Genomic DNA, 69656 nt, shown 5'->3' on the forward strand with positions numbered 1-69656 from the left:
GGGCCTCTGCTAGGGCTGAAGTTTATTTTTCCTCTGAGATTACCCTGAGACTCACGTCCTCGTAGGCTCAGTAGAATGGACTTCAGCCCCTTCTGCCTCCTAGGAAGGGACATGGAAGGTAGTGAGGGGCTGCTAGGAGAGGCCATTGCCCTAGGGCAGAGGCTGCAGCGTCCCCAGGTGGCCCAGCTTCCCTGTCCTCCCCGACCAGCTGAGGATGACCACCAGGTACAGGGCAGGATGACCCAGGACTGGAGAAGTGTCTCTGCTCACGGTCTCACAGCTGGGCTGGGTTGTGTGCGCAGAATCACAGACTGCCTGTCAGATCTGGGAGAGCCCTTGGCAACCATCTATTCCCAACCTTCTTCTTTTTCCTCAGCTGAGGAAACTGATATACCCAGAAAGGTGAAGTGACTGCCCCAAGGTCACACAGCCGGTGTAGGGCCAGGGCTAGAAACCAGGTCTCCTGGCTCTGGCTACTCACTTCCTGTGAGCCTCTGTTTGGGACCAGGCCCCAGGCCCTCCCCTGAAGGAGCAACGTCTTTTGAGAGACTCCAGATCAGCCCCCAGAAGTTCCTGGTCAAGACCACCAGGACATCGTGGGGGTCAGGGATGTCCCTGATAACCTTCAGCGAACTCTCATCTAATCAATCAGTAATTACTTAGCCTGTGTTTACTGGGTGCTTGGGTCCATGTCTTCAAGGAGCCTCAACTTGCTTGTAAAAAAGATAAGAGCCACCAGTGACAGAGATAAGGCAAGCCCTTGGGGCTGAGTTATGCTCAAAAAAGGAACATCTGTTCACGCTGGACAAGTAGGAGAAGGCTTCGGAGAGGAGGAAGGGAGGCGGGCCTGGGGAAGTGGGAAGTGGGCTTTATTTGGTTAGAAACGAGAAGGGGGCAAGGAGCATGGACCTCAAGTGGGAATTAGGATGATGTGGCCCCGAGCTCTCACGAGGGTGGCCTGACCGAAATGGAGCACGGGAATGGGTCATGTTGCTGACTGCAGTCTTGGCCACCAGGCAGAGGAGCTGGCCCAGTGTGGGCAGGAAACAAGGACTAAGGGGAAGGCTAACCCTCCCTGTGGGACTCTGCAAGCCAGTCTTGCAGAACTGACTGTTTTCTGCCAATTCCCCAAGACTGAGGAAGCACCAGGTCAGGGCTAAGAAAGATCCAGAGGGCCTGGGGAGCTGCCAGAGCACGCTCCTCGAAGCTTCAAGGCACCGAGGTAGATGCGGGCCCCTGAGTTGAGAATAGAGCTGAGAGCTCAAGACACTGAGAAATTCCGTTCCACTGGGATTTCCATCCGGCAGACGAGTTGGAGGTCCAGCTGTCATCCCAGAGGGATCACATCAGGAGCTCAGAGCCGGGGGAGCTCACATAGGCTGGGGGCTTCCTGGAGGAGGGGGTGTGGGCTGAACCTGGGAGGACCCGCAGGGCCTGGGCTTCAAGGAGCAGGCCCCTCCTGGCCTGACGCAGCTGTCTGTGCCTCCTCGCAGTGGTGCCCTTCCAGGAAGTGTGGGGCCGTAGCTACTGCCGGGCCCTGGAGAGGCTGGTGGACATCGTGTCGGAATACCCCGGCGAGGTTGAGCACATGTTCAGCCCGTCCTGCGTCTCCCTGCTGCGCTGCATGGGCTGCTGTGGTGATGAGAACCTGCGCTGTGTTCCAGTGGAGACGGTCAATGTCACCATGCAGGTAAGCAGGCTCTCCTCCTCGTGTCCGGGCCTGCACCTCTGTCCGCATGCTGCTCAGAGGGCCACAGAACCTGCCCCCGAGGGGGCCCGGGAGGGAAGGAGGGCAGGCCAGGGTCACAGGACTGGGACTTATGCCCAGGCCTATCCTCTTACCACAGTGCCCCTCCTTCCTGAACCCCTGCCCCAGCTTTGAGCCCCCTCACCTCCTCCCTTACCAGCTTTCTCAGCCTCTGGCTTAGCCCTGCCCCAGGACCTAGCATATCTGGTTGAGGTTGGAAAAGAAATCTGTTCGGATTCAAGATGTCCCTGTTTATACCAGGGGCATTTGGCATTTCATGTCCTGAGCCTTCTTACACACTCACACCTACAGTGGTTTTTTGAGCAGTAGTTGAATAACGCCAAGCCCTATGCTAGGTGCTTCAGAAGTGTTACCTCAACATTCGATCCTTGGAGCGAAGTGATATTCCCATTTCACAGATGAGGAACCTGAGGTTCAGAGATGTTATTTCACTTGCTCAGCAGGTGGAAGAGCCAAGCTTTGAACATAGGTCTCGCTGCCTCCAGAGCAGGGGCCCCCTTCCTACACTATTGCTATGCTGGTGGCCCTGGGACGGGAGGGACAGGGGCCTCCCTCAGCTCCACATGCAGGCGGGAGGGCTATTTGCCCCACACTCAAAGTGAAATGAGGGTGTGGGAAAGGCTGGTGGGAAATAGGGAACCTGGTCCTCATGCAAGGGGAGGCTGGAGGGAGTATTGGAAACCCCAGGCCACCCCCAATCCAGTCACCCAACCTTCCTCTCCCCTCAGCTCCTGAAGATCCGCTCTGGGGACCGGCCCTCCTACGTGGAGCTGACGTTCTCTCAGCATGTGCGCTGCGAGTGCAGGTGGGTCCTCGGGTGTGGCAGGGGCAGCCCCCACGAGCCTGGCAGCTTCAGCCAGGGGCTGCCCGTCCCTGCTTCCTAGTTGAGGGAGGCCAGGGAAATCGGCGACCAGTGGCAGCTGCTTGTGTCTCCCCATCAGCCGGTTTTGCCCAGGGAGCTGGCCCCAGCAGCTGGACCACAGCTGCTGAGAAACCACAGGGATGGAGGGAGCCAGGGTCCCTCCCAAACTTGCCAGGCTCAGGGCACGCCATCTCCCTCCTCAAGCTGGGAGGCAGCTGCCACGGCCCTGGAAGAAGTGACTGGACTTAGTTCTAGGCCAGGCTGGTGCCCACGGGAGGGGTCAACTGGCCGAGGCGCGCAGAGACGGACAAGCCCTGGTGGGAGGGAAGGGGCAGAGGGAAGGAGCTTTCTTTAAAGTCGCTCCCCCACCCGGGAGAGCCTGTCACCAGCACATCTTGCTGCTGGTACCCAGGGTACTCTGAGCGTTAGTTACCAGGAGCAGCAGGCCTGGCACTGCCAACCAGGCTCAGGGAAGAGAGGAATGGGCTCCAGTGCTCTCCTGGTACCCCTGGGCCATGGATGGAGGCACCAGACAAGAGGTCCTGAGCCCTATCCTGGGGCAGGAAGAGGGGGAGGACTACCATTGATGGTGCATCTCCTCTGTGCCTCGCCATGCATTAGGCACCTGACTGTGTTTTCTCATTTATTCAATAAACATCCATTGAGCACCGACTGTATGCTAGGCACTGTCCCAGCTCCTTGGGATACAGTGGTGAGCAAGAGAGACCAAGTCACAGCTCACCTAACAACCCGAGGAGATAGGTACCATTGTCGTCCCATTTTACGGATGAAGAAACTGAGGCTTGCTATGGTTACATGATTTGCCACAGCTAGTGAGTGAACCCCAGCCTGTCTAACCCCTAAGCTTGCCCTTTTTCTTGCTACCTCTCGTGGCCATTACCACACTCTCCAGGAACCCCAGTACTGCCCTGGGCTTGGTCCTGCCTACTGTCCTGGGCTCTGGCCACCCCTCTTGGATCTGTACCACTGTTAGAGGCCCTGCCCCAATCTGTTTCCTCCTGTCCCCCCTTGGCAGGGCTTGGCCATATAACAACAGTTCAGTAACAAACCCTCCCAGGCACAGTGCTTGACAGTGACCTTTCACCTTCCACATCACCTTTGCCTTCACAGCCTCTCTGTTGGGGCAGACAGATGAGAAGACTGAGGGTCCGAGAGTGTCTCTGACTGGTCCCAGATGGCAGAGACACGACCAGGCAGTCCCAGGAGGCGCTGGTACCCTGCCCTGGCTCCCAAGGGAGATGGCCAGCCTAGGGAGTCTTCCCTGACCTCAAAGCTTGCTGTCGCCGCGCTGCCCCATGCCCCCACTCTGGCTCCCAGGGGAGACTGAGGCCCTGTCCCCTTCCAGAGGGCTGAGCAACAGGGCCACCTTTCTTCTCTCTTCTGGGTCAACAGCCACAGCGCCCGGAGGCAGAGCCAGGACAAGCCTGGTGACTGTGGGGCTTTCAATCAGCTCCCCTCACCCCACCCTTCACCCTGGCCTACTGATGTTGCCTGCACCGTCACACATCCTCAGGGTGGGGGGTGGCGCGATGTCCACCTGACAGGTGGCCTTGCCCCTCATTCACTGTCAGCGAGGAAACTCCCAGAGGGCAGCCTGGAAGGAAGGGCAGGTGCGAGGGAAGGAAGTGAACAGAGAAAGGCAGCAGAGAGCAGACTCATTCCCCAGATTTGATGCCAAGAGGCAGAGGAGAGCAGAGGGTGTGGAGAGGACCCCCAAGAGGGCATTCACACCTCTCTTGGTGGGGTCACCAGAGGCTAGCGTGGGAGCGGAAGCCCCAAGGCCTCTGGGCATCTCTCCCTAACTAGCTCCATGCTACCCCCTAGTGGCTTCAGTGCCAACTACAGGACCAGCGCCAGTGATGTCCGAGGGGGCTTAGCGGGGCCGGGAGCCCCCGCTTACTGCTTTCCTGATTCTCCCCTGCTCCTCTCTGTTTTCCCAGGCCTCTGCGGGAGAAGATGAAGCCAGAAAGGTAAGCAGCCTGGCTGGGGCACCGGGCTGTTCTCAGGCCTGCCAGCCCCTGTCCTAGCATGGGGGCCCCCAGCCACTCTGTCCTGACGCTTTTGGCTTATTACAGGAGGAGACCCAAGGGCAGGGGGAAGAGGAAGAGAGAGAAGCAGAGACACACAGACTGCCACCTGTGAGTGCGCGGGGGGCCCAGGGATGGCAAGGAGGCTGGGCCAGCGGGGAGCCCAACCCTGCCAGCAGGGTCAGTGGTCGGGGAGGGACAAAGCCAGTGGTCGGGGGCCACAACCTAGAGATTCTAGGGCCTAGGAAGCCTCAGGTGAACCAGGACAGGAACCAGGAAGCCTTGCTTCTTGTCCTGGCTTAGCTTTAAGTTTCTGTGTGGCCTTGAGCAGGTCTCTCTCTGAGCCAAGTTTTTCTCTGTGTGTAGAATGAGGGGTCAGGGGGTCCACCAAGCATTCAGTCGGTCTACATTTACTAAGCACTTACTGTGTGCCAGGTACATCAGTGGGCAAACCAACAAGATTCCTGCTCTTACAGGGCTTACACTCTAGTGCTAAAACGTCCAAAAACTCGGCCAGGGCTACCTCCTGGTGGCCCTGGGGAAGGTGTAGCCCCTCACCGGCTCCCAGACCAATATTTCTTCCACCCTCCCAGGGAGCCTTGGGGTCCACTCACTTCCCTTTCCCTCTCCGTGTTACCTGCCCATTTGGCTTCACATCCGGAGGACTAGGCTGGAGTCCAAGCCTGAGTGTTGGGAGAGCAGGATTAGAGAAGGGAAAACCCAAATCTGTGAGAGTAAAGAGTCAAAATAAAGTGTTTCATAATGCACAGTAATTCAGTCACACCACGGTTCTCCTTCAGGGCCTGTCTCCTTCCACCAGCGGGACTCAGGAAATCATTTCATGCCATGGGACTGGGGCTGACCAAGTCCTACCCCATGAGCCCAACCCTGCACGAGCGGAGACTTCCACCCCACTCTGTGAAGATAGGGATGCTGGGGAGGATTCTGGGCGGGTCCTCTGCAGGCACATGGCACTAATTTCTCCCCTGGGCCCAAGCAGCGACTGGGGGAGGAGCTGGCAGTGTAGTCAGTGCGGGGCTCCCCAGCTGGGCAGCCCCAGATGGAAAGCGGCCTGTCCTCTATCTGCTAGGGCAGCAGTCTTCAAACGTTTCATTCGGGACTCTCTTGAAAGAAATTCAAAAACTCATGTGCTCCCTTGTTCACTTTTAAGTTGACATTGAACTTTTTCATCAAAATTGTAAATAGTTGCAAAGGATGTAACTTCTGGCCTATCATGAATATTAACATTTTAATATAAAGCCATTATATCACTCTCCAAATGTACCCCGTGGAATAAGCCATCCTAATTTAATACCATCATCCACTCTTTAAAAACTGAACAACATCAACAAAAAAAAATATATGAACACTCTCCTTTGATAGTTGAATATTTCCATTGCTTCTTTTTTCCTTGAACTTGTCTTTCCATTTTACTTTCCCCACAGAATTTCAGCCTAATGTAGTATTTTCTTTAATATTCAAATGTCTTTTATGTATCACCTTGTCATGTTTATCTGCCACAACAATGGTTTGAATTATTTTAAATTTTCTGTGAGCAGAAAACTCGAAATTCAATTTTCTCTTGGAATGAATGATCACAATAATTATTAGTAGTAGCAACTGATCAAAACAGCACAAATACATCATATTTTACTAGATGCTAAACGCAAAAGTACAATCAATCTTATTGGGAATGCACCTCAATGAGATGGATGCAGCTACTGCTTTTCAATTAGTTAATGAACTCAGTAACGAATGTTACCTCCTGCCAGACTGAGGCAGGGTTCAATAGTAATCCCATTCCTGTGCATCGTTTTTTATAGATGAAAAGACTGAAAAACCGTGTTCACATAAACAGGTAAATGGGACTGGAAGTCACTCAATCACTTGAACTCCTTCCAAGTTGTTTGCCAAAAACCTCAAGGTGATCTGCTACAAAAATTACTTCTCATGACAGATTAACTGACAATTCGGTTAAGCTGTTCTTCAATTTCGTTGAAAGCAGACTTGGAAACCACCCCACTTGCAAAACGCTTGCTTACCCAGTCAGTCACCATATTTCTTTTCTCAACGCCTACAACAATGTCTCAGATGGTTATTTTATTCAGTGTCCCCTCGAATCCTTTTTACCTTGGGGAAAAGTACTGTAACAGGATTTAGAATGGACAAGATGCTTCCTTCCTTCCTAAGGGAGAAGGGCAACTGGGAACAAGATGGTGGGAAGCAGACCTCAGGTGGAGAAGATGGGGGAAGCGGACCTCTCACGCAGACAGTTTTCAGGCAGAGTACATGGGAAGGCTGAAAACGAATTTCTTTAAAACCATCAGTACATACACCTTGGACAATCTTCATGTACACCTAGGGGTTCCCATATCCTCGTTTGAAGACTGCTGTCCCAGAGTAAACAAAGGCATTGGTGCATGGAGCCAAATTGCATTCAAAGTAGACTTCGTCTCTGACTAGCTGTGTGACCTTGGGCAAGTTTCATAACCTCTCTGAGCCTCAGTTTCCTCATCTGCAAAAGGACGATAGTGCCTTACTCATGGGATATTTTTAAGGGTAAACGAGAGAGTGCTTAGCGCGGGGCTGGGCACCGGGGTGCGTGCTTGGTGAGGGGTAGCTCCTAGATGCTTCTTGGCCTCGTGCAAGCAGAGATCCAGGCTTCCCATGCTCCCTGTCCAAGCTTCCCCTCTGGGTTTGTCCCCCCTCCCATAGGAGGGACCCCACCCTCCACACTGGGCTGATACCCCCTTTCTGTGTTTGATCTCTGGCAGGTGCGGTGATACTGTTCCCCGGAGGTAACCAGCCCCTCGGAGGAGAGAGACCCCACACCCAGCTCGTGTATTTATTACCGTCACACTCTCAGTTACCTCCCTGCTGGCACCTGCCCTCTATTTATTAGCCAATTGTATCCCTGCTGAATGACTCACTCCCTCCAAGAGGAGGGGCAGGGAGGGACAGGACCCTCAGGAATTCAGTGCCTTAAACAGAACGTGAGAGAAAGACAGAAGACAGACCCATGTGGCTTCAGCTTGGGAAGAAGCAAGACGTGTGGCTTTGTGAGGGGCAGGCCAGGCCCCAGAGGCTCCGGGGGTCACCAGGGGGCTGGAGAGGGAAGGACTGGAGACCCACCGCCTGCCCCCCGGCCCTGGGCTCTGCATGGACCAGCAGCCCTTGCTGGGGGAGCTCGTGGCCGGGGTGGGAGTGGAGAAGCCTGCTCCCACTGGCCCTGCTGGGAGGGTGACCAGGCAGCAGCTCTGCACCCTCTTCCTGGCAGCAGCTCTACCCCTGGAGATCAGAACATTCAGCTCTGGAGAACAGTGGTTGCCTGGGGGCCTTGGCCACTCCTTGTCCCCTAGGTCTGGCCTCACATCTTGCCACTGCTTGTGCTGGGACATTGTTCTTTACGGCTAAGGCGTCACCATCCTGCCCCTCCCAGGGACACAGGCAAAGAGTGGCCCCAGGCTGGACATGGAGCAAGCTGCCCCCGCGTGGCTGTTTGACCACCAAGCCAGATTCTCTTGAATAAAGTATTTTAGTCTGGAAACAGCTTTCCAGGGGAGTGTGTCGGCCAGAGCAGCGGGCAATAGCAGGACACGGAAGCAGGACAGAAGTAAAAGGGACCGTGGGCTCCAGGGCTACCCGGGGGTAGCTCGAGCCTGTTGCTGCAGCTCCCTGGGGCATCTTCTCCCAGGTGCTTTAGGCACAACCCTGAGGCCCACTCCTCCCATAATGAGGGGTTCCCAGGATGGAGGCTTGGCCCCAAACTTGGGAGGCCCTGACCCCAGCCACCCCGATCCCCCTCAAATTCAAGAGCACAGTCCCCTTCCTCTCCCCCCAGGGCCACCCTGTACCCAGCCCAGTGCCCGACCCTCTGGACCCTGAGTGAATGGGGGCTCCCAGGTGCCACAGGCTGTGGCCCTGGGGGACTGAACTGCATCACCTCCAGCCCACGCTGGCTGCTGAATGCAGGGATTGGCAGATGCTGCCTGATCTCTTCCTCCTTTGACCTCCTGTCTTCCTCCTGAACACCTCGGCATGAAATGAGAAAAAAATGCTTTGTTTTCTTTTTTCAATCCCATACACTTACTCTCTGATTCCCTTCTGCCTTTGACCCACAAGATGTGTTTGTTTTCCTGTTGTGTTTTGGGAAGGGGAGCTCCCTGTTCTCTCTAATTGCAGGCTGCTCAGACAAAGCCACAAGGCCCCGGGGCAGGGGCCCGCCCCAGGCTTTGGAAGGAAGCCATGGACGCTCCAGTGAGGTAGGTGGAGTGGGGAGGCCCTGCTGAGGCCCTTGGTGGTCTGTTCACCGAGGCCTGGGCCCCCCTGGAGGACAGTCTGGTCAGAATGTGCTTCTGGCTGGTGATCACAGAGTAGGGGTGGGCCAGCCCCGGGGGACACGCTTTGCAGAAGAAACGCACTTTCTCTCCAGCTTCTCCACTCTTGGGCTGTACGCATTCCGAGCCGTTGCCTCTGAGGGACTGAGAACTGAGAAGAGCACCCCTCCCCCTTAGGCTCTGATGTGGCCCCAGGGACCCTTCCGCAGCCCTTGCAGCATCTCTAAGGCTCTCAGATTCACAAGTCACCCCCATGGAGGTCTGCCTCCCCACCCAGACCAGCCATCTCTGTAGAGAACTAGACAGAGACCAGGGGAGCACCCAGAGGCCAGAAGCAAAAATCTGCATCCGTGGCCAGAGCCTCACAGCAGGAGTCAGTAGGAAAGGAGCCGACTGGTCCACCTGACTACACTGGCCGTCCTTTCAAATCATTTAGGACCTAGAGGGCCCTTTTCCTTTGCTCTTTATATATTTGTGGAGCCCCACCTGTGTACCTGACACTGTCCTAGGCACCAAGGACTCAGTGGGAAATAAAACTCCCAGGACCTGCTCTCATGGATCTTGTATTTAGTGGAGAGACAGACCATAATCGTGGTCCAATAAGGATGTTGGGTGGACTTTATTCTTTTTCAAATTGGAGACTGGACCATAACTTAGGAAAAAGGGGTCTTGAGTATCCCACACTCTAAAACAAAGAAGAAGCAATTTGGGGCTGGACACATCTGCCTACAGGATTTATTAAGAGATGGCTGAAGTAATCCTGCTAGGCTCAAACATCACCCAGCATCCCCTTCCTCAGTCTCCATAAGCGGAGGACCAGGGAGGGGGAAAGGAGAGAGAAGGAGGGGAGGTCACCAGAGACCTGGGTTGCCCTCCCCTTCTCGTCTCCCTGGCTGGGAGTTGGAGGAATGGAGAACTGAATAGTGAGTGACAGAGGATGGGGAGAGGGGACACCTCAGCACCTCCAGCGGGAGCTTCCAGGGGGACATAGGGGAAGGTGAATGGCCATGAGCCTCCTTTCCCGTGTTCTCCCAAGAGGGATGCGTGCAGATGAGGAAACCCCAGAGGCTCGAGGCTGTGGACGTAGGGTTGGGACAGTAGCTGAGTGGAGGTGTCAGGTATAGATCTGGAACGGGCACGCAGTAGGGAGCAGTGCGTGGGGTAGCCCTGCAATGTGCAGTGCACCCACGCGAGAGTGGGCATCTAGACGCCCGTCATACGAGGCGCATTCAGAGCTGGAGAAGAAATGGCCACAGCTAAGAGAAACTTTCCCCTAATTTCTCCTTCCCGACCCTGTGAAAAAAGAGAAAGGGACTTTGGCGAGGAAAATAGAGAGGAGTACAGGGGCAGACTACGCCTCTCCCCGCTCCCTTGAGCCAAGTCCAGGCCCTGCCCAGGGGAGAGAAAGGGCTTAGTCTTAAATTGGATGGACCAGCCTAGATGGGGCTGGACCTTTAATAAATTAAAGTGACAGGAACATTAGAAGGTCTGCCCAAGATGCTATTAAGAAACAGGAAAAGGAGGATCAACATAGTTAATCTACAAGCAATGATGAGAGAAAGAAACTGGTTTGTTTGTACTCCCACGGTTTGCTCAATAAGCAATCTATACATGTAAACAGAGAAATTAATGAGAAAATGTCTTATTGCCAGAATACGGTTCTGGCATATTAGAGATGGCCCTTCCTTTGAATCTGAGTTGACCTGGGTCTGCTTTGATCAATAGAGTATAGCAGAAGGGACTTTATAATTGTTCCAAGTCCTTTAAAGAGCACTGGCAGCTTCTGCCTTGGTCTCTTGGAACCCTGGGCTGCCATGTAAGCAGTCCAACTATTGTGAGGTCACCATGTTGGAAGGAAGCCCAAGCTAGCAATTTAGATATGTATAGATATGTAGGCAGGGGTAGCAGCCAGCTTCCAGTTGCTCCAGCTCCCAGGCATTACAGTCATCTCAGCTGAAGCCCCAGACCCCATAGAGAAGAGCTGTACCCACTGTCCCCTGTTTGATTTCCTAATCCATAGAATTATGAGATGTAATAAAAACAAAGTGTCTGCGGGCAGTTTGCTATGCAGCAATAGGGGCTGAATGGAAAATAAGGAAAGGTGATGAGATAGTGTTGGGGAAGGTTCTCTAGGCCAGGAGGTCACGGAAGGCCTCTCTGGGGAGGTGACATTTACGGTGAAGTTATGGTCATGTGAAGATCACTCCAAAACAGGACAAGAGCCCTTTGAACAGAAAACACAGCTGATGCAAAAGCCTAGAAGGAATCCCAGCGTGGCTAGAGCGTGATAAGTAAGGAAGGAAGGGCCAGGAGATGTGATGTTAGAGGTAGGCAGATCATGAAGGGCTTTGCAGGGTAAGGAGTTTGAATTTTGTTGTAATGTAGAGGGAAACCATTGGAGGGTTTCAAGCAGGGGAATGAAGTGGCATTACGTACATTTTTGAAAGATCACTCTGCCTTCCATGCGGAGGATGGACTCTAAGGGCACAAGACCAGAGGTACAAATACCACCTAGAAGGCTATAGCAAATCCAGACAACCAATTATGGTGGCTTTGTCTAGGAAGAAGCACATGGGATGGAGAGAAGTAGAGTTTGGTCTTAATTATGCATGTGGGCTCATTACCCCGATCATTCATTCATTCATGAACATTTTTTGAGTCTACTAGGACCAGGCATTTTGTAGCAGATACATGTGTGAAGGGGCAAAATATGTTAGCACATGAAAGTCTTTCCAGTGTCCCCACTTACTAAAGAAAATCCCATTCTGGAAGAAATAAGGATAAAGAGAGAGGTCTTAGCTGGAAAGACTAAGTTGTCTACCTGAGAACTAAGAGAGAGAAGGCACGATTCTGAGAGAGAAATCAAAGATGCCAGGGCCAGAGCTAGAGAAAGAGCTTGGTGCTCTGTTTGGAGCTTCTGATGATTTAAGACAGCATGGGGAGCGAAGGAAGGGTTTGGGGAGTGTTGCTACACTTCCCTAATGTTGAAGGCCCTAATGTTCTTAGGCAGAAACCCAACCCAGTGAAACACCTGGATTAGCTAGGATTACACAGAGATAACTAAGACATTGTCCCTGCTCCTAGAAAAACTCGTCAAAGGAATCAGATACGCACAGGTGATCACAACAGAAGGAAAGAAGGCCACATAGCTTCAGCAAAGGCAGATGGAGTGCTACTAAAGAAATCTGAGCTGAGCTGATTTACCCATGGAGAAAATCAGGGCCAGCTTTGCAAAGCCAGTGACATTGAGGAATAGGCAAGCCTGAGTGCGGGGAGATGGCTGGGGAAGGTGTTCTAGGTGGAGGCAACCCACTAACAAAGACCCAGAGGTGCACCCCCTCCCCCAAATCCAGGGTAAAAGCCAGGGCTTTTCCAGTGGTTCAGTGTGACAGATGCTTAAGGTAGGTGTAGCAGAGGAGTGATGGATAAGGCCAGAAGGTGGGCTGGGCCCCAGGCACCATCCTCGGGGGTCAGGACTTTGCGAAGCAGCGGGAGGCACGGAAGTGTTTTAGGCAGGAGGGTGAAGTGATCTTGGAATTCCAGGCTGAAAGAAAATTTACAAATAGTCCATTTCCATATCCTCATTTTGCAAATGAAGAAGCTGAGGGCCAGGTGCGTCCAAAGCCGCGGAAGTTAAATGAGTCAGAATTTCACAATTGACCAGTAAGTGACAGGAATGGAATTGAATCCAGATCTGAATCCAAAATCCGTGCTCTCTACCCCTCACCGCATCATCTCTTCTCAGGATGGAGCGCAGAGGAGAGGAGGGGAGGAGAACTGTGTCTGCTCCAAACCTAAGAAGCAGGCCAGACATCTGCGTGGTGGGTCCACAGAACGGGCCCCTCTGCACACGCTGGTGGGAAACCAAGGCTCCAGACAGGGCGGTGACAGGACAGAGCCTTGGTGTGGAAAGACGGCTCTGTCAGCACCGGAGCCCGGCAGCTGTTTTCCTAGAGAAGGCCGACCCTTCCCTTTCCTGAGGGAAGCCTGGAGTGTGCTCTCCCTACCCCGACGCTGGCTGTGACTGAGGCAGATGAGGGCCTGGTCCCTGCTAGCCATCTGTGGATCCCACCTCACAGGCCATGGGGCTCCAGGCCAAAAAGATAGTGTGTTTCTAGCCCCTGAGGTAGCTTTTTACCATGGCAACCACCAGGCAGGACAGTCCGGTGGGGAGGAGGGTGAGGGCTTCCCCACAGGGCTGGGCACCCTCCCACCCGCATTCCTCCCACGGAGAGGGCGTTACCTGGGTGGCCGAGGGCCCTGCGGCCATACTGACCTTCCGTCATCGAGGCACTTTGGAGAATCAGCCCCTGTCCTCACTGGACTTGGAAGAGGAGAGTCCCCCACCGCCCGCCCCCATCTCTAGGCCTATCCCTTCTTCTCTCCCATCTAAGGCCCCGGCTCCCCCACCCCCACCCCCACCCAGCAGTCAGCCGGGGCCCCCCATGAGTCACCGTGTGAGCCACTCAGCAACGGGAGCCTCTGTGCTCACACAGCCAGGCCGGCAGCCCCGGTTGTTTACAGACATGTAACAGCCTGACGCCCCCAGCGGGGGTCTGAGGTTTAGACTGTAATGATGGTGATATCCGCCCCTCCTTGAGCTCTTTATCCCTCCCAAAGCTGTCCCTGCCACAGTCCTCTTCAGAAGCCTGTGAAGTCTTCTCATTTGCCAGACAAGCTGGAAGGAAGTACTGAGAGGGTGAGAAATCTGCCCGAGCAATTCCAGCCCCAGAGTCTCTGGAGGGTCCAGGGGGGCTGACAGCTGGCCGCGGCTGCCACACAGCGAGGCAGAAGCCGAGGCCTCGCAGGCTCTGATCGGCTCGTGGACCCCGGGCCAGCCCTTTGGGGTCATGGAGGTCATCACTCAGGAGGGAGGGCCCAATCGGAGCCTGAGGGTAGTGGGGAACCTGAGGGTAGGGGGGCGCCTGGGAGCTATGCCTCCCCCACCCCAGATCACTGGAAATACAACTTCTCACCATACCTGCGGAGGTAAGGAGGGGATAGCACTCTTCTCTCACAACCAAGTCCTGAGTCCAAATCCAGGAAGCTCTGGGTGCCTTTGGGATCCTTCTTTAGAAACCAGTCCTGGCCAATCAGGATTAGCTTTAGCACAAAGACTCCACCTGGGCTGTTTCACTGAGACCCTTCATCTTCATGTATGTGTAGACTGCCCTGCCATCTCTTCCTTTCTCTTTCCTTCTCTTCCCATCCTCTTAGGAAAAGATGGATTGTTATGTGGCTATAGTAACAAGTAACTCTTAGCACCAGTTATCTACCCGGCTTCTTCTATGACCGCTTGTTTCAGTAACCATGCTCCTGGAACCACGCGCTCCATCAGCCGTAGCCCACCCTTCTGAGAATAACCAGTCAGCAGCGACCTCGCTCCATTGACGGTGCTTCTAGAGCCAAAGGTCGACCATTCCTAAACACTCTGAAAGTTGACCCATCGCTGAACTCCACGCTTCCCCAAAGCCTGTATGAGATTACCTCTCCCCCTCGCTCAGAGATGCCTTTGCCGGTACAGCTCTCTTAAGCAAGCAGTATACTCAAGACTCTTGTTTCTGATAGTGAGCGGTCACCTCTTCCTTTAAAACTCTGCCCCCCACCCAGGTATTTCCTATAACCTGTCACAAATTCCTCCAAAATCCAGAGAACGAGCAGTACATTTTTTTCAGCTTTGGTATAAATTTGACCTAAGCTGGGACCACAGGTGCCTTCCTTCTTATCCCTCTGCCCTCCCCCAACATTCCAGCTCCATCCTGGACCCACATGGAGCATCCACAAGACAAATAAACCTCCCTTTTGATAAAGTGGATCACTTCCCTCGGCATAATTTTGGGCATGTTGCGTTATGTCAAAAGACCCCCTCCTCTTCCCACCACCAGGCATGAAGACAGGGAGAAAGGAGGAGGTGGAGGAGACATCCTGACACCGAAATGAGATCGTAATATAGTCATTATGTTATAACTTGCTTCTTAAACTTAATATGTTGTAGACATTCCCCACAACAATAGATATTCTTCTACGATAGAGTTTTTTAAGCACTGAGTTAGTTGCTTTGCGTCACTTGGATATCCCATAATTTGATTACTTGATCTGTTGCTGGATATTTAGTTTCTCTTTGTTGTTGTTGTAATAAACAATGCTATGATGAACGTCCTTGTGGATATGTCTTTGTGTGTAAAAGTCTTTCCCATCATAAAAATAACAACAGCAGCCGGAATTAAACCCAGACTTCAATGGCACGTTCACCCTCCAGGGGCCTCCCTATCCCAGTCTTGTGCTTTAGATCCACGTGTTTTGAGATGTGTCTATATTTTCAGTCTCTTTCTTGGCATTTCTACTCACTATCATAACACAGCCCTGCGAAAGTGATTCCAACGATTTCCATGGTGCCAATCAGAGTGTCCAGTATTCATCCTACCCAACAGCACACAATATTCTGAGAATTAAACTCCCAGTCCTTTCCTCAGCCTACAGGCCTCCATGAGGTCAGAGCCCTGTCCACCTCCCCAACCTCATCTCAAGCCATGTCCCCTCTTTCTCTAAAGCCTAACACACTTACCTTTTCTTAGTTCTGGGAATTTGTGGTGCCCCCCTCAGGGCCTTTGCTCATGCAGTTTCTTATGCCAGGAAATCTTTCCACCCTCCCACGCCCAACTCCTTACCCTTGCTGACTAATACACATGCATCATCCACAGCTCAGCTCAAAGACGCTTCCTCAGGCAAGTTTCCCAAACACCCCTCCGCATCAGACTAGGTCTAGCCCACCACTAAAGGCTATGGAGCACTGTCTACTTCCTTGTAGCATTAATCATTATATCCTGAAAAATAATTATATATTTTCATGTATATATATATATATATATATTACATATGTAATTTTTTTTTTTTTTTTTTTTTGCGGTACGCGGGCCTCTCACTGTTGTGGTCCCTCCCATTGCGGAGCACAGGCTCCAGACGCGCAGGCTCAGCGGCCATGGCTCACGGGCCCAGCTGCTCCGCGGCATGTGGGATCTTCCCGGACCGGGGCACGAACCCGTGTCCCCTGCATCGGCAGGCGGACTCTCAACCACTGCGCCACCAGGGAAGCCCCCATATGTAATTTTTTAAAATTAATTTATTATCACAAATAATATACGAGTTTACTTTGCCCTTTAAAAACATAGAATATTACAGGTATTGCAGAGCTTTATTTGACCACTACCCAGCTCCTCCCCCAAGTCTCGCTCCCTGCCTTCCCCCACTTCCTAGATAACACCACTGTTATGAGCTTCATATGATCAGCATAGTGGCTCAGAGGTTGGGTTCTGGAGCCAAACTGCTAAGATTTGAGTCCCAGTGTTTGCTCCTACTTCCTATGTAACCTTAAGCAAGTTACTTAACCTTTCTATGCCTCAGTTCTATCATCTGTAAACTCCGGATTAATAATAGTAACTAATAGTGTAGGATTAAGATTTACATGAGATGTTCCATGTTAAGTGACTGGGATAGTGCCAGGCTCATGATAAGTGCTGAATGGAAGCTAGCTATTACTATATGTGATAATTTTATGTGTCAGCTTGACTGGGTCATGGGGTGCCTAGATATATGGTTAAACGTTATTTCTGGATGTGTCTGTGAGAATGTTTCCAGATGAGATTAGCATTTGTATTGGTAGATTCAGTAAAGCAGATTGCCCTCCCCAATGTGGATGAGCGTCATTCAATCCACTGAGGGCCTGAATAGAACAAAAAAGTGAAGGAGGGGAAAATCCACTCTCTCTGCCTGACTGAGCTGGGACGCTGATCGGAGACTTATGCCCAGTGTTCCTGGTTCTCAGGCCTTCAGACTCAGACTGGAGCTATGCCAGGCTTTTCTAGGTCTACAACTTGCAGACATCAGATCAGCAGATCATGGGACGTCTCAGCCTCCATAATTGCACGAGTCAGTTTCTTACAGTAAGAAATCTATCACCTATCTATCTATTGTTTATCCAACCTATTGTTTCTGTTTTTCTGGAGAATCCAAATACTCTATAATATATAGATCGTATATAGTATTTTTGTGTGTGTGTAGTTTAAAAATATAAATATAGGGACTTCCCTGGTGGTCCAGTGGTTAAGAGTCCACCTTCCAATGCAGGGGACCCAGGTTCGATCCCTGGTCGGGGAACTAAGATCCCACATGCTATGGGGCGACTAAGCCCGCGTGCCACAGCTACTGAGCCCACACACTCTGGAGCCCACACACTGCAACGAAGAGCCCTCAAGCCCTGGAGCCTTTGCGCCACAACTAGAGAGAAGCCCGTGCGCCACAAAGAAGAGCCTGCATGCCGCGACTAAGACCCCACATAACCAAAAAATAAAATAAATAAATAAATAATAAATATTAAAAATATAGAACTTTCCTGGTGGCGCAGTGGTTAAGAACCCGCCCGCCAATGCTGGGGACATGGGTTCAATCCCTGTTCCGGGAGGATCCCACATGCCGCGGAGCAACAAAGCCCGTGCGCCACAACTGCCGAGCCTGCGCTCTAGAGCCCGTACGCCACAGCTACTGAAGCCTGTGTACCTAGACCCCATGCTCCGCAACAAGAGAAGCCACCGCAATGAGAAGCCCGCGCACTACCACGAAGAGTAGCCCCCGCTCGCCGCAACTAGGGAAGGCCCACACGCAGCAACGAAGACCCAAGGCAGCCAAAAAAATTTTTTTAATTATAAAAAATAAATACATAAATTAAAAAATATATAAATATAAATGGTAGCTCTTAGGAACTGACTGTTTTTACTCAACAATATGTTTTCCAGATCTTGCATGTTCATACACAGAGATTTAGTTCTGTTTCATTCCTTTAAAATGCTGAATAATAATAATAACTCAATATATGAATATACCACATTTTATTAATTCATTTCCACATTGATATTTCACAAGATACTACATTTGGAATTTTTTCCAATTTTTTTAATACTGCAGGCAATGCTGCAGTGAATATCCATATATATCCTTATGTATCTTAGCAAGTGTTTTTTTTTTTTTAGATTAAATGTCTACAGTGGAACTGATAGGTCATAGATTATGTGTATTTCCATTTTAAATCGTTCTGATAAATCACCGTCCAAAATATACTAATTCACATATCCCTCCCCACCAGGAATATTTAAAAGGTGATTTCTACCTGAAGATCGTGCTGATATTCTTTGATACTTTCTTCTAAAATTTTGAGGTTGTTCTCTTTTTTTTAATTTAGAATTTTAAACTTGAATTTATTTTTGCATAAGGTATGGGGAAGAGATCAATTTCTTTTCCTTAAGTCAATTGTCCCGACACCTCTCATGAAGTGGGCTACATCTTTAGCCCACTGGTTCGAAATGCCTTCTTTATCCTAAGTCAAATCCACTAGATACATGAATTTTTTTTTTTTTGGACTCTAGTCTATTCTTATCTATGTATGTGTACCAACGTCACCTCTTTTAAAAATTGCAGCTTTATAATAACTCTTTAGATCTGGTAAGGCAAGATCCTGACCCCCACCATTTGTTTTTTTCCAAGGGGCTGGGCTATTGTTGCACATTTTCATATACTGTGTAAAATCATCATGAGATATTATGTATCTGTATGTCTGTGTCTTTACTACTGTTTTTCTCCATTAGAAAAAGAGCTCCAGGGAGGCGTTTTTGTTTTGTTTTATTTACCACCATCTCCTTACTATCTAGAACAGGGTTAGGCCCATAGTAGACCCTCCATAAGTTTTTGTTGAGGGAATGAATAAACATATGGATTTTAGAAGCATCCTGTCAAGTACTACAGAGTCTTTTTAGTATTTTGATTGAGATTGCATTGAAGTTTTAAATTATTTTGGAGAGAATCAACATCTTTACGACTATAGTCATTCCATTATTGAACACAGCACGTCTCTCCATTTTTTGTGACTTTCAATGTTATTATTTCCTCCATGAAGGTCTTATATACTTCTGATTAGTTTATTCATAAGCATTTCATAGTTTTTGTCACTGTGATGAATGGGATTTTAAAGTTATTATTACATTTTCAAATTGTTATTGTTGATATATAGAAAAGTTCTCTTGATTTGTAAATATTGAACCGTTCTAACTCACTAACTGTTGCTCTGGGTTTTCTAGATGAGTAATCACATTATCACAAATAATGGCAATTTGGTCTCTTCCTTTCCAATCTTTAAACCTCTTCTTTTTTTTGTTTTGGCTTGTTTGTTTGTTTACATCTTTATTGGAGTATAATTGCTTTACAATGTTGTGTTAGTTTCTGCTGTACAACAAAGTGAATCAGCTATATGTATACATATATCCCCATATCCCCTCCCTCTTGAGCCTCCCTATCCCACCCCTCTAGGTGGTCGCAAAGCACCAAGCTGATCTCCCTGTGCTATGCAGCAGCTTCCCACTAGCTATCTATTTTACATTTGGTAGTGTATATATGTCAGTGCTACTCTCTCACTTCGTCCCAGCTTCCCCTTCCCCCCCCCACCCCGTGTCCCCAAGTCAGTTCTCTTCATCTGCGTCTTTATTCTCTTCTTTGTTTTCAATTTCTTATCGTGTTAGTTGTAACTTCCAGTATATTGTCGACGAGTAGAGGTCTTGGCTCATTTCTGACTGCACTGGGGTATCATTCAAGATAGGTCAAGGTTTGCTGCAGTAACAAACAGTCCCAAAATCTAGTGGCTCAACACAATCAAAATTTATTTCTCATTTACACCTCATATTCAACACAAGTCATGGGTCAGGGACGGGTTCCTTATTGTTATTTCTCAGAGACTCAGGCTGATGGAGGCTAAGCACATGGACGTGTGCTTCCACAATCACTATGGCAGGAGGAATTATGTACTGGCTTTTGAAGCTTCCACCCTGAAATAACTGCTGTTCTGTCCACTGACATTTCAAAGCAAGTCGCATGGCCAAGCCTAACTTCCAAAGAGGTAGGGAAGTGTGATCCTTCCATATGCCAGAAGAACAGCTGGACCGTGGGAATGCTTCTCATGCTCCACCGTTACACATGGTGTTTGCTCTAAGTTTCTGGTAGATAACCCTTTATCAAGTTTAGAAGTAAGTGCACGAGTTTGTTTAGAACTTGTTAAGTAAAGAGTTTGTCCTTATCATGAATGAGTGTTAAATTTTATCAACTGTTTTTATGTCATCTGTTTGATGTGTAAATGTTATTTTTCTCCCTTAATTTGTTAAGGCATTTATATATGCTGTTTCTTTATCCAGAACATTCTCCTCCACTGTCCTCTTCAAACAGTTTTCCTGGTTAATTCTCATTCTTTAGAGCTCATTCACTCATCCAGCCAATATTGATTGAGCAATGCTATCTGCCAGATGTTGTTCTAGGCACTTGGGATACATCTGTGATACGTCTGGGATACAAAGCAGATAAAGGTCTTGCCCATGTGGATCTTACACTGGGGGGAGGAAAGAAAAGAAACGTATAAAATAAATAAGTAAGTTAGATAGCATGCCAATAGTCTTGAGTACAACAGAGAAGAAGCAGAGCAGGGCAAGGGAGAAATGGAGATGTTGGGAGGGTGTAGCCAGAGCAGGTCTCTCATGACATCAGGGCAATGACTCAAAGCAGGGGCAGAGTTTACTAGGTAGGTATCCAAAAGCAGACTGTTCCAGGCAGAGGGCAGCAGTGGGGCAAAGGCTCTGGGGTGGGAATTGCCATGTGGGTTCTAGAAGCAGTGAGGAAGTTCCGGGACTGAAGCTGAGTGAGTGAGCCTGGTAAGGGATGAAGCTGGAGAAATAGTGGAGGAGGGTGACCCTGAGGGCCTTAGAGGTCATAGCAGGGCCTTTGAGTTTTTCTTGGACTAAGATGGGAGCCCTTGCAGACTTTTGAACAGAAGGACAGAAACTGACTGCGCTTTGAAAGGATCCCCCTGATGCAGTGGTGAGAACCACCTTTAGGGTGGCAAGGGTAGAAACAGGAAGACAGGAGGAATTGCCTACGATAACTCAGGTGTGAGGTGAAGATGTTCCTATGAGAGTCATAGCAGTGGAGGTGGTGAGAAGTGCTGAGATTCTGGATACATTCTGAAGAAAAACCATGATGATATTCTAATGGATTAGATGTGGAGTATGAGAAAATAAGAGAAGCCAGGATGGCTCCAAAATTTTGGCCTGAGCAATGGGAAGGATGGAGCTGGAAGTGGAAGAGGCTTTAGGTGGAGAAGGTTTCAGGTGGGGGAGGATCAAGAGTTCAGTTATTTTTTCTTTTTCATTATGATAATTTTTTTATTGAGATAAAATTCACATATCATAAAATTCGCCTCTTTAAAATGTGACTTTGATGGTTCTTAGGATATTCATGAGTTGTGCAACCATCACACTATCTAATTCCAGAACATTTGTTGACCCCCCCCAAAAGGAACCCATACCCATAATCCACTCTCCATCCCCCCCCCCAGACATCTACTTTCTGTCTCTATGAATTTGCCTATTTTGGAAATTACATATAGATGGAATCTTACAGTAAGTAGCCTTTTGTGTCTGACTTCTTTCATTCAGCATAATTTTTCCAAGGTTCTGGACTCTTTCAATTTGAGGTGTTTTATTAGCCTATTAAATATTTAAGTCTGGTAGAGAGGTGAGGGCTAAGGGATACAGAAAATATAAGGTATCTGTAAATAGATATACAGAATCATCAATATATGGAAGAATACTACTTAAAATCATGAGACTAGGTGCAATCCCTCATCAAGTGAGTAAGGACAGAGAGAAGGAAGATGCCCAAAACTGGCACACTCGAACATCTGGAAGAGAAGAAGCCATCACAGGGGACAGAGAAGGGGCTGCTGGTGAGAGGGAGGCAATAGAGAGTATGGGTCCTGGAAGCCTGGGGAGAAACTGCATGGACAGAAGGCTGTGATCACCTGGGTCAGATGCTCCTAAGAGGTCAAGTAAGATGAGGATTGAGAAATGACCATTGGGTTTAGCACCCAGGAGGTCATGGAACTCCTGGTTGACCAAGAGCTATTTCAGAGCGATGTCAGGGAAGAAAGCCTCATCAGAGTGGGTTCAAGAAAGAGTGGGTTCAAGAAAGAGTGGGAGAAGAAAAACTGGAGACAGTAGAGACACCTCTTTTGAGGAGTTTTGCTGCAAACCTGGGGTGGTAGATAGGAGAGAAGTGAGGCCAAGAGTGTTTTTTGTTTTGTTTTCAAGATGGGAGAATCAGCATGATGTTTGTTTCAGACAGGAATGAACGATGCAGTGGGAGCCAAAAATTAATGATGTAGGAGAGAAAGGGGAGAATTGCCGGACGGGGTTCCTTGAGGAGGTGACGGGACAAGATTGATCCCAAGGGGAAGGTTGGCCTTTGATGGGGCTCGGACAGGTCATCTATCGAAAGAGATGGGGAGACGGTATGTGTGTGCAGACCTGGCCAGAAGGCAGATAGCAGGCAGGGTAGGAGTCTGTGTTCCTAAATTTTCAAGGGATGGAAGAAGCATGGTCTTTGGCTGAGTGAGGGGGAGGAGGTGTTGGGAATTAGAAGGGAATGGAGTGAAAATGTATCTAGAAGAGAGCAAGTGCACTAGGGAAGAATAGTGTGAGTCCAGGCAGCATTAGGGTGCAGGTGAGGTCTGTGTGCCCAGTTCAGATATCACCCCCTCCCGAAAGTCTTCTCACCCCCAGACTAGGTCACTCCCCTTGCTGCCTCATGGCCCCTGTGGTGCTTCTCTCTCACAACTCTGATCACAACTGGAATAAAATATCAACTGTATTCTTTAGTTCTTTAATCCCTGTAACCCTCCCTAGACTGTAAACCCCATGAAGACATGAGCAGAGACTGTCCCCTCCGTCGCGGTATCTTGGCATCTAGCTCCTCTCACACAGTAGTCTCTCAATACAAAATATTTAAATAGTTGAATAAACGAATGAAGTAATGGATGAGAAAAGTCCTGGAAGCTGCATGTGTGCTTTTAGTCGGCCTAGATTTCTGAAGCAACTCCTTCCGCATCCCTGTGAGATTCTGGACCTCCTCTCTTCGCAGCTTTTACCCCCACCCCAATCCCTTCCCCGCCCCCCGCCCCCTCCCCCACCCCCTCCCCCTCCCCCAGCGCTCCGCTTTGCGGGCGCTTCTGCTTTAAGGGCCCCGCAGAAGTCGAGCCGGGCGCTGATTGGTGGTTTATTCTAACGGATAGAGGATGAGCTCATCTGCAACCAATGACCGAGCTGCATCCGGCCAGACCCCTGCACCTGGGTGGAGGGCTGAAAGCAGCCGCCCACGGTGCAACGTCCCCCACGGGGGCGAAGGGGCAGTGGCGGCCGGGCTGGGTCAGGCCACGCGGACCGAGCTCCTGGCTCGGGCAGGTACGGTGTTTGCCCGGCTCCTCCTCCATCCCCCTCCCCTAGAAGAGGATGCCCCCTCTTCTCACTCCCCCAGCCCGCCTTCCTCGGCGACCCCCGAGGGTCGGTGCACCTTGCGTACCGGGGACTCGCGGGTCGGACGCGACGCTTTCTGGGTCCAGGCGCGGCTATGCGGTTCTGCCCGGAAGGACCCGGCCCGGCGGGTGGTCCCGGAAACCGGGCCCTGACACAGAGCAGCCCGCCCTGTCGGCCTTGGTGCCTCTGAGCACAGGACTCAGCGCGGCATGTCCCTGGTGACTAGGCCGAGTGGGGAGGGTGCGGCTTCCCTTCCCCGCTCCCTCCACCTCCTGGCCGCATCCTGGCCAGGGTTCAGCTCCCGCTGGCTTCACGATGTGGGTTTTCCTCCCCGCCCCACTCCCCATCCTGTTCTCTCCTCCCTCTCTCCACAGAGGCAGAAATGACCTGAAGTTGGCAATTTGGGCCCTGCCCCTTCCCAGTGGGGCCTGAGGGAGCGAAGGTGCAGAGGCTGCAGTGAGGGGCAAAGGCAGCTCTGCTGGCCTCTCTCTGAGCCCTTTCCTTTCCTGAAGACACTGCGCTTATCCCTTTGGCCACTTGTAGCTCACACTGCTCAGGGAGGAGCTGCTGTTCGGTCCTTGGAGGCCACGTGGCCTCCTGACCTTCTCAGAGACAGAGCCAGGAGGCCAGAGGCATCCCCTCCCTAGGGCTGGTTGGGCTCTGACCTCATTCCTCTAACTCCACCCAGAGTGGCACTGAATCTGCCACTCAGTCATCTCATTTGCCCGCAGACTTTAAGGCCAAGCCCTGTGCCCGGCTCTCTGCCTGGCTTCTTGGGGGTCCTCACTCCCTGGCCACACTGACCTCGGGACCTAGGGAAATGAAATAAAGCAGGAGCAATCCATTCTGTTCGAGGAGGTGCCATGGAGCCGAACCTTGAAGGATAAATGAGATTCCCATGGGAGGACCAGGGAGGGGAGAACAGGCAGGATGGAGGGAACAGTATAAGGAATGGCCTTTGGGCCCCGGGCCCTGGCTTCAGCCTCAGAGTGTGTGACCTCCATGTTTAATGTGTATAGAGGCCCTTTGCACGCATATCCTCAGCTCTCTCCAGTGCTCAACACATAGTAAGTGCTCAAGAAATACTTGATGAACTGAATTTGAATTGAAAACAAAAAACCCAGAGCCCAAAGCATGTTATTATTCTGTTATTACCACCACTTAGGAAAGATCTGGCTCAGTGAGGGATATTACCCACATTCGCTCTGATCCCTCCAGCCCTTGGACGTGGGCATCAGTCTTCCCAGTACTCAGTGGAGGAAACCAGGGTGCAGATGGGGTGTTACTCCCAGCAGGATTCTCCCTAATGCCTCTGCTCATTCCAGGTCCCTGCTCCAGGGCAGCCATGAGCCTGGTGGCCCGTGAGTGTCCCCCTGGCCCTGGCCTGGACCCCGAGCCCTGCTCATGAGTGCGGTCCCAGGCCCTAGTGTACCGGGAGCAGATTCGCAACCGGGTCACTCCAGGGGCATCTGACATGACCAAGCGCGACTACCTTGTGGATGCAGCCACACAGATCCGGCTGGCCCTGGAGCGTGATGTCAGTGAGGAGTATGAGGCAGCCTTCAGCCACTACCAGAATGGCGTGGACGTTCTGCTCCGAGGCGTAAATGGTGAGGCTGGGGCTGGGCAGGGACGGAGGCCGGTGGTGAAGGGCTCATCCCGCCATCTGTCCATCTGAGCTGGGCGAGCAGGGCTCTCTGTGTGGGCCCTGCAGGGCCTCTGCAAAGGACAGTAATAACAGTTCTCATTTATCGAACGGTTCCTATACACCAGGCGCTGGTCTAAGGGCTTTACTTGTATCAGCTCATTTCCCATTCACAGTAATACAAACCACTGTATATGTTCTTGCATATACTTCCAAATATATAGGAATGATTTTTGTTCCTGTTTTCCAGATGAGGAAACTGAGGCACAGGGCAGTTAACTAGCTTGCTTGAGACTCCACAGCTGTCAAGTGGCAAAGCTGGGGTTTGAACGGTGTGGGCTCCAGAGGCTGTGCGCTTAGCTTACTCAGCTTGCCTGCCCCTGGAGCTGGGCTGGGGTCCTGCCCTCGGGAGGCTTGCATTCTAATGGGGGGAGATTGGTGAGTTGATGACGGACTGTTATAGTCCCAGGTGACAAGAACAATGAGGAGGAACTGAAGGGAGGGAAGAGGGAAACTGAGGCCAGACTAGGCTGGCATAGGGCATTTTCTAGAAGTCAGAACCCTAATCTGAGTACTGAAGAATGGTGGGCATGTTGTCCAGCTGAAGGGCTGCGTGGGGCTCCAGAGGGAGAACCGCACAGGCCTGGAGGTGAGAGGGGAGGCCTGTTCAGGGAAAAGGAAGGCATTTCCAAGTAGGGGGAGAGGCTGGCCCTGAGGCCACTTGGAGACCCCTGAGGGCCTTGGTGGCCAGGCTGGAGGAAGGAGTCAGGCCCCAATTCACGCTTCCTACCCTCCCTCCGATGAGACCCCTCAACACCTGGGCTTCGTGCCTGTCCAGTGACTTCCTTTACCCTCCCGTCCTGATCCCCATTCTGGCCTCTTTCACACTGGGCATCAGAGATAGAACGTGTGCTCTCTGGGGGCTTCTGTCTCCTACTCTGAAAAACGGACATGGAAATCCACACTGTGTCCCTTCCCAGGTTGTGATGGTGGCCAGCGAGGTAGTAGGTGCCAACTGTAAAGTGCTGTAGGCTGAGTGGCGACTGTGGTTCCCAACCTCTCCTGCCACCATCCCTCCTCCTCCTCCCCTGCTGGTCTCCCATCCAGAGGAGGACCCAAGGACAGAGGTGGGGTCAGAATCCACTGAGCAGCATCAGAAATAGGCACTACCTCCTATGGAGGGCAGAGGGCGGGCAGTGGGAGCCCAAACCCCAACGTCCTCCCAAGGACAGGACCCCTCCTCCCCACAGTCGACCCCAACAAGGAGAGATGTGAGGCTGTAAAGCTGAAAATTACCAAGTACCTGCGGCGGGCGGAGGAGATCTTTAATTGCCACCTGCAGAGGACGCTGGGCAGTGGAGCCAGCCCTGGCACGGTAAGGAGACCCCAAAGGCCTGAGGGCTCTGAGGGGAGAGAGCTGAGGCCCTCACCCCACAGGCCAAGGAGCTGTCGCCCGCCATCCCGGGCGGCAGGCAGACGGTGGAGAGCACAGCTCGGCTGGTGTGTGTGCCGGGGCTGCCCTCCTGCCCCCCTCCTGGCTTCCTCTCTATCCCACACTCTCCATAATTCATTCATTTGCAAACGCTTAGTGAATCATCTCCAGTCCAGTCTTACGCCCCCACAGAGTACACACACACACACACACACACACACACACACACACACCTCCCTACCCTCACGCATGGCCCGTACACGTGCTCACCTATGCGCACACTCAGGCTCCCAGATCTCCCTGTGTTTGGCTGGGCTGCATTGAGTATTCGGAGCAGACACAAATACCCACGTGCATATACACGCACATGAATATGTGCATATATAAATGTGCAAAAGTCCTCTCCCCATACGGCTTTTCTTGACCCAGTGGGCACTCAGAAAGGGTTGAAGATGCACGCACACTTCTCAAGCCCACAGGTGTGCACGTACACACCCCTTCTAGGATTGCTGCACCTTGTAAGCTGCTTCCCCCAAAGCAGGTGCCTGGGCCACATGCCTTGGTCTTCGAGGCGTGTTCCCCGAGATGCACGTGTTCCCAGGTTACTTCCCCCCTCCCTGGGCGTATCTGCCTCCTGTGGATGAGGCTTCTGAGAGGGGGTTTCTGAAGCCCTGAGAACTCCCTGTGTCTGGGAGGAGAGCTAGGTGGGGACCGAGCTGAGAGGGTAGCCTGGTCACCCTGGACCAAGGCCAGCTTCTCTGCTCAGTCTGTCCCTGTGAGGTGGGCCCTGCCTGTACCCCGGTCCTGCCCTCTGTGGCCACTGCTCTCCTGGCAGCCGGGGCCCTGCCCACTGCCTGCTGAGAAGGCTGTGGCTGAGTAGGACTCACCCTGAGGCCGCTACGTGGCTCTCTCCTGCCTCTGCAGGGTTTTAGCAGCCTGAGGCTGCGGCCCATCCGCACACTGAGCTCTGCCCTAGAGCAGCTGAGGGGCTGCAAGGTGGTTGCCGTCATCGGGAAGGTGAGTGAGCACCGCCCGAGGTGTGGGAGGAGGTGTTGCGTATAATTGGGGGGGGGGGGCAGGTGTTGGAAAGGGGTCAGAGGGTCCAAGGGGAGGAGAGCGGCTGTGGCGGTCCCCCACCCTTCCTCCACCCCAGCCCACACCAGTCAGCTCTGGAAAGGAAAATGTGAGGAAAAAGCAGAGGCGCGCAGCTCCTCTCCACAGCCCGCCAGCTCAGACGCAGAAAGCCACTCCCTCCGGGGCGCCCAGCCAGCCCGCGCTGCCCTGCCTGCCTGCCCCAATTCCACTTCGCCAGGGCTGCAGACAGGAGTCTCCCCACCTAGCACAGCCCAGAGGTTCCTGTGGCGGGAGTGTGCTTATCTCCAGAAACCCGTTCTGCGGATGGTCGAAGTGGGCTGGTGCCTTGTCCAGGGCCTTGGCAGCTCTGCCCTTTCTCTCCTGGCTCCTCCGGCCACCCCCCATCCTGACCCCATCTAGGATCTTTTCCCTTAATTCAGGGCAGACAGGAAGATAGGAGCTGACAGCCAAACCTGAACCTGGGACACTCATCAGAAGGACAGACAAGTTGGGTCAAATGAGATTTGAGCCAATATTTGATCGCTCTCCGCCCCAGCCCAGGGATACCTGAATATTCGCTAAAGCGTTTTTTCCCTCAAACTGGCTATCAGAATCCCCTCGGGGAGCTTCCTAAAAATAGAGATGCCCGGGCCCCATCCCAAACCCACTGAGTCAGAATTTCTAGGGTTGAGCCCAGGCACCTGTAATTTAAAACACTCATGGGGGATTTGGACGGGTCTGGGAGCCCGCAGAGAAAAGGGGACCGGTGTGTGCTCCCCGACATGCCGAGGGTGAAGTGCTGGCCGGGCTGGCACCACGTGGCCACAGACGAGCTCCTTTCCCTGTCTGGGCGCTGGTTTCCTCATCTGGAAGTGGAGGTAAGGATCCTCCCACCCACCTCCACCCCACCCAGCGTGATGTGGGAACTAAAGTGAAATGATTCGGGGGAAAGGCCTAGCACACGCTAAAGCATTTGATACAAGTTTGGTGGCCGTGAAGGCGAATGACGAGAGTGTGTGGCGAGCAGGCTTCCCATCCCAGCCTTGCTCCAGCTGCTGCTCCCAGGTCCCTGGAACAGGCCCCAGTCTGTCAGCCAAGGCCCAGCAGCTTCCATCTGCCCAGCCCTTCCCTCCCATTGCGCGAGTCCACGTGGCTTGGCCGCTTCCCCGGGCAGGCGGAGGAGGTGACAGCCACCACTGTTTCCCCGTGTGGGATCCCACCGAACCAGTGGTGTTTTGGAGAGAGGGGTTCTGGGTCAAATAAGTTTTGGAAACAGTGAGTTAAAGTTACATTACTTCAGTTTTTTAAGTACAGGAAGTTTCAAGCTTTTAGGATGCAGAGGTACACAGTGAATCTCCAAGAGGGAGGTCTGTGACAGAATTCCCCGAATTTGAATTTAACCCCAGACACACATGTGCAAAGCATTTTTGGAATCCCATATACTGAGGCCTATGCATATGGGAATTAGAAATTCAGGCCAAGCCCAGCCATTCTGTCTTGAGAGTGCCCTCTTTTCTTTCTTTTTATATACTTTCTTGGGCACTCAATTTGCTTACTCCACCTCCCTCCTAAAATCCTGTTTCCTTTTTCTGAGTCATTCCCAAGCCAGGAACACCAATCTCCTCAAATTAGGAGAGGTGTTGGGGCCACTGGGCCCAGGTCCCTGCAGCCAGGCCTGGATGAGTATCACCACATTCCATACCACAGCTCTGCCCAGGCAGATCTGGGCAGGCAGGTGGGAGGGCAGTACCAGCCTGCAGCAGCTCGCAGACTCAGGGGGAGCAGAGGGCCCCGCTCAGGAAGCCTTGAGTGCCCCCAGAAACACCCCATTGTGAGGGTTAAAGGGGCTGGGGAGCGGGGGGTCCCTCAGGACCGAAGAGATACTGGCAGGGGTAGGGGGTGGCAGGGAAGAGCAAGGAGGGTGGATCAAGGACTAGGCAGGCAGCAGACCAGGAGAGCCAGGGTCTGCTCTTGGGGAGCCTGGGGGGCTTGAGAGACAATGCTGCCTATTTGCCGAGCTTTGTCCCGGAGCCAGGCCCTGAGTCAGGGAGGGGAAGAAAGAGAAGACCAGCCAAGTCACTTCCGTGTTTTTGGCTCAAACACAGGGGTGTTTTTTGAATTATTGTTAGTTATCAGCATTTAAAAATTGGCAGGTTTCATAGAGAAGTCCAGATTTCCTACTTATCCTGAGAAATCAGAAGCTCTGGAAATGCTGCCTCACATTCATGTCAGCCGGAGCAGAGGACGGGCTGCCCGATTTAATGGGGCACCTGCCCTCCGTCGGCCCCTTTCTCATCCTGCCCATTGGCTCACATGCCCAGCCCCTGTGGACCTTAGTGCTTGAGAACCTGCTTGAAACTTCTGGATTTGTTTGCTCCAGGAGGAGTCCTCCTGGCCTTGATACTGTGGACATTTTAAAAGAAAGGGTTAATGTGTTTCACCAAAGCTTTCATTGTCCCTGAATCCCAAGAACTCAGTGGGTTTCATTTTTAAAAAAGAGATTTCCGTTTTTATTTTTTATTATTTATTTATGGCTGCATTTGGTCTTTGTTGCTGTGCACGGGCTTCTCATTGTGGTGGCTTCTCTTGTTGTGGAGCACGGGCTCTAGGCTCTCAGGCTTCAGTAGTTGTGGCACGTGGGCTCAGTAGCTGTGGCTCGAAGGCTCTAGAGCGCAGGCTCAGTAGTGTGGCTCACAGGCTTAGTTGCTCCGCGGCATGTGGGATCTTCCCGGACCAGGGCTCAAACCCGTGTCCGTTGCATTGGCAGGCGGATTCTTAACCACTGCGCCACCAGGGAAGCCCGACATTTCCTTTTTTAAAAAGATGAAGGCAGGCACCCTTCACCAGAACTGCCTTCCACCTTCCCGATAGCAATACTCACCTGACATTCGTAAGGCCCATTCTAGTTTGCCAAGCTGTTGCATTAAACCCGCTCGGTCACCCTGGGGAGGAAAAGGGTTATAAACCTGTGCAGTCCGATACAGTAGTCACCAGCCACATAAGACTATTTTAATTCATTAAAATTAATTAAAATTAAATATTCTATTTCTCAGTGGCACCAGCCACCTTTCAAGGGCTTGATAGCCACATGTGGCTAATGGCTTCTAATGGACAGTGCAGATATATAATATTTCCATCATGGCAGAAAGTCCTACTGGACAGTGCTGCATTTTTTTAAAGGTATTTATGTATTTATTTATTTTGGCTGTGCCAGGTCTTAGTTGCGGCATGTGGACTTCTTAGTTGTGGCATGTGCGACCTTTTAGTTGTGGCATGCGGACCCTTAGTTGTGGCATGCATGTGGGATCTAGTTCCCCAACCAGGGATCGAACCCAGGCCCCCTGCATTGGGAGTGCCGAGCCTTTCTTACTCACTGGACCACCAGGGAAGTCCCTGGACCGTGCTGCATTTTAATCGTTGTCTTACAGAGAATGTAACTGAGGTTCATGAGGTCAAGGGACAAACTAGTGCTCTATAGCACAGAGCAAAAGAGAAAGGGGATTTTTTTATTTGCTTGGTTTAATGGGAAAATGCCCCCTTTTGAAATACCATGAAAGAGAAAGGAGTTTAGAACAGAAAAGAAAAAAAAAATTCCCCACCATCCTATCTAATTCCAAGATAATCACTGTTAATGGTTTGGTCTAATTCTTTCTTGATAGATGTGTGTGTATATATATATATTTTTTCTTCTCTTTTCTAATACACTTGTTTCAATGTACTGATCAAGTTTTATTTCTGGCCTCCACGACCTTCACTGCTGTTTTTTTGTAAACGAGAAGACTTGCCCAAGACAAGACAAGGTGGAGGGGAATCCCACTTGGCAAGTGGCAGTAGGGAATTATCCGGGGTGTCAGCACTTGTGGGAAACTGTATTATCCTAAATGACCCCAGAGTTCTCTTTCTTTCTTTTTCAAGCTTTGCATAAATTTGGCCAAAGAGCTGGGGCTAGGCTGGACTCCATCTCTGGCTGTTGGAGGAGAGACCTCTAGTGGTCAGAAGGGATGCCTCACGCCTGCTGTCCCTGTGCTCAGAGGCCACCACCTTCATCTCACTGACGATGGGGAAACTGAGGCCCAGAGGGGAAGGCATGCACCAGGTCACCTGGTTGTGCCCCTATTTGCAGTTATGTCTCCAGGGCTCCGGGATCAGCCTGTCTGGATTCACATCTTGGCTCTACTGCTCTTTAGCAGGGGGACCGTAGGCAACGTAACCTCTCTGAACCTCAATTTCCTCATCAGTAAAATGAGTCACTAGTAATGCTCACCTGGTAGGGCTGGAGAATGAAACTAAATGACCTAGATAAAGCCCTTAGCGCAGAGTAAATGCTGTATAGCCAGTGTGGGGTTTCCCTGTGATGATAATAATCGTCACTAAAGACTATTGAGAGCATGTTATGTGGCAGGCACAGGCTGCTGCTGTACTTGAGTTGCTCGCTTTAATAGAATCCTCCTAATGGCCTTCTGAAGGAGGTACTGCTATGACCCATTTTGCAGTGAAGAAGGCCAAGGTTCACAGAGGCCATGTGACTTGGCAAATGTAACTGACATTCCCACCGCCTTTACATTCTCCAAGGGCCTTCCCATTGGTGGCCTCAACAAACCAGTGATAAGGGAGGGTGGGCATTTGTAATTCCTGTTTGGTAGGTGAGAAAATCAATTCACTCACCCAAGATCTGAACCCCAATCCTAGGCTGCAGCCTTCGTCACTGCCCAGTGGCCTGGCCTCAGGGCCTGGTTCCCATGTGCCAGTACGGGGAACCTGTGCGGGGCAGGCTGACGGCTAAGAAGTCACAACACCAGGGTGCTGGCCTTGCTTCCCACATGCCCCTCATCTGGGCCGAATCTTCTGCTTTCCTCCCCTGACGTGTCCTCTCCTATGGCTGGGGTCCACCCCTGCCCACCATGGAGATGAGTCTAGGGCCCAACTCCAAACAAGGCTCTGCCCAGCAATTGGCAGACCACTGCCTCCAAGCAAAACCAACAGGAGAAGGAGTGGACTGCCCTCCAAAGATAGCCTCCAGAAAGAAAGACCATTTAAGAGAAGGGGCTGGGGGCAGGGGATGAGACCTGAAGGAGCATGGCAAGACCACAAGGTCTCGGGCACCACTGGGGTCACATTCTCAGAGCCTTGGCTTCTTCACCTGCAAGATAAGAGATCAGAGAAGGTGACTGGCTCTGAGGTCCCTTCCAGCCGTGACACCCTCGGACCGTACGGGATGGACCACTCAGCATGCATGTGGGAAGCACCGACTACCTCCCTGTCCTATGCAGGCCTCTGGGAGTACAGAGCTGGACATGTGGTCCCTGCCCTCTCGGAGCTCACAGCCCAGCGGGGAGTGAGCCCAGAGAGCACTGGAGACAGATTAGGAGCCCCAGCCTAACGTGAGGGTTGGGAAGGCTTCCTGGAGGAGGTGGTACCTGAGCTAAGACCTGCAGATCTAACAAGGGTGGATGAGCAGGACAGGTTTGATGTCAGTTTGGCGGTGGGGGGTACACTCTGCACTACCAAAGCCTGGCCTCCCAGCCCAGCCTTGGTGGAGGACCCTGGGAGGCTGGGGCTGGGGCCATGGAGTCCCGGGAACTAGCATGTGACTTGACTAGTGCCTCCTGGACCTCGGCAGGTGCAGCTGGTCCAGGACCCAGCGACTGGAGGGACCTTCGTGGTGAAGGCAGGTGCCGCCCAACCCCCTGCCGTTCTGCATTCCCCTTTGGACTTTCTCAGAGCTCTTGGAAACCCCTACCCCCTGGGGAACCTCTACCCAGAAGCCGTATGGGAAACCCACACTCCCTCCAAATCCAACAGCTGTTTATTCTGCCCCCAGCATGCACCCTGCCTCCCAGAAATGTGCACGTGCGCACACGCACACACACATTGCCTCATCCTTGGACCAGAGATGGGAGGGCCTGCCTTCCAGGGTGGAAAGAGGGTTGAGGGTCAGGTTAGGAACTGGGGGCAGGCAGCTGCTCTCCAGGGTGGCTCCCACCCTTCGTCTGGTTGCCCCTGAAGAGCAGAGCAGCCTCTGGCCAGTCCCCAGCTGATCTGCCTGCTCTGCTCCCTCCCCAGAGCCTGTCCAGGTGCCACGCGGTGAGCCGGGAGCGGCTGACCATCATCCCACACGGCGTCCCCTACATGACCAAGCTGCTGCGGTATTTTGTGAGCGAGGACTCCATCTTCCTGCACCTGGAGCATGTGCAAGGTGAGGGGGCCCTGTCAGCTCCTCAGGCCTTTGGGATGTCGTCCTGTCTCATCCTCTTAAACTGCCGAGCCCACATGCCCAGCACAGACCAGGGGACCCAGCCTTCCTGGAGGATGATGGCTGCTGGGGGCTTCTGTGTGGTGCCAGGGGGGCAGGGGACGTCCTGGGAGGATGTTCACATCTTGGGCGGGTGAGAGGGCATTTATGCAGATGTCCCCTTTGTCACCCTCTCCTCCAGTCTTGGCTCTTTTCACTTTCCTAGTCTGTGCCCACCCCTCAGAGTGGCCCCGTGGGGTGATGGTGCTGAAGCTGTAAGGACAGGAACTGGGTCACGTAGCAGATATTTATTGATCAGCTATGACTTTTTTTTAAATGAGGTACACATCTCTGGGTCATGACATACAGTCGTCGCAGGTCCGTGCCTGGCCTTGTTTTTATTTTACTTACTTAAGCTTCATTACACTTTTTTCCCTTAAAAAAAATTATAATACATTGAACACCGGCGAACCCACCACCTAGACCAAGGACATTAAGAATAATTTACATCTCCTTAGGGGTTAAGCACCTATTTTGTGCCAGGTTGTGAGGCTGGGGCCACTTTAGGTGGGTGGAGAGGAGGGGAGAGGGCATCCTAGGCTGAGGGAGAAGAGGGAGCAGAGGTGAGGACCTGGAAGGCAAAGGGTCCGTGCCCAAGACGGGGGGGGGGGGCGGTGGGCGGGAGTGGGAGAGGGACCTGGGCCCCACGCTCTTTTACTCCTGTCCCCATGCTTGCTGCACCCTCTGCACGGCCCAGGAGGCACTCTGTGGTCCCACCTGCTCTCCCAGCCGTGCCTCCAACAGTCTGGGACTAGGTCTGGCTCCAGCCTGGAGAGGATGAAGGCTCAGCTCAACTCCCGACTCAGCCTCCAGACCCCAGCTCACTTCCCACCTGGCCACACCTGCCTGCAGGACGGAATCCCCCTGGAGCCTCCCCGGACTTCTCAGAGCCTTACCCCGGCCAGGGGGGCCGCAGCCATCAGACCCCAGAGAGAGGCTGAAGGTGAACCCTCAGCCGGGACCGGCCCTTCCTGCTCCTGGGACCTTCCAAAGGCCCCAGGTGGCCACCTGCACCACCAAGCCAGGCGGGGGCCCGGCCAGAGCTCTGATCCGGGGCCCCCTTGCGGGCTCCCTTGGGTTCGTGCAGGGGCCGGCCGGGTGCTGGGGGGCTGTGGCCGAGGCAGAGGTCGGAGCCGCCCCTCCACCGGTGGAGCCGCCTGGAGTGTGAGGGAGGAGCAGGTGAGGCAGTGGGCAGCCGAGATGCTGGTGGCCCTGGAGGCGCTGCACGAGCAGGGGGTGCTGTGCCGGGACCTCAATCCCCGGAACCTGCTCCTGGACCAGGCAGGTAGGAGCTCTGGGCCCACGGGGAGAAGAGTGGGCCCTCACCCTACCCCACCCCTCCGGCGGGAGGCCCCCGAAGCCTCAAGACAGAGAAGGAAATTTCCCCAAAGTCAAGCAGATGCAGAGGTTATCTGCTTCTTCCCTTGCCTCCCCTCCCCGGCCTTTTCAGGAAGGACTCTGCTGAGCCTGGTTGGTCAGGGTTGAGCTTGGGAAACCCTTTCCCTCGATGAGCTCAGGGCAAGGCTCCTGTGAAGACCAGGTTGTTTCGGGGGCCTCGGCGTTGTGTGTGTGGGGGCGGGCCCTTAGGGAGCTTCTGCCCAGTGCAGTCGCTGGCCCCTGCCTTGTGGCTGTTGGGAGAAGCGCTGGAGTCCCCTGCGTCACGCCTGCAGCTCCAAGATGACTAATAGCAATTTTTGTCCCCTTTTATTCCTCCCTGCATGCACTGCATGACAAGGCCACATCCGGCTCACGTATTTCGGCCAGTGGTCAGAGGTGGAGCCCCAGTGCTGCAGAGAGGCTTTGGACAAACTCTACAGCGCCCCAGGCAAGAAGGGAAGGGGTAGGGGGTAGCCCTTGGGTGTCTTTATGTGGGTTGAGCCAGGGGACTGAGGATGATGGAGGGACCTGGGGCACCTGGGTAGGGTGAGTGGAGGGGAGACACGCCTCCTTGGGCGGGCGAGACTGAGACACGTATGTTCTTGTTCCCACAGAGGTGGGTGGGATTTCTGAGCTGACCGAAGCCTGTGACTGGTGGAGCTTTGGGTCTCTGCTGTATGAACTGCTGACGGGAACGGTGAGCAGTGTGTGGGCAGGGTGTAGGGCCTCGTGGGTGTCACTGAATGTAGGAGGGGCTGGGGTTAGTCCAGCCAGTCGTTGTTGGGGCAGAGCCTGCCTGGGTCCCGGAGACCTGGCCGTCGGGCCCAGTGTTCTGCCAGCACAGCTCCCGCCTCCACCGCCAAGGCCATGAGAGACGATGGAAGCCACTCCCACCCAGGCCATGGCTACACTTCGCACCACTGCCAGATGAGTGGCTATAGCTAGGGAGACTGTCAGCTCAGTGAGGGCTGAGTCGGGATGATCAGCGAGGGTTTCTGGAAGAGAGCGTCCGGGCCTGGATCTGGAGGGAGGGTAGAGTTTGACACAGCCCTTTTACTCAGGAGGCCAGCGGATCATCCCCCAAGCCTCCTCTCCCCACTGCTCACTCCCCGCATCCACACCCTTCAGAGCTATAACCCCCAGACTTTGGCTGGACGACCAGAGAGAGGGCCTCCTTCATCCCAGGCTGGCAGCTGCCCTGTCCGGCCTGGGTCAACCCAGAGCTTAAAGTTCCCCTGGCAAGTACCCTTGCTCAGGATGATGGCCTCCGCCCTCCATCCTCGCTCGTGAGTTCAACACCACACCTGGGGCTGGTTAGGTCGGGCAGCAGGGAGAGGCCAAACTGCATTTGAGCAGGGAATGCCCCAAGTGGATGCAGTGTGACCGGAAGTCCAGATCTGACTGGTCCCTCCTGGCTCCCTCCTGGTTTGGTCCTGTAGCCAGGGCCTTTGAGAGCCCTGGCTGCACACAGCCCCACACAGTGGCTCTCTCCTCTTGGCCTCCCACCACGTCTCCAGATCAGGTCTTCTGGCCTTCCTCCTGGTCGCTTCTTGCCTCTCTTCCTGACCTCCAGACAGACCTCTCTGCTCCCCGCAGCTGCACCCTTCTGGAGCACAGAGAGGTCCTACCTTCTTCCCTCGCCACAGCCCTGCCTTGGCCCTGACAGTAGGACGCCATGTCAAATGAGTCGCCCATGGAAATTTTTTTTCTGTAAGGAGACAAGTTTCAGTGCTATTCCTGATAGAGTGCCTGCCCTGACTGCAACCCAAGACCGATGTTTCTAGCAAGCTTGGAGCCAGAGGGACCTGGGTTCAAACCCTGAACTCAGCACAAATCCCTTGACCTCTCTGAGGCTGCTTCTTGTCTTTAAAATGGGGGTAATACTACTTACTCTGAAGGTTGTTGTGGAAATTACGGATAATGGATCTCAGGCATCTTCCGCAGCCTGACATGCAGTAGATCCAAAGCAACATCCCCATGAGATGTGACACGGGGAAAAAGATAAAACCTGGCCGCCATTGGAGTGTACAGACTCTCCTGGGGTCGCCCCCGTGTCTTCCCAGGCGCTGTCCCAGAGCCACCCCTCAGGAATCCAACCCCACACCCAGCTCCAGCTGCCCGAGTGGCTCAGTTGCCCTGCAGCCTCCCTGCTGACTGAGGTGAGGTGTGGCCGGCCCGGAGCAGGCAGCTTCTTTGTACTGAGGGTGGACAGAAGGGAGGACAGAGCCCTGTGTGTGAACAAGCCGCCCAGCGTATTAGGTGTCTGATGTGGGTGCAGGAGGTTAATGGGGACAACAAATTTCTATTATGTTGGTGGCCAAACACCAATGTCCCCCAGGGTAACACTGGGGGTTCTGTGGGCCGGGCTGGCAGGGAGCAACCGGGTTGGGAAGGCCTGCCCAGGGCTGACTGGGCCTTTCTCCACAGCTGCTGCAGTTTGAGCCCGCCGAGCGCCTGGGCGCTGGAGGAGGCGGTGTCAACAAACTCAAGTCCCACCCCTTTTTCAGCAGCGTCCAGTGGAGCAAACTGGTGGGGTAACCGGAGGGGGTGGAGTAGGCGGTGGAAGCAGCCGGACTGGTCTGGATCTCCTCTCTTCTCTTTGCCTGCCACCCAGAGCTGGCCCTTCTAATCAGCGGCCCTCGGGCAAAGAATGAAAGGCAGCTTGCCTTTCCTGGTCGGGCCCCTCCCTTGGGCCTCAGCAGTCTCTTCACTGACCAGGAAGGGCCTACGGAGTCCCCCAGCCACGTCCTGGAGAAACCCTTCCTAGACGGTGCTGAGCGGGAGGGAAAGAGAGATCTCAGCCTGTTAGGCAGCTTGAACCCCTCCACCCATCAGTCAACAGTCACCTGCTGAGTGCACACCCTGGACTTGAACTTGGACCTACCATGTTAAAAGGTGCCTTCCTTTGCATTAGCTCTGAGCTACTGACCACCTGCTGAGCCGTGAAATTTTGTGACTCATTATCTGCCATGTGCCCCACTCGGGATGTCTCTGGAGACTCATCTCAGGATACTAGTCCACTGGCTTAGTGGTCCCAAACCAGGGCTGCCCTGGCTGGTCATCTTAACCATGCAACTAGTGGGCCTCTTCCACCAGAGGCTACTTTTGCAGGGGGTCGGGAGGCTGAGGAAGCAGGGAAGAAGTCTGTAGTGGGCATGGGGTGGGGTGAGGGAATGGGACAGGACAACCCATCCCCCCCTCCTGACCATGCCCCTTATCTTGTGATTACAGACTTTGGAGAGCAAAAGGAAAGGAGGGGAGGAAAATAAGGATAAAGAGGAATGGGGGGAGAGAGGAAGGCACAGCTCTGCCACTTAGAGAAATTTTGGAAACAAAGAGCTCCCTTCCCCGGCTAGCCCACCCATGTGGAGAGAAAGGAAAACCTGCCCATGGGTCTGAGGGGAGACCACCATTCAGTCTCCAGGCTGAAGCCACGTGAAGAAAAGTTGTACCCACTAGGACTCCCTTCTCGGACGTTCGTCCTGTTTACCATTTTGCATTTTAGTCTTGAGGGTCCACTCAATCCACTGCCCACTGTGACTTCATATCCTTTTGAAATGAAACCACAAAACACATGGAATGGTTGCCCAAGCATTTAGCCGGAAGCAAAATGTTTCTGGTCTCGGAAGAACTGGGGTAAGTAGTTATCCCCAAAGACAATTCCCTCCCCAGATTTGGGGGCCTTCTTCCTCTCAGGACTCACCCTGTCACTGGGGTGTGGCATCTAAGACAAACTTCCACAGATCTCCACCAACTCCTTCCCGCCTGCGTCTCCGGCACCACCAGGTGGCGCCTCTGACACCACCCTCCAGTCTGGCTGTGAAGGCCCTGCTCTAAATCTGGGGCTGGGGACCTGTTGTGGGCATGGCGCGAAGCTCCTCAGGCCCTCTGGACGCGTCTGGGGGACGTGCGAGGTGCAGCCTTTGGAAGGTCCTGGCTCTCCCTGGGGCTTGCCCACGTCCCTCCACCCCGACTCCAATAAAGCCTGCTGTTGCCTCTGGCGTCCTTGCCTCATTAACACAATGAGAGGGATGGGGACATGGGAGGGTTCCTCCAGAGCAAGCTCCATGATAACCAAGAGTGTGCTTGGATCCTGCTAGGAAGGAGGAAGCGGGGCTGGTAGTGAACAGCACGCCAGCCTGTACCCAGCAGAGCAGTTGTGAGCCCCCCAGAAAGTGGCAGCACTGGGCTCCGTGGGAAGTAAAACAGGAAAAGACATCTTTGAAGAGGGTCATGGTGCCTGGGGGTGGTGCAGGGGAGTGGACCTAACCCTCACGGTGACCTCTTCAACAGATGGTGGCTCCTGAGAAAACTGGAATTCAAAGAGGGAAATGACAGGACCTGGCCAGAGCCTGGTGAAGCCCGCTCCCAAATCTGTGTTCCTTCCGCTACACTCCCTCAGTCAGGTCAGAGCACCTCCAACTACTGTACAAAGTGCAAGTTGCTTCTGGAACTTCTGGGCCTCATTCGTGCAATGAACACTGCACATCCGGCACTTTGCTAGGCCCTGAGTTTAGAATACTGTGGTCCCAGCCCTTAAGGGGCGTACAGTCTATTTCCATTTGATAAAAATGGGGCTAAATGTACCTCCTTTGTAGGTTTACTAAAGAAATTAAAGCTTCTAGCTCCATGCCCCAAACCTGACCTAAAATTCTTCCTTTCACTGAACCCAAGCTTTTTCTACTAGCTCTAGTTCTACCCTGTAGGAGCCACTCTGTTCCCATGACAGACCTTCACATGAAGATGGTATCACCGCAAGCGAGATCAGCACGCAGGGACTGCGTGTGGAAAAGCCAGGCTGAGTTTAAGCCTGGACACCATCAAGCCTATCACACGTAGTCAGCGCAGATTATCTCTCAACCCCGTCCACTCGCCGTCACACACCACTTGCTCCTAGGAGGTGATCTACCCTCATTTGTTCAAATCAACCTTGAGCATCTGGGTACCCACATGGCAATCAAGTGCAAAATGCGAAACTACGTTGCTCCACCACTCCCCCATCCATCCCAGAAATAACGCAAGGCACTGCCACCAAAATCTAAATGTCTGTTGGTGTTTGAAGGGGCTTCACGCAGGGGAGAACCAGTTTCTCTTCAACAGTGTGGCTTGCCGGGCTCACCAGGTTCGAGGAAGGTAGTGTCCTGGAAGGAAGCCAGGGCACTTTCCTGGATGAGAGGGACATTACGTGGCTTTTAGTGCTAATGACAGTTACAATGCTGGAGACTTGCACAACCTCAGTAACCAAAAGAAGTACAGAAGCAGGAACCCTGTTTGCGAACATTTGCCCTTTAATTTGCATTTAAAATCAGTTTCTTTAAATATTTTAGTTACAAGTTCTGAATAGTGAAGACATAGGAGATGCTGCAGGCACTCAGTACTGGCTCCCACCCCTTCCCCCTACCCCAACCCCCAGGCCTTGCTTCTTCGCTCAAAATACAAATGGGCACCCTGCACTAAATAAATGGCTCCCTGTGTCAAGTGTCAGCAGCCTCAGGCCTGGACGCAGTTGGATACGAAGCGATGAAGCCCAGTAGCTTTCATGACAAGACGTGTGCATTTAACCATCCTCCGAAGAATTCCAATGATTGTGTCCAGACCCAAGGCAGTACCTCGTAGGTGACATCAGCCGTTTCCCCACTGTGTACTGGCATCTTGGGCTGGTTTCCACCACAATCCATCCTCTCCCAGACCTGTGTTCTGTGGAGGAAGAGCTACGGCTCCGCTCCCTAAGGGCCATGATACAGGAAGGAACAGAACTGCCTCTTCAGCCCACAGGCTTAAACCAATGGAATTTAAAAGCTCAAGACAACGTGAGCCAGTCCACAGTATGCCTCCTTCACTCCAATCTCTACCAGGCGCCATCCAGCCCTTGGTTGGGACATGCCGTCTCCCTGCCAAAATGTGCTAGAATCTGCTCTAGATGAGAACGATGTGGTAGAATGGTCCCAGTGGTCTGGAAAGGTCAGCACAACCACAGCTGGGCATGCTTGTGCCAAAACGGGTCTTCCTGGTACAAAGCTATGACGGAGAGGGTGAGGGCAGGCCGGGGCTCTGCTCCAGTCTCATTTATAACCTCTGACCTCAGAAGCTGTCCTCCCCCTCAACACTGCCTACCCATCCCCTGCCCCTCCAGATCCCCCAGCCTGTGCTCCTGGAAGAGGTAGAAGAGGCAGCTTGAAGTCAGTGACAGCTGAGAATGAAGATGCCATTTAAGAAGCAAAGCAGCACCTCCTGGCCTGTGGTCAATACCTCCACACGGATGGAACCGAGTAAGGACGTGCACAGCCAGGACAGAGGTTGCTCCGAGCTTGGGAGGCACAGCACCCTCCTAGGCATCTCTGGAGAACAGACTTTCAAGAGATAGAAACTTAATCACATGGTCCCCGGCAGTTTCCCTATGGTATACTGGACGGGGGAGAAGCAAAATCATCTCAGCGGAGGGCTAATGGAGAAAGGCAGGAATATTAATGAGCATCCATTAAGGCTCTCTCTCTCCCTCAAGCCTAAGGAAATCAGATATTCGAGTTTAAGAGAACGGTGCAGAGAGGGAGAGAGCCTGGCAGGAACACCAAGAGACCTGTGACTGCTGGTTACATAGTGCCCTGGTTTCCTTGCTTGAGAACAACAGCATATGCCTGTCTGTCACCAGGCTAACCCGGGGCCCGTGAGGGGACAGGGAGAAGACTGGTTTTCAGTTCCTGCATGGTTGATGTGTAGGGCGCATGGCTTCCTCCTACAGGTCCAATAGGAGGACTCTGGGATCCTCTACCGCTGCCTTGATTTTCCGGAGGAAAGTCACGGCCTCTCTGCCATCGATCAGCCGGTGATCATATGTCAGGGCCACGTACATCATGGGCCGCACCTCCACCTACAGAGAAGAGAGGTCGACAGGTTTGTCTGCCCCGTTGTCTGCAGCGGGGCAGAGAAAGCCCAGATCAAAGGGAAGATGACACAGCACAGCCCATAGTTAAGTTCCCAGTTGCAGAGCCTTTCCTGCTTTGCTTTGCTGCTTCTGGATATGTACAGTATATTCAAAGACCAAGCCCTACCCTGAGTGCAAAGCTCCCACACTCAAAGCTTAAATCAAGAAAATGGGAGTCTCCTTACAACTGCCTTTAAAAACACAAAACAAAAGAAAACAAAACACCATGCTCTGCCCTCTCACTTGTCTGCTGCCTACAGGGAAGTTCCTCTTCAGTTCTGGCTGCGTGCAGTTGCTTCTTTGGGGTTATAGTAACAACAAAAAAATTTTTTTTATCCTGGGGTCCACAAATTCTCTGAAACTCTATGCAAAGTTGGGTGTATGAGCATTTTCAGGGAAGATCTATGATTTTTAGATTGAAAAAGGAGTTAGTGACCCAAAAAGGTTCTAAACACAGGAGTCCCAGAAAACATTTTCCTACCAACATATCTTCTAGGGCCAGCTCCAGACCCTTTGCCCTCATTCCGTGAACTCCCAGAAAACCTCTAAGCCTCATCATTACAACTTGGCAGCTTGTAGATGGCTCTGCCCTGCTGTCCTCTGTTCCCCAGGAGCAAGGACCATGTCTTCAACTGTATCCCCACACTCTCTACAGCACCTAGAGAATGAAGCCTGTTGACTAGTCCCAGATGAAGGAGCAAGCCTTCTCAGCTCAAAGCTTCTCAAACTTGAACGTGCACCAGAATCATCTGTACTTTCTGCTTCGCTAGGTCTCGGAAGGGGTCCAAGAATTTGCATTTCCAACAAGTTCCCAGGTGCTGCTACGCCACACACGATTCAAGAACCAGTGCCTCAGCTAGTAGTTAGAAACTAGGAGCTGCAACTTATGCCTGAAATTATAGCGAATCTTTTACAATTCAAGAACCAGTGCCTCAGCCAGTAGTTATAAACTAGGAGCTGCAACTTATGCCTGAAATTATAGCGAATCTTTTACAATTCAAGAACCAGTGCCTCAGCTAGTAGTTAGAAACTAGGAGCTGCAACTTATGCCTGAAATTATAGCGAATCTTTTACAATGAGCATGTAGTTAGACTTACCTCTCCTTATCGCCTAGCTGCTAGGACATTAATGGTGATGTTCCCTACCTTGCCTCCCACGACCACTGGCCTATCAAAGATGGCATGCATGCCCAGGATGGCAGACTGAGGGGGGTTGATGATGGGCGTTCCAAAGAGCGAGCCAAAAACGCCTCCGTTGCTGATGGTGAAAGTACCACCATCCATATCTTCAATGGCAAGTTCATTCTTCCGGGCCTAAAAACAGATTTTATAAGTGAAAGGTAAGGTCAACCCAGCTTTCTTCACCTAAAGGAAGTCCAGAAGGCTCGTATCTAAGATCAACGATCCAAGGTCTAGCTTTAACGTGAAAGCATTCAGCTGAGATGCCTATGACTAGTGCTCCACCAGGGGAAAGGACTTCAGAATCTTTTCTTTTCTGAGGTTTCCTCTGATGAGCTCTTCAGTCGTAAGAGCACGATAAGCTCCACCAGGAAGCTGTACTTCAGCTCTCGCTTGTGACTGCTGTTCACAGGGGCCACGCACTCCTTTCAAAGAAAGTGAGGCTCCAGCTCCCTGAGCATCGCTCACTGGCCCAGCCTTCCCCAGGCTCTCTTCCCTGACCTGCTCAACAGCCCATACCATCCTTTCTATTTTACCTTCTCTCCCAGTTCACTGATGGTGCGCTCAATATCGGCATAATTCATAGTTTCCACATTCCTGATGACGGGAACCACCAGACCCTGATGAGAGTGAAAAGTTCTTTTCAGTTGCAAATTAATAGTACCCTTTATAGTTATAACTCTCTTGATTCAAGCCTATGGTCTCTCCTCCCCCAGAATATCCCCCAGACTCGTGATTAACAGAGTCTAAAATATTTAGGCTTGCCAGAGATAGAAGAATGTGGTATGGTCAAAAACAGGTTACTCTTCTAGTAACTCCCTTCTAAAAAGACAGAACTACAGGAAAGATCTCTCCCAGGGGTCTGCTTCTTCACACAGGTAAGGAGAGAGTCAAAGATCAGAGCTCCCCACTTCTTGCCCCAACATACCCGAGGCGTGGCCACTGCAACACTGATGTCAATATAATCCCTATACACCACCTCTTTGGTTGTATCGTCAATCACTATGAGAGAGAAAACACACATTACATACAACTCCCCAGGCCTAGGCTAGTGAGGAAAAACTTGCATCATAGAGGAAAAATCCACGGTGCTTGGTACAGTGTGCGGTGACCAACTAGCACAAGACCCAGCGCGTTGCAAGTGGCAGCTGACACTCCTCCTACTCCCGTGCCAGCCAACTGTAAGTTCTCCCGAGTGCCCTAAGCATGGGCACAGGAGCATCCGTTTCCTTGGCGGCCCTCAGAGCGATCAACACACAGGCTAGCACAGGGTAAGTACGTGCCGAAGTTCCTGTTAGCTAGCTCTACTCCAGCCCTCCCCTAGCTAACGGCAGGTTTAAAAGGGTTCCCAAAGGGCAAATCAGTAAAGGAAGTGGGAGTGGGGGGGCGGGGATGCTGCCCACTCTCAACAAGGAGGCAAGCCTCTTTCTAGGAGACTCGGTAGGAAGCAGGGTGGTCTGGCTTTAACATGCTAGCCTGAGAGAGCAAACCAGCAGCTAAAAATTTAGGTCTGGTGCTCATGAGAAAATACAGGCTTGGGAATCTTTTTCATAGAAAGTCTGCATTGTATTACAGATAAGACACCCCGGAAAAGCATGTAAAGTGAGAAAGAGGTCAGGGGAACTCTGAGAAATGCCTACATGTATGTGTAGGCAGAAGCGATGGAGAGAGTCATCAGGAAGCATAAGAAGAACGGAAGAAATAGAGAGATACACATCGGGGTGAAACAAAGCCCTTCCACCCACCTTAGGGCACACCACTTGGCGGAAGGGACTAGGACTTCTATTTCTAGACCTTTAGGGACCCTGCACTGCTGAGGGTTGCAGAAGTGCCACTGTCCTCTCTAATCTTCCAGGGAACAGAGAATTGTCTCAATGGGAAAGAGAACTGCTTGTTAGGTCAACATTCCAGTGATGTAGGTGAGCAAAAAGTAAGGAAAATGGGCACCAAGTCCAGGAAAGAGGGGCCAGGTCCAAGGCCTCCCAATGAGGTCCACTGACCAGAAATCAAAGGTCACCCTGGAGCTATGCCAGATGTAAGAGTCAGGTCCCAAGATAATAGGGCTTGTGGGAAGGTGGGCATCAGCCAGAACACAAGTCTCCACACTGACACGAGAAGCCTGGATTGCTGGGCTGGCTCAGAACTGCCTGTCACCACAGCAGCTGCCAAGCTGTGCACTGTGAAGATAACCTGTTCTGTCCAGCTACGGGGGAGGAAGTAATCATGATGTCCATTTGGGAAGGTGAGTCAAGAAATCCCCAGGGAAGGTACTCAAGTTTTCACACGTATGAAATAAGAAGTCTTAGTCTGTCGACCGCCGTCTTTGTGTCTGTGAGCAGGTGTGTGTTTACACGCACACCTCCCAGGACCTCTGTGATTCTAGCCACCACAAACTCACCTGCATTTACAACAGGCTGCTCCTGCAAGGCAAAGGCTGAGGCCTTCACGAATGCTGACATGAAGCCTAGTTTGAGGTTATGTTTCTTCAGAAAAGCATCTCTGTGCCGAGACCTCATCTCCTGGATGTTACTGCAAAGACACATTAACATTACAAAACAAACTGCCCACAAAAGAAGCCTCAATTCTGACTTTCATACTGGTTTCTAACTCTGTGTACACAGCTGCGTAAGCTTTATTCCCTTACTGTGGACCATCTACCTATATTCAAGTTTTGAAATAGTCCACTAGAGGTCAACACAATAACTTTATTCCTTTACAAAACCTGGACCCAAAGGAATCGGATCCAATCTGTCTTTAAGGTAGATTGAGCCCTTTACAGGGCTCCTTTGTGTTCCAGAAGTCAAAGATTTCAGTTACAGACCATATGGACGAGAGCTCAGACAGCACACCAACATCCTCACCCTGGACAAGAAAGTGACTTCCAGCTACACTAAAATCATGAGCCATCCACACCGAAAAAAGTTTTTTTTTTTAAGCATAAACAAAGTCTGCAAAATAAGCACCATTCTTTTTATCTCATTTATTTTCAAAATACCACCAAACCTGATTATGACTTCCTTGTGACATTCCTCCTGTCTCCTAACTAGTGAAGATGAAATAAACCCCAAAGCCCCACAGGTGCATGGGCTTCATGGGAGCAAAAGCAGTCATGACTATCTGTGGATGGGTATAATCCAGTGTTGTTTTAGGCTCACGAGAAAGTCAGTAGATTCATTCATCTCCCCAGAGTTAGCAGTTCCATCCGCTTGTTCCTTCTACCGTTTTTTTTTTTTTTTTTTGCGGTACGTGGGCCTCTCACTGCTGTGGCCTCTCCCGTTGCGGAGCGCAGGCTCGACGGCCATAGCTCACGGGCCCAGCCGCTCCGCGGCATGTGGGATCTTCCCAGACCAGGGCACAAACCCGTGTCCCCTGCATCAGCAGGTGGACTCTCAACCACTGCACCACCAGGGAAGCCCCTGCTTGTTCCTTCAAACAGGTACTAACACCCACCACACGTGGGGGTCAATGCAGGGCACCAAGATATAAAGATAATAAAGACACAGTTCCTGCTGTTAAGATTAGTTTGATGGACGTGGTTTCCCTGGTATTTAGAAAAGTGACCATGTGCGGACCTAAGGTTTTTAAAGTACAAGCAGCAAGGCCCCTGAGAAACCTTTGCAAGGTGACCAGTCTTTGTTCCTTCGGGGCTGGTTTTTCACATACGTACAACACATGTGCAACAGACTTAGTGGGAAATGGCTTTCCCATCATTTTGCTGCAGAAACCTCTGTATTTATGGGAATACAGTTCCGTGATGGAAATCGAATTTAACTTTATCTTAGGCCCAAATGCTCAGTTCTCCCTTTCTCTCTATAATGGCCTAATTTGACATTAGCACGAAAGATAAGATGATATAACTTTAACTCCCCCCTTTAGACCTTTTGTTTTTTAAAAGGGAAGTTTTCCTAGGGAGACTGATTGGTTTTAAAATGTTTTGTTTTCCTGAGTCTAACCTCATTTAGTGCTAGGATTACCACCCTAAAGACATTACTGGTTCCCAAGACACAAGAGCTGCAGAAGAGGGAAAGAGAAGTGATAAACATCTCTGCTCTCAAAACTGCCCAAATGCTATTGTCTGGTCATTAAGTAGTTTCTATTTCAGAGCTCTGCCCTTGCAGGCAGAGGCTGGGACAACAGGGGAGAGGAGAAGGTCTCAGAAAGGCCCCTTATGGGTTAGCTGATCAGTGCAAGACCCAAAGGGCACTCAATCTAAACCAGATTACTGACTGCAGTAAGACCCCAGGCCATCATTAAGTGACACTTCGATTAGCTGCTGAAAGGAGATCCAGCTATTGTACTTACCTTCAATCAAAGCTGTTGGGCCAACTGCATCTTTCAAGGCCACAAATATTTACATGTTTTGTCTTAAGGAATTGGGTAGAATTTCAAAGCCCAATTCGATTTGTGTACAATTTGGCCCTAATGCACTGAAACATAAGCTGCAGCCCTTGTGATTCATTAGTCAAGGTCCTTCCCTACATCCTATGGATAAGAGAGAAATCTTTGGCTTGAATGACATCCAGTCTTTTGGGAAGCTTCACAATAGAATGTATGACATCTAGTGAAATGGGCCACAGAGTCCTACTCTGTGAGTGCCACAGCACACTCCCCTCTCTACACTTCTCAGACCCCTTCCAAAGGAGACCAATTTCCTTAATGAAATGTAGATTCACAGACTAAACACTTCGGACAAAAATAAAAAACAAAGAGATGACCTGAAGACTTGATGATTTTACCTCCTGTATTAACTATGAACTCTTACTCTGCCACTTAAAACATTCTGAAGTATGGATCCAACTTTCTTTACCATTCTTTCTTACACATATTTCTCACAGCGATTGTTTCTCAAATGTGTCATGTACTTTCCTGTTTGTGCCAGGTCCATATTGTTAACATCTTCTGGAATGACCTTCCTCCACTATGTTGAAGTGCTAGTCGTTCTTTAAGGTCTATTAAAAATCTCTTTCCTCCAGGAAGCCTTTCCTGATCCCTACCTCCACCCTGTCACCTCATAAACAAATGATCTCATTCTCTTCTCCACTTCATATGTTTTGTATCCTCCTGATACTGATACTAGAGATTTTACTTTCTATCTATCTAAGCAAGATGGTAGCTCTCTGAAGGTAAGGGCTCTTTTGCACTCATCTTTGCACCCCCCTCAAATATAGTGTAACATACTGTGCACAGTAAGCACTAAAAACTGTTTGCTGACTTTAACTACATTCTCTTCCCTACAGTCCTGACACCTATAAACATCAAAGTCTTGAAGAAGATAAGTGAGTCAACGATTAGCTCACTACAGAAATGGGTATACTGAATTAGCCCCTTTGGTTAATTCTGAAGTTTTTCTTTAAAAGCACAACTTGCTTCCCATTTCATTATCAAAGCTGGGAAAGGTGAAAGATACGACAAGCCTATGCCTTTCCACCCACTCAATTCTGAGTCGCTTAGGAACACACATAAGGAGCAGTCCCAGTGAGAAGGAAGCAGGGTGTGGCGCCGGACTCTGGGCACGCTGTCAAGTGATTCTGTATCCCTAGGGGAGCCTTGTCAGCCTGGATGCCCTATCTCTACTTGTCAGCTCGACAGCAGTCATTAGATTTTAAGACTATTACCAGCCTTGTTTATCAGAAATCACAAGATTCAGGTATAAAAGTAAAAGGCTAAGTTTTTTAGGTCACAGAGGAGGCAGGCACAGTATTAGGAAAGTCAATTAGAGAGTGAAACCAGTGGGTCACTCTGTGTAAGTCAACAAGCACTGCAAAGAAGTACTTCTTTCCTGTTAAGTTAGTTTTGGAATCAGCACTAGGTAGGGACTTGGGCAAGTTCAAGTGTTCTCCAAGAAAATGGGCACAGGGAGGAAGAGGACCAGAGCTCTCACCTCATGTCAATCTCATTGAAAGTGGTAAGCATTGCGCAGGTATTCTGAGCCTCCTTCAGACGCTGAGCAATGCGCTGCCGCATCCTATTCATTTTCTCCTGAAAGGGAAAGTGGGACAAGTATTGACCACCTGGCCTCTCTGGACCTAGCCCTTCGCACCTAGTCTGAGGGAGCACTGGGCTTGCTAGGAGTGGATAAGGACAGACTGTAGTATCTAAATACAGGGAGAGATCCAGGCTTCCTCCTTCCTGTGGTGGCCTTGCTCCTCTGTGCAAGAACAAGTAAACACAAACTACCCACTCAGATGTGCCTGAAGTTTGACCAAGAATAGAGGCCTACAACACACACATGAAAAGATGCTCAACATCACTAATCAGTAGAGAAATGCAAATCAAAACTACAATGAGGTATCACCTCACACCAGTCAGAATGGCCATCATCAAAAAATCTACAAACAATAAATATTGGAGAGGGTGTGGAGAAAAGGGAACCCTCTTACACTGTTGGTGGGAATGTAAATTGATACAGCCACTATGGAGAACAGTATGGAGGTTCCTTAAAAAACTAAAAATAGAACTACGATATGACCCAGCAATCCCACTACTGGGCATATACCCCGAGAAAACCATAATTCAAAAGGAGTCATGTACCACAATGTTCACTGCAGCACTATTTACAATAGCCAAGACATGGAAGCAACCTAAGAGTCCATCAACAGATGAATGGATAAGGAAGATGTGGCACGTATATACAATGGAATATTACTCAGCTATAAAAAGAAATGAAATTGAATTATTTGTAGTGAGGTGGATGAACCCAGAGTCTGTCATACAGAGCGGAGTCAGAAAGAGAAAAACAAATACCGTATGCTAACACATATATGTGGAATCTAAAAAAAAAAATGGTTCTGATGACCCTAGGGGCAGGACAGGAATAAAGACGCAGACGTAGAGAATGGACTTGAGGACACGGGGAGGGGGAAGGGTAAGCTGGGAAGAAGTGAGAGAGCAGCATGGACATATATACACTACCAAATGTAAAACTGATAGCTAGTGGGAAGCAGCTGCACAGCACAGGGAGATCAGCTGGGTGCTTTGTGACCACCTAGAGGGGTGGGATGAGGGTGGGAGACGCAAGAGGGAGGGGATATGGGGATATACGTATGCATATAGCTGATTCACTTTGTTATATAGCAGAAACTAACACAACATTGTAAAGCAGTTATACTCCAATAAAGATGTTTTTAAAAAAAAAAAAAGAATAGAGGCCTCGGATATGGTTTGATTTAAAAACCAAAACCATTTATGGAAGAGTGTGGGGTAGGGCTAGCCAGCCCAAGAGTCATTGCACAAAAGGAAATTTCTGGTAATAAAGACTTGCACGAGAATAGCTACTGGTGGAATGGAAACTCAGAGGCACAAACTTTTGAGGCTATAGTATTTTTAGGAGGTATTCTCAGGCAGAGGAACCCACCCTCTTGACCATACTTCCTTGAGGTCTTATGTCTGCTCCTGACTGCCACTGGGTAGCCCTCGGCTAAGTATCCCAGAAGTATAGGAATAGAGCTCACTAAACCACCTCTCTGAAGTATGCGTTATCATGGGAGGGAAGGGATGCATCACTAGGCTACCATCCCCTGCGTATATCTTACTCACCCACAGCATTTTGCTGCTGGCATAACAAAGTGGGAAAAACCAATGGACAAGTGCTCAGAAGACCTCTGGTTCTAGTCCTGTCATTTGACAGTCACGTCACTGAACAAGTCACATCCTAAACTCAATTTCCTTGTCAAGGCCAAGGGAATCAGCTGCCAGCCATTCAAACGTACGCAGAGCATACCCACTCCATTAATCTCAGCACTGCCCCTCGGCTTCTTTCTTGGAATGGTCCTCAGAGACTTACCCGATGTTCTGAACGCAGACCTGTGCCAGCTCCTGGCTCAACTACTGGAGGGGCAGCAGTGGGTTTTACGGCAGACACTGAAAATGAAGAAAGGGTACACTGCCATCAGAAAATGAGAAACATTTACTTGAGTACATGCCAGTGCTTTCATACTGTACTGTCACTTAATCTTCAAGATATGCTGAGGTGAATTAGTATCATTCCTACTTCACGAACGAACAATCTGCTCAGAGAAGTTAAATAACTAGCCTAAAGTCACACAGCTATACACTCAGCTAAAAAGCTGAGATACAAACCCTTTGTATCAGGTCTTCTGATACAAAGTCTAGAATTCTTTCTACAAAGCAGACAGTGGAGCCTGTTCAGAGCCGTAATTAGTCTTAGACTGTGAGGGAACATGACATAAGATGAGATGTTGTTCTCCCACATAAAGACACGTGGGAGCCAGAGGCTTACCTGGTTTGCTAGTGAGAGGTTGTGAGGGCGAGGGCACTGGTGGCATCTGAGGGGGTATAGATGCTGCAGGGGGAGGAGGAACTGCCGATGCTGCAGGTTCTGCTTTTGGGGCTGCGGCAGCAGGAGCTTCAGCTGGCCTGGCCTTAGCAGGAACAGCTGAAAAACAGGAAAAATAGATGCCACTGGCACTATCTGGAATGGAAAGCAACCAAATTGCAGATACTAAGTAGAATTTAGCAGCAAAAGCTCTATCTCCAATCAATTAACAAATGCTTCCTGAGTATTTGCTATACATGTAAAGCTTTGAGATACACAGAATGATTTAAGGCACTATGCTTCTATTCCCCAGGGCTCCTAGATGTCCTACATTAGATAACTGACTTAATTCAGCTGCCTTCCTGATTTCACAAATATCTACTGATCATCAAATTCAGCCAGTACTTTCAAAGCACCTACTGAAGTCCATGGTAATGTAAACTTCAAAGCAAAAGAAACCCAGGTAATTTAAGATGTTAAAATACACACATAAGAGCAACACCTTTCTAGTTATGGTAATACTGATCGTCTCCTCTTCTATTTTAACATCCCATGTGGGAGAATACTCTTAACTATTAAAACTTAAAAGTTTAAATAATCAAGGGCACATTTAGACCGAAGACTTCAAAGCATTTTATCTAGGGTAACTTTATAAACCAATGAGGTGGTCGAGCAATATAAATATTTTTGATTTTACCAATTTGGACATCACATCTGGGTTTCCATTTAAATTAGAAGAACATTCTCTTAAGGAATGATCAGAAGATGAAATTCTCCAACTAGAAGAATCAATCTTATCCCCTAGCCTTCTACTGTATGTTGTTTCCATTCTGGGCTTCTGGTCTTGCCCTGATCAATCATAACGATGCAATCTACCATCTTTCTGCTTAACTATCTTAACAATGAAAAAAATACTTTAGTAGTTACAGCATTTAATTAAGAATCAGAAAGTTCTTTTCTAATCTCTAATACTGGCTGTGAGATCCAGTACAAATTCCTTTCCTTATTTCTCATTTCTTCCCAAGAGAAACCCAACCCTCCCTAAAAAATGTTGAGAGAATAGATATGAAAAAACTACACCAAATTCTCTATGATAGACAGGATGAAATACTACTTCTCGTTTTAGAAGAGTGGCTCCCAGCCCTAGCTGTGTATCAGAATCACTTGGAGAGCGTTAAAAACAACAACAACCATGAAAACTATGATAAGATAACCAGGATCTGAAAACCCCAGATTTAATATATCAGAACCCCTGGGACTCAGAATCTAGGCACTTGTATTATTTTTAAAGCCTCCATGTGATTCTGACGCCGGGGTTGGGGTGGGGGGAAATCACTGTCTTTAGAATCTTCTTCATTCCTATTTAAGAAAAGGTCCAGCACAATAAAGAACAGAGTATTATGAGCTTTATTTTTTTAATACTCTTTTCTTCTAAAAGTTGACATTTAAAGTTCACAATATAAATAGCTCCCCTCTTACTGCCTCAAAAAGGGCAGAGGGAATGCCAAATGGTCTTTGAGGTATCAAGGAATTAGTATATTATGCTCAGCCCCAGTTCCAAGGGGGAACACTGGAGACCTTGACAACCAGGAGAACTTCTTTACCGCCAGTTTTCCTGAGTGTGAAAAGAGGAGTGCCTCCTTCTACTTTTCCCCCATCAGGTACCAAAAGAGCTTCAATCATGCCATTTGCTGGTGATGGAACCTGCACAGATGTCTTGAAAAGAAGACAGATGGAGAAAGAGTCCAAATTTTTACTCAGCATTAGAAAATTAATTGTATAGAATCTCAAATGAGTCACAAGAGTTGCAACACAGATACACAAGACCCTGTATATAGAAACACCAAGGCCACACTTTCAGAGTAAGAGTAATCAATGCTACTGTGAAGATTGACCCTTTCTGTCCTTTCTCAGAACACTAAAGCAAGATTCAGTTAATGTGTTTCCAAGTGATACATAGAAACAACTGGAAACAGCTCATGCACACACACACAAAAGCTATAAAACTAAAGCTATTAAAGTACATAGTACATACACCTAGAACAATCTAAAATTAAACTTTTAATGTTTTCTTTTTAATGAGCTATTCCAACAATTTTACAACTGAGGCAGTTAAAAATGATCTATAACCAACAGTTAAGTCCCTGTTCCTTTCATTAGGTTAAGAAACCAAGGGGAGACCATGAAAAGTTGGTACTAATAGGATAAGCCTACCTTGTCAGTTTCAATCTCACAAACCACTTCATCTTCTGCAACTGTGTCTCCAACAGCTGAAAAGATAGTCAAAGGCTACCTCTTAGGGTGCAGGGGGGAACCCTCCAGTAGCCACAAAATCCCCATTGGCAGGTGTGTTACAAGACCCCTTTCCTAAAGCCAGGGGAAAGTACACTGCAGGTAAAGAAAAGGGTGGAGCCACTGATTATCGTGGGGGTAAAGGGGACTTTTCAAAAGTATTTAAACTTAAGAAGTGAGAAGGCACTAAATCTTACCTTTCTCCCACCTGACATCCCCTTCTGTGACAGATTCTGCAAATGCTGGGGTTTTGACTGTAATCACATCATCCTCTAGGAAAAGAGGGGGGGAAAAAAAAAATCACATAGTCCACGTTTCTCCTTTTTAATTTTTTTCTTTAATTAAATTCAGTCAATTGTTGTTCGTCCCATTAAAACTCCATTCCCAATAGGGTAGGGAGCTGAAGGTACTTACTGCACACAGCTGTAGTTCTGAAAAAGCGAACACTGAAGACACTACCGCTGTTAATGCTAGAAAACAAACATAAAAGTAAACTCCTTTAACAGGTGATTCACTCACATTTTAGTCTAGATAAGGCATCACAGGTCACCTTTCCTTTTTTTATTTTCATTTTTAAAATTTTTATTGGAGTATAGTTGATTTACAATGTTGTGTTAGTTTCTGCTGTCAGCAAAGTGCATCAGTTATACATATATCCACTCTTTTTTAGATTCTTTCACCTTCCCTTTTTTATTTTTTTTTTTATTTTTTTTTTTTGCGGTACGCGGGCCTCTCTCACTGTTGTGGCCTCTCCCGTTGCGGAGCACAGGCTCTGGACACGCAGGCTCAGCGGCCATGGCTCACGGGCCCAGCCGCTCCGCAGCATGTGGGATCCTCCCGGACCGGGGCGCGAACCCACGTCCCCTGCATCAGCAGGCGGACTCTCAACCACTGCACCACCACGGAAGCCCCACCTTCCCTTTAAATCAGTGATTCTTGACTAGGAGTGCCCATCAGTGTTACCTGGGAGAACTTTTTCAAAGCATACATGTCTAGGCTCCATTCCCAGAGATTCTGACTCAGCATGTCTAGAGCAAAGCCTGGATGACTTGGGTGCCTTAAACAGTGAGTCCCTTGGGTGAGTGAAATGTGCTGCAGTGAAATGCCAGCTCTCCCAGAACAGATCTAGTTTGGGTCTTTGAAGAAAAAGATAGCATCTTGGCCCTTTGCATACCCACCAAAAGGACTCAGCTTCCTGATGACGTATTTTTCTTAACTAAATGCAAGTAAGATAAATTGTGTGCCCTCAGGGTACATGCCACTGTGCCACATACAACAGGATTTCTGTCCACACGATTATAGATTTATATAGGACAGCAAGATGAGACAGTTAACAAGTAAAACAAGGTGTTATATGCAAAACAAACAAACAAAACACCAAAAAACTGATACAGTATCTCCTAATCTGTTCTCTTGCCAGGAGGCAGCATATCAGTCCATTCTGGACTCATTCAAGAGGAACTTCAAAAGAGCAAGGTAGGGCTTCCCTGGTGGCGCAGTGGTTGAGAGTCCGCCTGCCGATGCAGGGGACACGGGTTCGTGCCCCGGTCTGGGAAGATCCCACATGCCGCGGAGCGGCTGGGCCCAGTGAGCCATGGCCACTGAGCCTGCACATCCAGAGCCTGTGCTCCACAACGGGAGAGGCCACAACAGTGAAAGGCCCACGTACCGCAAAAAAAAAAAAAAGAGCAAGGTATTCTTTGATATAACACTAACTTTAAATAATGTAAACTGGAGAATATTACCTTGTATGCACAAAACCATTAATAGTGGTTACCACTGGAGAGTGGGAAACGTAGATATATATGGTATCTATGGTTATCTGTTACATACACACACATTTTGGAAGAGTGATTTGGACTGATGGGGACTTTCACTTTCTACACTTCAGGACTGTCTGAATATTCTACCATAAGCATCTTTATAATAGAAAAGTATAACAGATTTAAGTTGCCTTTTGATATTTTTATTTCTATAATTTCAAAATAACTATAAGGTCTATGTAAAATCAAGGGGAAAATGTATGTTATTAAAAAAATACAGAACACAAAGCGTTCTGCCAACAGTTTACAACCATGTATAGATACATGTTCGTAGGCAAGAACTAACAGGTGATGTATAAATGCAGAGACTGCTCTTTGAGGACACCCGAGAACATGGAGCACTGGCTGCCTCTGGGAAGAGAAACTTGGTGGCACCGGAGAACAGGAAAAAATCTTCTCATGGACACTCATTTTACTTCTGAACCATGTAAATTTATAAGCTATTAAATAAAAACATAAAACCAAAAATAGTTTTACAATAAAAGATTTTTAAGTAAAATGGGTACCTTATTCATGAATAAAGACAAGATACAACACAAAAACAGTTATTAGATTAGAGTAATACCCTAATGTGTGATCCTTATCCCTCAAAGTTTAGGGTATTTTAAAATAATTTACTTTTGAATAGTTATTTATTGCATTTATTGCATAGGATTTGTGGCTGCTCCACTTTTCATTTAAACTGCAGATGAGTAACACATTTTGAATCTCCCTAAATAACTTTTAAATTACAAAAGTATGAGATGTTAACAGTAGAATACTTAGGAACAGCAAAAAGAACATTTACAATGGGATTATGCTTGTAATGCAGTGAAGAAGGAGCCAATCTGCTCACCCTTCATTTTGAAGATCCTACCTGTAGAGAAAATAGCTTGACAGCTGCTCAACAGGTAACTAAAGAGCATCCTCTTACCACCACCCTGAAAATACTTGGAATGCAAAGTAGCATTAAGCAACATTCATAAGCAGAAGTTAATCTGAAACACACATGGGTGGCCTTTCCCCAAACTTTGCATTATGCAATAATAGCATTCCCTCTGAACCAGGCAAAGTCCCATGACTCAACTGACTAGTCTGCTTTTACTGTTTCTAAAATGAGTAACCATGCAACCAAACAGATGCTCTTAATCTCCACAATAAATGTAACCTCCAGTCCCTCAGCTTCACTTGTATCCAACCAGAATATTTAGGAGCACCTTTCTATATCTATTCCCATAAAAAGAGGATTCCAGCTTCACTTTCATTATAATCTAAACACCTCAGGACAGACACACACTCCTGGTCCAGCACTTAACATGGGGCTGAAGCTCAAGCACATGTCATAAATTAACATCAAGATTAGGTAGAGGGACTCAACATAACCAGCTTGATTACTAGGTTTGAAAGACAGTTAAGAAAGCAGATGGTTCAACTGGTGTCTTAAATACCCCATGTCCACATATCTGTGGTTCCCAGTGATACTTACACAGTCTTCCCGCTGTCAGGGTAACCTGGTCCCTGACATAAGGAGATCCCTGCAAGAAACAAAACAACTCTTAACCGACAACTCTTTATCTTATACAGGATACCTGCTGGGAATGGAAAAGAAGTCTGTTCACCCCCTAACTCTGAGGTAGAACAGGATCAACAGCAGGCAACAACATAATCTTTATTACACAGAGTCCTGCTTCTTAAACTTTTCCACCATAGCAATAGTAATGGCAGAGAACAACAGGCATGTGGGACTTCGGGTGGGAATGGCTTTGAGGAAGAAAGGGGAGAATTCTATAATCTTATTTATCTTAAAACTCATAAACTTTCATTATCCCTTTATGTTTTCATAATAAAATGCTCTACTCCCCAAGACTTCAAATACAATTGAAGCTTGAAAAAGACACATGATGGCTTATCCTGTGACTACATATAGCCTAATCAGAGAAGCAGCGGGAATGTTTGATCTGAGTTTGTTTCCCTGGTTACTTAAAAGGCACTGAGCAGGAAGTCTTGTTGCCTGAACCCCAGTAGCAAAGACTAGGCTACTTCAGGCCTAAGGTCTCCAGCTTGCTCTAGGACCGAGCAAATCATTGTCCCTCCTTTCAGTTTATTGTCTTCCTACACTCTTCCCGAGACCTTCCACTCTAGTCATACTCAACAAGGTGGGAGCTCCTTTCTGCCCCACCAATTGTCCTTATCACAGATAACTGCACTTCTTCAACTGACAACTAATTACTATATCTGCTTCACCTGATTATATTCTTTCATGTGTCTTATTTTTTCAGATCTATTAACAACTCTTTCTGAACCACGGGCACGGTAAACACTAAATGGGAGACAATTCTCTCTTGTGCCCCACCTCCTTACAAACACCCCCAGGGTTTCAGAGGCAAGTTAAGTCACCTCTATATCCAGTAATCAATGATGTTGCAGTACAAATCCCAAACACAGCATATATTTGAGCTAGAACAGTCAGCAGCCCTTACTGATTTTTGGAACCCTAACTCCAATTTAGAGTTCATCCTATAGCAAGTTTCGTTTGTACAGCGTTTAAGAGTTTATAAAAAGCTTTCACGTAATGACCTCATTTTGATTTTTGTGTCTCACAACTCCCTGAAGTGGAACGGCCATCTGCCATTACTCCCGTTTCATATATAAACAGGGCTTCTGGAGGTTAAGTGACTAGCCCAAGGAGAAGCCCTGAACCACAACGCACACCCCAAATACAAGGCTCCTCCCATTGTCCTGCCAATCTATGAAGTGGAGAAAATGTTTATTGACATTTTTCAAAATGCCAAGTTAAAAAGTTTATTACTGAGAGTCCACTAAGAGCGAACACTGTGCTAGGTGCCTATGATCTCATGACTCTAAGGATAAAGTCCAAAAACTTTCCATATTCCTGTCCAGCCCTCCCAGACAGGCTTCCTTTCCATTTCTATGACCGGTCAAGTCTCTTCCTGCCTGAAAACCTTTGCACAAGCAATCCCCTTTGTTTAGAATATCGTTCTCCTGGCCAACTCCTATGTATTCTTCAAGACTTAGCTTAAATGTCACTTCTTTGGGGAAGCCTTTACTGACGTTGCCACCACACTCTCCACCCTCCCAAGCCTGGCTACATCATCCCATCCTCTCATTACACTCCACTTCTCCTTTATAGTAATCACAATGTATTTATGTCCTTAGAGATGCATAAATATATATTTGTTTTCTCTCCAAGTAGCCCCTAAGATCCTGGAGGGTAGAGACCACCTCTATCCCTGTCACGTAGCACACTGCCTGGCATGTAGTAAGAATTCAATAATCTGTTGATTATATGAGTAAATGATAACATGGTGGGTTAGGAGTTCGGGCTGAGGAATAGGCAGACCTGGCTTGACCAACAGTTGGCTGCGTGACCTTGGTCAAGGCACTTAACCTCTCTTAAGTCTTGAGTTATACATTTGTAAAATAGAGAAAACGCCTCTTTTACTGTTTCTTGATGATTAACTGAAAAAATGCACAGAAAGCACTCAGAACAATGCCTGGCACACAGAATGCCCACAATAAGATCAACTCATTCAACAAATACTTATGCCACGCATATAAAGAAAACCTAAATTCTCGGTAGTCTCTATGCCATCTTCTATCTCATGCCACTCTCTCCCTCAACTAAAATGCTCTGGCCAAACCACCCTTTTTCCAGTTCCAAAATACTGCCAAGCTTTTCCCTCCTCAGAGACTTTGTACATGCTATTCTCTTTCTTTCTCCTGCTTTTCATCCGGCTGGCCTATCACATCCTCTGGGTCACAGCTTTAGTGTCCAGCTTCGTATGTTTCCTTCTCAGCATTTAACCAAGATTCACGATAGTTCACTTGTTTAGCAATTTACATTTTGTCTTTCCCACTAGACTGTAAGCTCCAGGAGGGCGAGAACCCGTCACTGCTGGATCCCTTGTGAGGGCCTAGCATGGTGCCTGACACTCAGCAGATACTGAGTAGCTAAGTGCCAAATGAATAAATGATAGCTGTTATTAAACAACACCTGTTTCACTTCTATCTATCTGAACACGATGCGAAGAAACACAGGCACCCCGATTTCCTCGCATACTGCTCTGCCCAGGAGGAGAGCATTTTAGGTGACGGCAAGGGCAGAACTTACCAGGCAGGGAACGTCTCCCTAGAGGGCAGTTCCCCTGTTGAGAAAGAAGACATTATCGACGTCACCCAAGACGAACGGGGAGAATAAACAGCTTTCTCTTTCAAGCACAGACTCAAAGCTGCCCAGGTGCCGGTGACAGGCGAATCTCATGACTCCAAAAGGTAAAGGCAACAGCCTGGGCGGGCTCTCAGTCCGTCAGCACACGGGGCCTGCCAAACTATCTCAACTTCCCAACCGGATTGATATCCACCAACTTAAACAGAAAGGAAACGGGCCCCCGAATACCGTCGGGGCTTCCGCGGCGCCTCCTCCCGAACTCTGAGTCTCGTGCGGGGGCGAGCGCGGCTCTAAGGCGGCTCCTCCGCCCGCGCGGAGGGTGGGGTCCAGCAGGGGACGGGGCGCCGGCTGTCTCGGGAAAGCGACGGGCCGGTAAGCTCCGCAAGACGGCCCCGAGGGCAACAGCGGCTCTGGGCCGCCCAGCCCGCGGCCTCCGAGTCCCGGTGCCCTTGGTGCCCGGCCTGGCCGGGGGCGCCACGCCCCTGTCCCCAAGCCGCCCGTCCGCCGCCGGCGAGTTTCTCACCCGCCGGGGCCCTGGCCCGGCCGTACCATACCTTCTGGAAGGCGGAGAGCGAGCGGCTGAACGCCCGGGACAGGAAGCGGGACCGGGACAGCATCGCGGCGGCGGTGGCGGAGGCGGCGGAGGCGGCGGAGCGGAGGGCAGGCGGACACCGGATATAGGGCCCGGCAACAACCGGAAGCGGGGCGGGCCGCGGCACCCGCCGCTCGGGGAGGGGTGTTCGGAGCGAACCACTGGCGGGCGGGGGGAACCGACGGGCAGCGCGGAGCTGCCACCGCTTCAAGCCAGCTGTCCGCGCTGGTGAGGCTGCCGCGCTGCCAGCCGGCCGGGGCCGGTCCTCCCGAAGGTGCCCCTCTGTCCTGGCACCCAGGGGCACCGCGCCGTTCCTCCTCTGCACTACCGGAAAAGAGCCGAAGGCGGCATGGGCTTTGGACTCGGACCTTGGCAGACTTGCCTGCCTTATCTTACACTTGTGTGGCCTTGGGCGGGTGACATTGCCTTCCTAAGCCTCAGGTTCCTCAAATATTGAAAAAAGCAATAATCACTTGCCTCGCTCCCTAACACCGGAACAAAGAAACAGAACCCCAAGGAACCTCTAAAGGGCTCCTATTGCCCTTTAACCGAGCTGAAGATCTTCACCAAGTAGGCTTACTTCTGCATCCACATCTTCTGATCTGCCATAGTGCCAACTCAAACTGTCTCCAGCTGAGCTAATTGTTCCCCATACATCCTGTACATTTTGAAGGCCATTCATTTGTCACTCTACCCCCAGAATATAAAATCCATAAGATTAGGGACCTTGTCTGGTTCACTGATGTATCCCCAGCAATTTTTTAAAATTACAGTTTTGTTGCGATATAATTGACATGTAGCACTGTGTAAGTTTAAGATATACAGCATAATGATTTATGTGTATCATGAAGTGGTTATAACAAAAAGTTTAATGAACATCCGTTGTCTCATATAGGTACAAAATTAGAGAAATTAAATTTTTTTCTTGTGATGAGAACTCACGACTTATGCTCTTAAAACTTTCATATATAACATACAGCAGTGTTAATCTATCATGTTGTGCGTTACCTCCCTAGTACTTATTTATCTTATAACTGGAAGTTTATACCTTCATCCAATTCCCCCACCTCCCTCACCTCTGGTAACCACAAATAAGATTTCTTTCTCTATGAGTTTGTTTGCTTGTTTTTGAAGTATAATGTATCCCCAGCACTTAGAGATTGTCACAGTTTAGGGGTGCAATAAATATTTGTGGGTTGAATTTGGGCCTCCCAGCTTTGGGCAGACCATGCTTCAAAGTGAAAGCAGGTAGCACTCCCTCTACTCCTTAGTTTATCCTCCCCTTAAAGCCCCAGGCCCCTGAGTATCCACTTTTATAGTTTGCCTTCCTAATAGAAAAGGTGTTCTATAAGCTTCAGTTTGAATTAAGAATGAATGAATGAATGAGCCACTTGGTGCCTACTCATGTTGGTTTCTTTAGCTGAGTCTTCTTGCCTGATCCTTAGGAGCTTTATGATGCCTTCACTCACCCAAACCCTGAAAGCACTTCCACTGCAATTCTGGAGGGATGAGCAGAAGCCCTAACTTTAAATAGAGAAAACGTCCTTGTCCTGCAGCTGCCTCTGATCAAGTCCTCAGCATCCTTCACCTGGATTGTTTAAAAAACTTCCTGGGGACTTCCCTGGTGGTGCAGTGGTTAAGAATCCCCCTGCCAATACAGGGAACATAGGTTCAAGCCCTGGTCCAGGAAGATCCCACATGCCATGGAGCAACTAAGCCCATGCACCACATCTACTGAGCCTGCGCTCTAGAGCCCGCGAGCCACAACTACTAAGCCCACACACTGCAACTACTAGAAGCCAGGGCGCCTGGAGCCCATGCTCCGCAACAAGAGAAGCCACCGCAGTGAGAAGCCCGAGCACGGCAATGAAGAGTAGCCCTCACTCACCGCAACTAGAGAAAGCCCACACGCAGCCAAAAATAAATAAATTTATAAAAAATTTTAAAAGCTTCCTGAAAGGACCTGGGCCTCCACTCTCACTTTCTCTAACTCATCCTCCACACTTGTGTCAAAGATGTCTTTGAAATACAAATCTAATCCTGTCACTCCCCTGCTTAAAGTCCTTTGGTTGCTTCTCTGTCAGTAGGGTAAAGTTCAAACTCTTCAACTTGACCAGGCACCTGATAACCTGGCCTCTGGCTATATTGCGATCCTCTCCCTAACCTTCCCCACCCGCATTCTCCCAGGTGCTGAACTTTAGTGCTATTTCACTCCCTCACATCTTTGCCCGGGCTGCTCCCAACTCCTATTTACCTAGGGACTCCTAATCATCCTCTAGAAGTCTTTTGAATCCCTTCCTAATCCCCTCTAGCAGAGTTAACAGATATCTTTTCTGTTTTTCCAAAGCATTGTGTCTGTATCTCTACCTTGATTGTAATGTCATTTTTACCTGTCTGTCTCCTCTATTGGGCACAACAGCAGAAGGAAAGAGATGACTCTATTTTCCTAAATCCCCTGCACACGACACAATGGCTGGTACTCTGTAGGTACTCAATAAATACAACTGGAATGATTAAATACTGCCATGCTGACAGCACTGCTGGATGCAGCTAAAGAGTCCAGAAACAGTAATCAGGACTTGTGGCAATCCTTTGCAGGGGTTGCTGTTAATATTTCTTAGATAACTACTTAATTTTTTCAGTTTTAAATAATTAATTTTTGAGATTCTGATTGAGAGTTTAGAAGCTCAGGCCTGGATAATGTGGCAAAGCATTTCTTCTGGAGTTTCAGTGATTGCCCAAGTTAATTAGATGTTATAGTCAGACACCACACACGTAGGAGTGCACACACACACACAGTTGCGTGCAAAATTTCTCTCATAGGATAAAGGTTAAAACTGATTTCCTTGAGAGTCACATATGAGCTTCCGTGGAGCCCAGGGTCCAACTCAATAAGCTCACACCTTCTTCGGTATTTAAAGCCTTTCAGGACACAGCATCACCTATTGGGACAGGAGTTGATGAATACAAGTTCATAAACTTGTGTTTATGGCAGGGTTCAAAAGAAAAATTTTATGGCAAAATATATATTCAAAAGGGTGTATAAATATATGTGTATGATTTAAAGAAAAGTAACAAAAAGAATACCCACACTCGCCATGTAGCTTAAGAAATGACAACGCCCTATGTGACCCTCCTTGCTGGTCGTCCCAGTTAACCACTGCTATACTGAATTATATATTAACCATCCCCAGGCTTTCATTGCAGCTTCAATATGCATGTGTCCTAAACTGTACACATGTTTTTGTTTATTCTTTAAATTGAGGAAAAGATGTATTTAGTTTCAAATTATATAAGAAAAAGAAATGTGTTTCTAGGAAGAATAAATGGCTCAGTTAATTTATAAAAACACCACAGAGAGGGCAGCTCAGCTTAAATAATACACACAGCATTCTTTTTCTTTAACTGAAATTCCCCAGTATTCGTAAGTGTGGTCTGAACTATACACTCACATCCTTACTTATATTTTTTCTAATATTATTGACCAGATGATAGATGGAGCTAGAGCCTGGGGTCCATAAAATAGAGACTATACCCTATATGCACTTTGAATCACTCATGATACCTAGATTCCATCTATCTCTTCATTCAGTTGTAATTAAAAATAACGGATAGATGAGTACTCAGCGAAAATCTAGACATTTTGGCCTTTTTTTTTTTTTTTTTTTTTTGCGGTACGCAGGCCTCTCACTGTGGGGGCCCCTCCCGCTGCGGAGCACAGGCTCCGGCCCGCGCAGGCCCAGCGGCCATGGCTCACGCGCCCAGCTGCTCCGCGGCATGTGGGAGCCTCCCCGACCGGAGGATCGGGGCACGAACCCGCGTCCCCTGCACCGGCAGGCGGACTCTCAACCACTGCGCCACCAGGGACGCCCCTTGGCCTATTTTTAAACGTAATATAAATGGAATCACAGTACCTGTGTCATTCTGTGATTTACATCTTTCACTCAACATTACATTTTGAGGCTTTATCCATGTTGAATTGAGCTTTAGTGCATCGATTTTCATTGCTGTATTTCACAACATTCACTCCACTTCCCAAAATGAAGGAGGAGAAGTTGCTAAAATTCTAGTGATGTTGGGGGGAAATGATTTGGCCAGTGAGTTCTGCCAAAGAAGGGGGCTTTTGGCCCAGCAAACAGCCTCCCCAAAAGTGTTCAGACCTCTGCTGGAGGGAGAAGCTGCAGAGCCTTCCTGCAGAGCCTTCCTGCAGAGCCGAGAGGCCGTATTTTTGGTGCTGGCCTGGTTTCCATATCCTCAGGATGCGTGAGGGGTAAGGAGAAAGATGTTCACTTTGGAGCTGACCCTCTGGAGAATCTGGAAGCCGAGGTCAGGAGCTCCCTGCTGGAGGCCAGTGTAATGGGCGAAGCTGGGTAACTCATTCTCAAAATATCAAGGGGCTCCGTGGATCCTTAGGCAAGGACAGAAGAGATGGCATTTCAAGAAGGTCCTCTCTGAGCTGGCTTTTCTGGACATCTGAGATGGGGTGGGAGTGGGAGATGGCAGGGGGGCAGCCAACCAGCTCTGGCCTCTATCTGCATATTCATAACCCCCCCACACTGGTTGGCTGCGCTAGGCAGCCCTCACTGTCCCCAGTGCCAGTGGCTGCAGCAGGGCTGGGTCTGTCAGATGGTGCCTTGCACTGAGAAGAGGTGGGAGGCTTCCCTTACCCAGCCACAGGCACCAGGCCTGCCTGGGGAGGAAGCAGGGAAACCAAAATCACTTCAAGACTGTGGCTGTGTTGCTGCTCCAGTTCCTGGGGTGGCAAGCCCCACCTGGCTGAAGAGCCCAGGACCGGACCACCCTGAGGGCGTCTTCTCTGTGAGTAACACCATCCCTTCCATTTACCTTTCCAGAGCACTTTTTATGATGATGGAATGTTCATTTAAAAAAATTTCAAGTATGCAGAAAAGTGGAGAGACTAGAGTCACAACACCCATCTATAAACCCATCACCTAGATTTAACCATTGTTCATATGTTGCCATATTTGCTTCATCTATTTTTGTTGGCAGAAATACTTTCAAGTAGATCACAGACAGTGAGACTTTTCACTCCTAATACCTCACTCTCTAATACCCTGGTATGCATCTCCGAGCAGTTTTGAAGCTCATCTTTCATTAGGTTCTCAGACAGTCTTAGTGAGGGGGTGATTATCATCCCCATTTTAGAAAAACAGATAAGGCATAAAGTGTGGCTTGAGGGCAAATGGCGGGGAGTAGAGCCCAGACCTACTAACTCTCAGCTTGGAGCACCTGTCTCAGCCACATGAAAGGAACTCTTTATGTCCAGGGGTGTTGTCCTAGATAACAGTGAGACATGGCAGCCACTGTGTGACCTTGGGCATGTCACTTCTACCTCTCTGGGCTTCAGCTGCCTCATCCGTAAAGCGAAGGCATGGTTTGACAATCAGAGGTTCCTTAACACTGGTCTGTGATGTTTTCCTGATTTTCAGAAAAGACAATGTAAAGAGGTTTTTTTACAAAGCTAAATTTATTTGGATATTATGCCCTTCCTGTTTTTTTTTAAAACAGGGTGGTTAAGATCCTTTTTTTATGAAATAAAAATGATAGTAGGTTGCAGTCTTTTATACTTATTTTTGTGCCCCTAACCGCAAATAAAGTGTCAGCAACTCTCAAGCTGATCCTTTTTTTTTTTTTCATTTTATTAATGATTGAAATCTAAAAGTCTGGAAACCACCCACTGTACCAGGTGATCCCTAAGCCCCTTCCAGTGCTAAAGTTCCATGGCTATGGGGCCTTCCAAATCTGCCCTACGGGGAAAGGAAGCTGCAATTTAAGGAGCACCTATTATCAGTGCTGGAGAGTGCAAGCACTGGACATGTGTTAACACCTGTGATCCTCACCGAACCCCTAGTAAATGGCATTGTTATCAACCCCATTTTACAGACAAAGAAACTGAGGGAGGGAAGAGGCAAAGTTAACTTGTATGAGATCACCTAAGAGCTGGTGAGTCTGACCCAGATCCAACACCAGTAGATGATTCTATAATTCATGGGCACTAGTCACACAGACCACCAGGGCTTCCGACTTGGTTGTATCTATGTCTGTCGATGGTCAGGGCTGTGCACGTTGGGCCGTCAGTCTGACCTCCCCTCACCATTTCCATCATCAGCCAGTGCAGCGGGGAGAGCTACTCAGGGCTGGACCAGAGATGAATGGGTGCCCCCGCTCCCACCCACAGCCATGCGGGGATGGATGATGCAGGGGACCCTCAGAAAATGAAGCAGAGGTGAGGTCGTATATGAAAACACCTTAGTAAAGCATGGAAATGCTGTATGTCCTTGAGATGTGCCACCTTGAACAAGTCTTAGGCGGCAGCTAAAGTTTGCTGAGCCTGCTAAGTACAAGGATGGGAGGCTGTTCAGGAATACTATGGGTCAGGCAAAAATGTATTCGTATATAAATGTGTGATTAAGTGATTGTTATTATGAATCACCCGTGGTGGGCCCTTAGATCCCATGACATCTGTATAGAAGAGGCTGTTTCAGGATAAGGCATGTTCCTCCGTATTTCTCCAACCATATTGGAGTGGTGATCTACTAGGCTGGTCCAATCGGAATCCAACTGAGTCTAGAAAATGAATGAACAAAATCCTGCAAAGATAAACACTAAAATTTCCCAACAAAACCCTTGCAGGAACATTATCAAGGAAGTAACAATAAACCTCATATAAATCTGGTCTGAGCGTCAGTCATAGAGATGAGAATGACCCAGCATCTCTTGGGCTTCACATGGTGCCTCTTATCTAAGGACTCCTCATAAGCCCACCTTGTTTTGATTGGTTCTTAGTGGCCCTGCTGGAGTTTGTCAGAAGTGTTTGCTGTTCCCTAAATGTGGACACACCACAGAAGGGGAAACACAGCCTGTGAGCTGCTAGTCTCACCCCAGCTGGCCCTGTGGGCAGCTCTTCCCCTTTGCCCTCTTGGGCAGAGCTTTTGGGAGATCTCAAGGGAGATCCCATGGAAGGGCACAGACTCGCAGGGAGAAAGGCTCTCATGTCAGGAGGTGATCTGTGCAGTTGAGCTGTCCTTTCAGCTCGTACCCATGGTTTCAAATACTTCAGCTGAAAAGAGATGACACACAGCTTCTTTCTTATGTCTATTATTTACTTGAAATTCAACCTCGCCCTCATTTTACACTTTCTAGCTATAAAATCCTACATACCTTTGGAGTTAACTTATAAGCCCAGTGTTCTGTGCTTGTGTTTGTAGCTGAATTTTCTTCTCCAGTGAGGTTCTTCCTGTCTGATGCCCAGAAATGTATGTCTGGGAAAGAGTCAATAAGAGAAAAATGCCAGTTTTGTTTGTTTGTTTTAATAGACTTTATTTTTTAGAACAGTTTTAGGTTCATGGCAAAATTAAGCAGAAAGTACAGAGATTTCCCATATATATTCTGACCCCAAACGTGTGTAGGCTACCCTATAAATGCAAGTTTTATTAAATTATCCAAGGCAAGGGATGCCTTTTTTTTTTTTTTTAATTACGAGAGTGAGAACATACCCACTATGGAAAATACAGAAAAGTAAAAAGAAGAAATAGAGAAAAAAATTACCTATGGTTCTATCACCCATGAAGAACTATTGCTAACATTTTAATGTATTTCTTTCTCATCCTTTTCTTCTTTGTATTTTTAATATGTGATTTTTCTCTCCCCTCTACTTACTATAAAATAATGTTTGACAAACTCTTCTCAAACATGATTTTTTTAAATGGCTGCATAGTATAGCATCACATAGATGATATCATACTTTATAATTTGTTTAACCACTCTCTAGTCTTATAAATAATATTAAGATAATCATTCTTTATATAAATCTGTGGGTATCAGATCATTTTTTAATTTTTTTAATTTTTAAAAATTTAAAAATTTATTTTTGGCTGCATTGGGTCTTCGTCTCTGTGCGTGGACTTTTTCTAGTTGCAGCTAGCGGGGTCTACTCTTCGCTGCGGTGCACAGGCTTCTCATTGCGGTGGCTTCTCCCGTTGCGAAACATGGGTTCCAGGCGCACGGGCTTCAGTAGCTGTGTCTCGCGGGCTCTAGAGCACAGGCTCAGCAGTTGTGGCGCATGGGCTTAGTTGCTCCGTGGCATATGGGATCTTCCCGGACCAGGGCTCGAAACCGTGTCCCCTGCATTGGCAGGCGGATTCTTAACCACTGCACCACCAGAGAAGCCCTCATTTTCTTTTTTTAATTTTTAAAAATGTATTTTATTTTTTAATAGCATCTTGATTTTACTTCGTAGATGTAGAGTCATTGACTCAAATGATATAAACATGTTTAAGTTTTGTAATATACACAACATAACTATTTCTCCCAAAATATATGAAAAATGAGCAAGAAATACAAATGATGAGATAACATTTTCACCCATCATATTGGCAAAGATTTAAAAGACTGACTCTGACAAAAGACTGACATGCTCAGTGTTTCTGAGGATGAGAGGATATGTGTTCTTTTAAAGATATGATGGTAAGAGAGCAAACTGGCTATTTAAAAGTGTATATACAAGTAATGCATGAGTACTTTCTTATGAAAATTCAATTAATGCAGAAATATACAGTCAAAATTGAAAATTCTCCTTCAGACCCTCATCTTTACTCCCCATCAGTTGGATGTAAACTGGAGGGCAGCTGTGTGACAAGTATGAAAGTTTAACATATGCCTAGTTTTTGACCCAGAATTTCCACTTCTAGAAATGTAACATAAGAAAATAATAGGATAAGTTGCCAAGGATATAGATAGGAGTGTTCAACCCAATACTACTCATAATAACAATAGCTAACACATCAGCAATTTACTATGTGCCAGGAGCTGCTCTAAAAATGTGACATATGTTAACTCATTGGATCCTCACAACACCCCTATGATAACAGTAGGTACTATGGTTATTCCCATTGTTTTGACGGGAAGGCTCAGTACAGAGAGGTCACAAAGCTAGTAAGTGGCTCTAGGGATCCATATCTAGGCAGTCAGGGGCTTTCCTCGTGGCACAGTGGTTAAGAATACACCTGCCAATGCAGGGGACCTGGGTTCAAGCCCTAGTTCAGGAAGATCCCACATGCCGCGGAGCAACTAAGCCCATGCGCCACAACTACTGAGCCTGTGCTCTAGAGCCCGCAAGCCACAACTACTGAGCCCACGTGCCTAGAGCCCGTGC

The 69656-nt window shown here is 49.3% G+C and overlaps 3 protein-coding genes across 5 annotated transcripts in view; 2 read left to right on the plus strand and 1 right to left on the minus strand.

The window, feature by feature from the left end:
- The window catches only part of PGF (placental growth factor), an 11672-nt gene extending 4192 nt beyond the window's left edge, over positions 1–7480 (plus strand). For 2 of the 3 annotated variants that reach the window (XM_065872041.1, XM_065872042.1), the window contains exons 3-7: positions 1494–1690; positions 2497–2573; positions 4592–4621; positions 4727–4789; positions 7453–7480. In XM_065872041.1, the coding sequence (XP_065728113.1) occupies positions 1494–1690; positions 2497–2573; positions 4592–4621; positions 4727–4789; positions 7453–7480 (395 nt within the window). The remainder of the gene's footprint in view (positions 1–1493; positions 1691–2496; positions 2574–4591; positions 4622–4726; positions 4790–7452) is intronic. The other variant, XM_065872043.1, reaches the window with a different exon arrangement.
- A 17276-nt stretch (positions 7481–24756) lies between these two features.
- Positions 24757–37769, plus strand: RPS6KL1 (ribosomal protein S6 kinase like 1). The gene is given in 10 exon segments (XM_065872045.1): positions 24757–25021; positions 26307–26431; positions 27413–27505; positions 33183–33230; positions 33626–33758; positions 34552–35139; positions 35590–35679; positions 35846–35928; positions 37295–37390; positions 37659–37769. Coding segments are annotated over 10 exon segments (1632 nt in total).
- Positions 37770–40501: 2732 nt separating this feature from the next.
- On the minus strand, positions 40502–60575 carry DLST (dihydrolipoamide S-succinyltransferase). Its single transcript, XM_065901293.1, has 15 exons — positions 60444–60575; positions 59833–59866; positions 57187–57235; positions 54313–54368; positions 54096–54170; positions 53821–53876; positions 53211–53322; positions 51571–51726; positions 51115–51191; positions 49213–49310; positions 45730–45860; positions 44260–44333; positions 43868–43951; positions 43299–43466; positions 40502–42099 (listed from the first exon to the last, which is right to left on the minus strand). Exons 1-15 carry the CDS (start codon positions 60504–60506, stop codon positions 41965–41967), a joined length of 1368 nt encoding a protein of 455 aa, XP_065757365.1. The 5' UTR covers positions 60507–60575; the 3' UTR covers positions 40502–41964.
- Between the last annotated feature and the right edge of the window lie 9081 nt (positions 60576–69656).

Source organism: Phocoena phocoena, chromosome 2 (genome assembly GCF_963924675.1).
Source record: "Phocoena phocoena chromosome 2, mPhoPho1.1, whole genome shotgun sequence".
NCBI lineage: Eukaryota > Metazoa > Chordata > Mammalia > Artiodactyla > Phocoenidae > Phocoena > Phocoena phocoena.

Excerpts from the sequence above, each read along its gene's own strand:
- DLST (XM_065901293.1), bottom strand. The coding sequence starts at position 60,506 with ATGCTGTCCCGGTCCCGCTTCCTGTCCCGGGCGTTCAGCCGCTCGCTC. Across the intron at positions 44,334-45,729 it reads GCAGCCTGTTGTAAATGCAG|TGATTGACGATACAACCAAA; the intron begins GTGAGTTTGTGG and ends TCTCTCTCATAG. Across the intron at positions 43,952-44,259 it reads TTGCAGTGGCCACGCCTCGG|GGTCTGGTGGTTCCCGTCAT; the intron begins GTATGTTGGGGC and ends CACTCTCATCAG.